The sequence below is a fragment of the Sminthopsis crassicaudata genome, chromosome 1 (assembly GCF_048593235.1).
Source record: "Sminthopsis crassicaudata isolate SCR6 chromosome 1, ASM4859323v1, whole genome shotgun sequence".
In the NCBI taxonomy this organism is placed as follows: domain Eukaryota; kingdom Metazoa; phylum Chordata; class Mammalia; order Dasyuromorphia; family Dasyuridae; genus Sminthopsis; species Sminthopsis crassicaudata.
The window spans coordinates 141,215,765-141,287,853 of NC_133617.1; the positions used below are offsets into that span (position 1 = coordinate 141,215,765).

Sequence of the window (72,089 nt, forward strand, 5' to 3'; positions counted from 1 at the left end):
TACAAAGAAATCTGAACAGACTTTTATGAAGTAATTCAAAGTGATAGAAAAGCAAAAACAAGAATAGTACACATTAACTACAGCTACCTAAGAGGAAAACAATGATGAGGCCTTAAAAGATTGAAATTGTCAGGACATTTTATGCATTGACATTAATTTAAATGTAGTCATTAAGAAAGTCTGTTGTACTCAAGATTTTTAATAAAAACTTTTTTTTTTTTTCCCAAAAGGATTATTCTCTCCCACTCTCATCCCTGTTTGACTTCTCCTATGCCCTTCACTGGGCTGTGGATAGAATTCCAGGCTCTATAATTACACCATGTTAATTGAACACAGGATTTAATAACACCTACAGAACTAGAAATGAGTAGGGGCCTCAGTCCATTGACTGGTCAGAAATCTAGCACAGCTAAGTTTATAGCCTTATCACTTTTTCCATTGTAGCAACACAATTAAGATAATTTCCTAAGGTGTAAAAGGCTGCGATCTTCATCTGGGAAAGGTAGTGTCCACAGTGAAATTTCAGTGGGGCATTTATAGTCATATGATTTAATTCCTACCAAACTGTAAACTCATTGAAGGCAGGGAACTAAAATTTTTTTCAACTATGAAATCTCAGCTGTTACTACAGTTCTCTGAATAAAATAAACAATGCATCATAAATTATAGTGATAACTGTGCTTGCACAAAATTATTTTTAAAAATTTCTTTCTCCTTTACATGTAGCTGACTTCTTTGCCCTTCATTGTGCTGTGGCTAGAATTTCAGGCTCTATAATTACGCCATGTTAGTTGAACACAGGAGAAGATGTAGGTAGGTTTAAACCCTCACGTGTATGTTATAAGGTGGTTTTAAAAGCAGTCATGTCTACAATTATACTTTAAAGAGAAAGGAAAGAAAATATTAAAGATAGTGAAATTTCATGCAGATTTTGGAAGGTATTACAGAACAGAGTTTTTAATTTGTTTTTGTTCATTTTTCAAGTATTTTATATGTTATAGATTTTTATGTTAAAATTTTATTCCTTATTTTGCTTATGCTTTTTTCAGTGATGGTTATCCATTTATAAACTTCTTAAAAGCAAGAATACAAGAAAACAAATACTTTTACACTACATTTGAAAATTTTATTTAAAAAATAATTTATAACTATAGAATGAGAGAGTATTATAGCATATAATCTGAAAGTTATACGACTTGAAATGGATGTGGGAAATCCAGAAGTAGATGAAGCTTTTATTCTGAAGTAGATGAAATTAGGATTTCATCGGGCATCAAAGACCACCACTATATTAAAATTAGGTTAAGGATAAAGGGAAAAGAAATGAAATTTATGCCAGTTATTGAACTTTCAAATCATGTTCTGATACAACTAAATAATCATACATATACTGTGCTATAACCAGCTACAAAGCATTTAATGATACTCAATAATTATTTATTTCAAATAAACAAAAGAGACAATATACTTGTTATGATAATCTTAAAAATATTTTAAAAGAAAAATCACTCAGAATTTTATTCAGTTCCTTTTCCTATTTAAAGGATCAAAGATGATATTCTTAAACCTTTCTTTCACATATGAAATAACACACACAGTTTAAAGTTGTGTTACATATAAAACAGTGACAGTAACAGTTGTATTTTTTTCTTTGTTCCAGGCTACCAATATGACCTTTAATAAGTCTTAAACTCAGGTGCCAGTCTAATCTGAATAGATGGAACAAAATATGTCATGTTTGTTTTTATACAGAATACTTAACTTCTAACTTCCATAATTGAGCAAGATTTTCCACTAAGCAAATTACAGAAACACTGAAAATACTCAGCAAGCCTAACATAATGGTTTTCAGGATTATTCTAGGACATATATTCTAAGTATTTCATATTGGAACAATATAAATGCTAACCTTCCAAAAATTGTTTTTTCAGAAAATTTCATAAAATTCTGTTGGTGAATGACCTTTAATATCAATCCAAGCAGTCTTTTTACCCACCTTTTATTATCATATTTAGAAAACAAAGATAAAAGGATACATCTTTTTGTTCTTTTCTTGTACATGATTCTATATCCACATTCTCTACATCTGATTGGATCCCTGGATTTTATTTCATTTTCTGTGTGACATTCTGAAAAAGTAAACATTTTTTTAACTGCCAACCAAGAATATTAACATTGCCAGTAGCTGTTTATCTCATTGTAATTCTAATTGTAAAATCAGGCTTAGACAATTTTAGAAATAAATGGAACTCAGAGATTATCTAGGTCAATGCTTTCATTTTTCAGATGAAAATACTAAAACCCAGAGAAATTAAGTGTGTTGCTAAAACATCAAATTTTATATATTTGTATGTATTATGTATATGTATGTTTCAAACTCAACTAGAAATTGAGGCCCTTACACCCAAAGATCAAGATCCCTGTTACTGTCTTAGAAAACCACATATCAGCATTATATTGAGTTTTTATCTCAATTACATTTTAACTTGATTAGAACATGGGAATTTTTCTAAGCACAGAAAATCTGACAGCTTGGCCTAAACAATCAAATAAATAGTCCAACATCAGTGATTGATCAGATCTCCAGACCCCAGGGCCCACACATATGAACAGCTCTACACATACTAACAACAAATTAACATTTAGTATTTTAAAGTTTGTAAATCGATTTTTTTTCTTCACAATAATCTAATTAAGTCTATTATTACAAATGTCATTTTAATAAGGTAATGGACATGCTCTGAAAAGTTGTGACCTTTGCCCAAGGAAATATAATTAATAAAATTTGAATCCAAAGATCAGAGAACCTGGGTTCAAAATATACCTCTGCCACTTATTGTGTGAATCTGGGCTACTTCTTAGCTGGGAAAAAAAAAGGGGAGAGCAAGATAACTTCTGAAGTCCCATCTCTATAATCTATGAATTTATGAACTTAAAATACACTGCTGAATGTTAATAATGCTCATGCATTTACTAAGTATAGTTAGAGATAAATGACAGAATTTTATTTCTTAGAGTCAAGTAGATACTTTTGCAGGGGAGAACACTTAACTGTTCTTGCTCCAGTTTAAAATAAAGAATATTGGCTTTAAAATCAAGAGCTGTAACTCAATCCCGGTCAATGAATCTTAAGGATTACTGTGTGCAGATAATGTGCTAAGCTGGAAAGATTTTTTTTTTTAAAAGCTCAACATTCTATTGAGAAAAATAACATGTTCACATATGAATTCTCAGAACTATTACAGACACATGAAACACTTTTTACCATAAGAGCATATTAGGTTCTTTTAATCCTCCCCTACTTTGTTGCAGATGAAAGAACAAGGTTTTGGAATCAGAAGGCTTTGAGGTCATATTGCAGCACTGTCATCTTGCCTCACCTTATATCTGGAAGCCTCAGGTTCCTTATTTATGAAATTTGTTGAAAAGCACTTTGTAAGGCTTTTTTAACCTTTTAAGCTGCATCCTTTTAAGCCTTCAGATACTAGTTATGTGCAAAGATACTCTATTTCTTTTTTTCTTATTCTAGCTTCTTATTTACAAGATGGATGCATGGGTAATTTTTCAGCATTGACAATTGCAAAACCTTTTGTTCCAATTTTCCCCCTCCTTCCTCTCGCAGCCCCCCCTCCCCCAGATGGCAGGTTGACCAATACATGTTACATATGTTAAAGTATATGTTAAATACAATATATGTAATACACAACCATAGTTATTTAACAACATTCTATTTCTAAAATACATTAATAGATTATTCAATTCCTTCATCCTCCCTGCTACCATATTTGTCTGCCTTGAAAATAATTTAGTAAAGTTGGGTGAGAACATATGGAACAAACACCAGACAATTCTTTTTTTTCTCTAGTTTACATAGTTGATAGCATGAGGGGCCTGGAGTCAGGAAGAACTTCATTCAGATCCAGTTTCAGACACTAGAAGTGTGACCCCGGGCAAGTTATTTGCTTGCCTGCTTCCCTATCTGTATAACAGAGACAATAACCGCACCTCCCTGTCAGGGCTGTAGCAGGATCCAATACCATCATAAAGCGTTACGCGAGGCGCTTGGCATGCAGCTGGAGCTAAATAAATGTTTTGTTGTTATTGTTGCTGTTATTATGCGCCTGTGCACCAGGCACTGTAAGAATACAAATAGGAAAAAAAGAAAGCCAATGGCTGGCACCATATAAATGTCACTAATTATTATTAGTTGTTGATTGATTTGTAATAAGTTTAATTTAAAGAAAATACATTCCCCTTCCTCGCTGTTTACTCTTTCAGAATACCACTAGTTCTAACCTTTTTTTTTTTTTAAATTATGTTTTCGGAACACTTATATGAGCAATTATTTTTCAATGACTCTCACCTCCACAGATATAAATCATTGGCTGCTGTTTTGGCGGCTGCACATCCTTCTGGGTATCCATCGCCAGTCCCTAGAGAGATCACAAACGGGAATACGGTCTCACCTCAGAGAGGCTCCCAAAGGGAACCAAGGGCCTGCTCTGGCCCCAACTACAAGGCTCGGGGAAATGAATCTGAAAGAACGCCGTCAGGACGGCTAAGGCTCCCCAATGCCGCCGAAAGCAGTGCCCCATGCTGGGCACAACGGGAGTCCCCCTAGGCGGGAAAAAGCCCCTCACGACCGACCGACCCCGGTATCCCACCATCTCCCTCCTTCCAGTCCCCACCGTCCCTACTCTCAATAGTTCCTAAAATCGAGCGGAAACGTTAATTCCCCGGCCGCAGGAGGCCTCCGTACCTCACGCGCCGCAGTAAACTGAGTCGTAGCCTCTCGGAAAACTGCCACGAGACCTACTTCCGGCGCTTCCTAATGACGGAAGGTCACGCTCAAAAGCCCCGCCCCTTTTGCCTCGTGCGCGGACTGGGGCAATTTATTGGCGAGGACCAAAAGAAGGCGGGGCGAGGGCTGAACCCGGCTAAGGCGGGATTAAATTAGAGCAATTGGTTGGACTAGTCCTGCCTTTGAGGAGCGGCGTTCGGAAGCTTTTGTTCTGTTTCCAGCTCCTCAGAATTAATTAGTTGACAGCTCATTTAGACTTAAGCAGTTGATCTAAAGTGTTTTTTGTTTCAGGGATGCCATTTGAACTTGAATACATTTTACTCATTTCACTGCAGCTGCAAATGAAAGGGAGAAGAAAAATATTAAAAATCACTGATCAGTGAGTAAGTTTAGGATACGTGCTAGACGGTGCGCTGAACTCGGGAATAAAGGAAAGCAGAAGAGCTGATCTCAAGGAGCTTAGTCTATGAAACAGTTACACACAAGCTACATTCATGTAAATCAGGGATCGTGTCTCCCAGGAGACGGTGGAAGAGAGGTGTCGGGAAGGCTTTCTCTAGAATGTAGCGTATTAGCTGGGGTTTGAAGCCAGGGAAGCGAAGAGGTATTAGGAGAAACAGAGAAACAGAGACTAGCTAAAGAAAATGCGCGATTCCAGAGACGAAATGTCAGTGTGAGGAGCCTCAAAGAAGCTAGCGTCCTTTCACAGAAGAGTAGTGTGTGCAAAGGAGAGTAGGAGGGCGCTATAAGGAGACTGGGAAGGGTCAAGGATCAATACATTAGGTTATGAAGGACTTTAACCACCTAAGAGTCAATTTTGTATTTGAGCTTGAAGGGGGGAGGGAGCTACTAGAATTTACTGAGCAAGAGGATGATTTTAGACAGAGAAATTCACTTTAATGGCTGAATGGAGAATGGATTGCAATAAAGATCTGAGGCTCGAGACCAGCAATTTATGCAATAATCCGGATGTGAGGGGATGTCTGCCCCAGAGTTGCGCATCAGAGAATGTTGCAAAGATGAAATCAACACCGTGGATATCAGATGAGAGAGAGTGAGGAATTCAGGATGACTCCTAGGTGGTAAACCTGAGAGATCGGGAAGTTCAAATCCTGACACTCAAAAACTTGGCAACTGACTAAAAATCCTGCATTATCTAATGAGAGAATACACATATATATTTGTGTACACACACACACACACCCCTTAACAATGTCAAAACCTTGTCCTTGTCATGAGAGTATGAAGTATTTCTTCATTCAAGAAGCATTTAAACAACCACTGTGTCACAGGCAGCATGCTGGACGGTACAAAGACAAACTAGCTCTTCCCCTCAAGGAGCTTACATCCCAGGGGAGGGCGGCAACATCCATGGATCAATGGGAAGGTATCAATGTGCAATATACAAAAGGTCGCTTCAATGTCACTGATAGATTTGATTTTTATTATCAATTAGCCATTGATATTAATGAAGAGATTGGGAGAACCCAAGTTCAGATAAGTCTCAATTAGGGAAAAGTATCTGGAGAGAAGCTCCCCAAGAGAAGAACATCTAACTCAACCCAAGTGTTAAGGAGAGAAGTTGAAGACCAACATGTGGGAGGGTGTGGTGAGCTCAAAAGATTTAGAGAAACTTCCCAGATTTTCACCTAGAACTAATCTTTTAATAATAAGATTTTGAGTCATTTGAGAAAAGATTTTACAAAATTTTTTACAAAATTTCTCACAAAAGAGAACCCAAGGGGACTGTTGGTTTCAGAAAGCAGTCCCTCTTTTTAAAATTCTATCTGATAAAGCACATAATAGGCCCTTAACAAAATGCTTATTGACTAATAACTAGTTTCTTTGGTCTGTATTTGCTAAAGAAGATAATGGTTTTTTGGTCTAGTGCAGTAGTACTCAAACTTTTTAAATAGGGACCAGTTCACTGTCCCTCAGACTGTTGGATGCCGGACTATAGTAAAAACAAAAGCTCACACTCTGTCTCCGCCCTTCAGCCCATTTGCCATAACCCCGTAGTTTGAGAACCCCTGCTCTAGTGTGTATGATTGTGATAACAAGGAATGAAATGATAGAATGAGTGAGTTTTCAAAGTGATTATGATAGGAAATTTTGAGACGGGAATATGAGCAAATTTGTAAACAATGTAAACATAGGAACCAAAAAAAACCAACTTAATTATGTTGTATTAATAGAAGTGTGTCCAGAGTGAGGGAGATCATAGTACTGAATCTGAATTCAAATCTGTCTTCAGATTCTTACTATTGGTGTGACTGTGGGCAAGGCATTTAACCCCTATTTGCCTAGGGTAACATATTTAGTAGGCAATGATCCTTTTCTTTTAAATTTCTGGTTTTGCTAACATGTAATTATGTGTAGAAGTTATGATCATTTTTTATTTCATCTTTTTTTTCTTTCTTGTGGTTTTGATTGGTTCATTTTTATTTTGGCAATTTGGTTTTTCTATTTTTATTGTATTTGCTACAGTGTATTAATTTGGTAAGTTTTTTTCAAAGAACCAGCTTTAACCATCATTTCTATAGTATTTTGTTTTCCATTTCATATATTTTTCCTCTAATTCTCAATATTTTTTCTTTTTGTGCTTGTTGATTTTCTAGTTTTAAAAATTGTATAATCCTTTTTTTATTTTACTCATGTAAAATTTATGTTTTTATATCTGTACAAATTTATATCTCTGTCCAATGAGGATTGTTTTAGCTTCATCCCAGAAAGTTAAATTGAATAAGCTATAAAGGAATCTCCCAATGGGGGAAAAAAAAACTCCAGACCAGATTGATTTATAGGTAAACTTCAATAGTTAAAGAGCAATTAATATCTACACCACCCAAATTATCCTCAATAAATGAAAAAGAAAACCCTCTCCCTTTCTCTTTTCATGAGAAAAAAAAAAAGTCTAATACCTAAATCAGAATGGGATAAAGAAAAAAAAAAAATCGCAGAACCAGAAGATCATTATACACTTCAACAATGATACAGTACGAGGATGTATGCTGATGGAAGTGGATTTCTTCAACATAGAGAAGAGCTAATCCAATTCCAATTGATTAATGATGGACAGAACCAGCTACATCCAGAAAAGGAACACTGGGAAATGAATGTAAACTGTTATTTTTACCTTCTGAATCCAATTCTTCCTGTGCAACAAAAAATTCGGTTCTACACACACATATTGTATCTAGAATATACTGTAATATATTTAACATATATAAGACTGCTTGCCATCTGGGGGAGGGGGTTGGGAGAGGAAGGGAAAAAATCTGAATAGAAGTAAGTGCAAGGGATAATGTTGTAAAAAATTACCCATGCATATGTACTGTCAAAAAATGTTATAATTATAAAATAAAATAAAAATTAAAAAAAAATCAACAAGTACAAAAAGAAGAAATATTGAGAATTAGAGGAAAAACCAAATTGCCAAAATAAAAATGAACCAATCAAAACCACAAGAAAGAAAAAAAAAAGATGAAATAAAAAATGATCATTACTTCTACACATAATTACATGTTAGCAAAACCAGAAATTTAAAAGAAAAGGATGCAAACAGTTACTGAGCATCTCTGGTGTGCAAGGAACTGTGCATGGGCAGATGAGGCATTAAATTCCAGTTGAGGAGACATACATAATACATATGCAAAAAGATAAATACAAGTATCATACAGTGAGTACCAAATAATGAATAGACAAAACATACTATGGGAGATCCCATGTGAGAAAAAATAGAAAAGGCAGGCACTATGTGGGATGAGAGTATAGGATAGTATAGGAGAGTGTGTGGGATAGGAGTGGGAAACAGCAGAGATAGATACATTAAAAACATATCTGGTGAAAATAAATGCACAAAATTATCTTTCTGAACGTATTCTTTAAACGAAGGTGGAGGAAACTGGAAGAGGAATGAGAAACTCCTTCAAATTAGCTTGCTCCTAGCTTCTTGATTTGTGCCCACAATCACAAGACTGGGATGGGGAAGGACAATGATCGGGGTGGGGGCAGGGACGTGGGAGGGGTGTTTTTTCCATTCCATGTTCCTCCCCAAAACGGTCCTTAACGTCTATAGCGGGGCAGGTTCCTGGGACAGCCGGAGGACAGCGCAGAAGGGGAAAGTGGGACTGGACTGGGCCAGGGCAGAGCCACACAGGGAAGGAAAAAAAAGAGGGAAAGAGAGAAGAAGGGAACGGACGAGAGAGGAAAAGGAGAGGGGGAGGGGTCGCAGCTAGCGGTTATTCAGGGCGGGCAGTTCAAACCCAAGAGAGGGAAAGCTGTGGCGGCCCCACGCTAGCTGGGATTGGGGGTTGCCATAGCCAGAGCATCCCTGGGGCCGAAGCGGGTAGCTCTGCTCCTTCCACACCCTTCCCTACCACTCCCCTCTCCCCGCCCCCTTTTCCTTTTCCCTCTTGCCTCCCTCCTCAGCTCAGCAGCTTCAGCTGCTGCCATTCATCCATCCCAGAGGAGGCAGGAGGAGTCTGCTCTGGGCTTTGTGGTCTCTAGTTGGACGGGGGTGGGGGACCCCAGGTTGTTGGGGCTGCTGCTGCTGCAGGGAAGCAGAATTCCTGGGAGTCCCCCCTCCCCGCCCCCGGTTTGTTTTCCAGGTGCTGGAAAAGGGTGAAATGCGTTGAAGTTACCTGCTGCCTCCTGCCTCCTCTAATCTCCCTCCGCTGCAGGTGATTATACCCTCATAATTGCGTATATCTCTCTCAGTCCCTGTGCCTCCCAGTCTTTAAGGGTCCTGAGGAGGGGAAAAAAAAAAAACCTAACCCAAAAACTTCTTCACTTTACCGGCTGGAAATTCAACCTTAACTTTCTAAACTGGGTGGGAAAGGATTGCAGGGAATAAGAGGAGGGAAATGAATTAAAATGAAAAAAACTAGTAATGATTTAGGAGAAGCTCTATTGTCACCTATCCCCATCAACATATACTTGCTTGCCAGGGGAAAGGAATTTATAGAACTCTAGCAGCCCTCTTCTTGAGAAACCCAATTAGTTTATTAATAACATTCAGCAATATAAACGAGGAAAAAGAAGATTAAGATTGCTATTGTATAAAAGGGTGAAGAAGGTTCCAAAATATTTTGATTTTAAATGTAATGATCATATGCTCATAAATTTGAGTTGTCCACACCCTTCAGATTTTAGCACTTGAGGGGCTTATGACTATACCAAGCAGTATCTGGTTCGTAGTAAACTTGATTACCAACTGTTTTGCAGTTCATCTCAAACAAAGTTTTGTGGGATTTTTTTCCCCTTCTAATTTGATCTATACTGTGATGTTGAGGATTTCTCTGCCCCACCCCACCTGGTTGATTGTTCATAGAACAAGATATTTGTTTATGGTTTAGATTATTTCTGCTTTTGAAAAATTAACGTAGTCTAAGGAATTCAAAATTTGTGATAAGTATTTTAGTTTTATAAACAGAAGAAATTTATTTTCAGTATAGTTAAGCTGTATTTCATTTCAACTAAAGTTGAATTAAACATCTCTTTAGAGAAGAGAACTATGGTTTGGTTTTTGTTTTTTCCTTTACTGAGGGGTCTGGATAATTATTGTAGTAATATAAATTGATTCATCAGGAACCTGTTGAGACCTAAATGAATAATTTAATTTCACTAGTTTATAGCTGGAGATGACTTTTAAGATTATCTCCAAATAATATCAATGTGATTATTCCAAGAAAATAACATTTTCAAATTGTGTTCCAGAGGGCTGAAATTAATACCTGAAAATCAAATCAAGGAGTAAAAAGAAAGTTCTAGACGAAAGTGTAAACTAGGAGAGGGTGGACCCTTCATTTTTTTTGGTTCATCAACCCCTCTTGACAGTCTGGTGAAGCCTATGAACTCATCAAGATAAAAAGAAAAGTTTAGAAATCTTTGAACTTAGGTAATTTTTCAGGCTTTCCAGAAATGCCATTTTTTCTCTCAATATTTTGTTAATCTTTGCTTCTTGTTTTAGTTTTCTGCATTTCCTGTCTAAAAACAATTCTCTCTCTCTCTCTCTCTCTCTCTCTCTCTCTCTCTCTCTCTCTCTCTCTCTCTCTCTCTCTCTCTCTCTCTCTCTCTCTCTCTCTCAAAATATATATATATACACACATATATATCTTTTGTCTCATTGCTATTCAATTCTGGTCTCAGAAAAGCTTCTGAGACATCTAGTGGTGAAATAGTTGAATAGTTGTTTCCTAGTTCCATTTTTTAATTTATACAACTGTATGATAATGACTACATGACTTTAGTAAAACTGGTAGTTTAATAAAAACTTTAAAAATAGGTCTCAGAAATATTATGTCCTAATGAGATATCCTATGATATATTTAAACTTTTTGTGAATTTATTGTTTCCATTAGCCCAATAATATTTACATATATGATATTCCTTGACTAATGAAATGCTTATCCTACACAGATACTCCGTTAATTCTAGGGATAAGAAGAGTCAAAAGACAGTCCCTGCCCTCAAGGAGCTTGTAATCTTCAGCATGATAACAGAAGTAATAAAACATTGCTGTGGAAATGACTCAACTAGCTTTCTCATTCATAAACTTCTTTATATACTTACTTAGGGAGAGATTTCAGAGAGCATTTAAGCCAATGTCCCTTTCCATGTAAAAGTAGAATTGTATAGTGGACTGAGTCTGAAATCAGACAACCAGGGTTCAAACCTTTGTTTTCCTTCTTCCTGCCTATATAACCACCAATAAGCATTTTTAAAGCATTTATTATGTATCAGGCACTGTGCTAATCACTAGGGATACAAATATGAAAAAAGAAAACACCTGCCCTTGAGAGGAGTTTTCAATCTTTTGGGGGAAGACAGCACAAAAAAATACAAGTTGAAAAATATGTAGGGGTGGTGGGAAAGAGAAGTTACTCCACTTGATAGCACAGTAAGAGAAATTCCAGAGTAGTACAGACAGCTGAGAAATGAGATATCTGAGTTGAGCTCTCTCCTTCAATAGAGGTTTGGAGTTAATCACTCCATTTCCTATCTAAGAGAGGCAGAAAGTAGAAATGAGGTAGAATACCAAGGCTAATGTTCCTGACTCCAAATCAAGTACTATAGTTTAGTCGTCTCTCCTCAATTATTCTGGCTTCTATAGTCTATAGTCTAAATGAATACAAATGCAAAAGAATGGAGGAAAATTATCTAATATATATGTCATTGAATCAGATAAATATTGTGTCAGAAGGGACAAATTGATATTCTGGTTGAAAATTAGAAACAATAGTTCCTTTTCAGTTTCATTGAATATTACATTCAATTTCTTTTAAAAATTTGTTGAATTTACTTTTAAAAATTAGTTTAAAAAAATAGAGAGCATGCCCTTAGTAAATATTTATATATCATCTGTTAGATAATATAGTTCACTAGATCATAGTTCAAAGTTTAGATCTTAGAGATTTGTAGCCTAGGGGTTCTTAATGTCTTGTGTGTGTCTACCCCTTTTGGTAGTCTTGCTGAGATCAATGCACCCCTTCTCAGAATAATATATTAAAATCCATAAAATAAAACCTATCAGGTTATATTTTGAAATCCAGTTACCAAAATATGAAAAAAAAGTTTATGGACTTAAGAATTCCTGATCCCTCTTATTTTACAGGTGCAGAAACTGAAGCCCCAAGAACAGAAGTGATTTGCCCAAGATCATACAGGTAGTGAGTATCCCAGGATCTCCAAGCAGGAAGCAACTCTGAAGCAGCCCATTCCATTTTTTCCATGGTTCTTAATTGTTAAGAAAATTTCCTCCTCCTCATGCCTACATCTGCCTCTTTACCATTTTATCTATTTCTTCCTTCTCGGGCCAGGCAGAACCAGACTAATAATTGCTTTCATTTTGCTCTTCAAATATTTGAGAACAGTTATTGTGTTCCCCTTAACTCTTCTCTTTCACCTCTAATTCCTTCAAACAATTTTCACATGGTATGTTTTAAAGCTTTTTTTTTTTTTTTTAACCCTACTGGTTGCCCATATGTTCTAGATTATCAATGTTCTTCCTAAAATGTGGCATCTAGAACACAGAACAATGTTGCAGACTGGGGAGGGAAGGAAGGAGGGAAAGATGACAATCTTCCATTCCCTGCTGTAATTATTTTAATTCTTATTAATCTTGGATTCCATTTTCCAAACTTAATCTAGTTTCCATTTTTCCCCAAGTTATCTGTAGCATAATCGACAAGAGTATTTGATGCTTTGATGCTTCAGCTAAATATTCCTTTCCACTCCTGTTTTTTGGATTTCCTCCTTTGAGCATATTTTCTTAGCCATATCATACTGCCTCCCTCTACCCCAACTTTTTAGCTATCTTGTTTTGCTAGGATAAGGTGTACATTTTTAATCATCTTCCATTTATAGGCCCCATTTCTCCAACCCTCAGTTGTATCTACAAAGTCATGGAGTTTGTCTCCTTGGGTTATGATCTCTAATTTACAAGCGCTTGTTACCTCTCCTTTGTGCATTTGTATAAACAATCAAAGTTTTATTAATGTAAATTTCTGGCCACTTGTACTTGTCATTCTTCCTACATTTTAAATATTCTATTATCTCTTTGCTGGATATATGTCAACACTGCCCATTACTTCTCCCTACCTTCCCCGCCTCCCTTTCATTCTACCTTCTTTTTGACTTAAGTCTCTTTTGATTAGCACAAGACTCCAGACAAATTCTTAACATTCTTGATCAGATATACTTTATCCCTGGCCAGGACTCTGACATTCGTATATTTTAAGGTGTGTTCCAGAAATCAAATCCAATTCTCAGACTTTATCAGTTGTTCATTTCCCAAATCTATCCTTTTTCTTCTGAAGGCCATGCTTTTGATTGCCAATGAAAACATTGCCTGTGCACTTTGATCTCTTCTTTCTTATTTAAACCTTTATAATCCTTAGCAAGCAGATACAGCATTTAAACTCTCTAACTCTAAATTCAGTGCCTTTGTATTGAAGCATATTTGTGAAAAGATGTATAAAGAAAGTGAACATATCTTGCTAAATAATAGAAAATAGTGTTTTCCCAACTCATGAGCAAAGGACCTGTGGAGGACCATATACCTATTGCAGGAGATTCACAAATTCATGTTGTGTATGCTATCAATCAACAAATACTACTAAAACAAGTATTTTGTGGAGGTACTTGGAATTTTTTGTTGTTAAAAATGTGTCCTTATATTTTAAAAGTTAGTTATGATGTAAAACTCAGTCTTTCAACAAACATTTGTCAATCAATAAACATTAAGTGTTTACTATGTTCAGGCACTCTGCTAAATGCTAGGGATAAAAAAAAAAAAAAAGAAAACAAGAAGCTCCCAATATAATGAGAAAATAAATACATATGCACAAACTATATAGAGGATGAATAGGAAGTTATTAAGAGCAAGAAGGCACTAGAATTTAGAAAGGTTGGGAAAAGGTTTCCTTTATTTCTTAGATGCTATGTGATCTTGGGCTTAACTTTTTCTTGCCAGTGGACATCATTGACTTTGGAGGAGAGAGTGGGGATGACTGCAGGTTACCTTACTCAAATCTAACTCATAGCAAGTCAAGGCATCACCCCTGTGATGCCTTTGGTGATCCTTAGAAAAACAACAAATGATGTGTATAGTTTTCTGTACTAGGTGCTAAAGAAAGATAGGGAGTTTAAGATATCTTTGCACTCTGGAAGTTGCACTCTAGTAGGGGAAAGAGATTGTAAATACTGATAACTATGTAAGTTACACAAGTGGATCAGGGAATAATGAACTGAAGGGGAAGTCAGGTGAGTGGGGTGAGAAGAAACAAGAAATGGAAGGAAATCACAAAAGACTTTGTGGAGGATATGACACATAAGAATATCATGAAAATTGTGTACAGCTTCAAAAAGTGAAGGTGGAAAGGAATAAAGGCACGAAGGTAAGAAAGCTCAGGATGTCTACAACATAGTCTTCCTGGACTTAATTTGTTTATTCAACATCACTTAGCAACAACATCATTAAAACTTCAGACTGCACTAAGATTCTGGGGACACCCTATTTCTGAAGTCACCAAAAATTAATATCATCCCAATGACAGCTTGATTCTTTTGCAATTTTCCTAAAAAGCAAGATTCATCTTATAGGTACAGAATAGCATTTTATCCAAAAGCAATTTCTCTTACATTCCAAAAGCAATTTCTCTTATACTCCGAAAGTGTTAAGAATTCAATGGATAGAAATCACTAGTTGCTCCACAACAAATGAGACAGTAGTAAGTCAGAAGGATATTTCAGTATCATCATAATCACAAAAGAAAATCAACTTTACCCTTTTGTTTAAAAATACTATCAAATTTTCATTGTACAAATATTTTCAAAAAAAGATTAGTGATTAGTTTTTTCAGCCTGATTGTAGGGAGTATAGTCCTTAGAAATATTAGTCCTCAGGCTGTCATTGACATTTTGAAAGTAATGCTTGATTCTGTTTTTGGTTAACATGTATATTTTGTGATTAGGTGTGGCAGATAGGAGGTACAGTGAATAGAGTTCTGGACTTGGAGTCAGGAAGATTTCTATCAGACGCTTACTGTGTGTTCCTGGGCAAGTCACTCTGTCTCAATTTTCTCATCTATAAGTTTACTTGTTTACAAAATGAGGATAATAGCATTTATCTTTCAGGGTTGTTGTGAGGATAAAATGAGATCATATTTATATAAAGTGCTTTATAAACTTTAGAGCATTATATAAATACTTGCTCTTGTTACTGAAAACTTTATTCCACTACTGTGAAGTATTTTATCATATGTGTTAATTACATTTAATATGGTTGCTTTATCATAATTTTGGAGTAATCTTACATGACTTGGAATTAATATCCACATGCCATAGGAAACATTTGGCCAGTCACTTTGGAGGTAAAATTTATTTTGAATTTACAGAAATCCAGACTCTGAAGATGTCAAACAGTCCCTCAGTTGAAGCTAGTGTGACTTTAAGAAATGAGGCAGAATCTCCTAATGTCAGTTTTAAGTTCTCCAGCTTTGGAGGCTTCTCATCCACATCATCATTTCAAGATAGCGGCTACAGTGACTCTCTGAAGGCTTCCAGCTTTGACTATACTGATATGGAAAACATAGAAAAAATTACAAAAGGATTACCATCCACACAGGAATACTCTGAAAATCCTAGTCTGGGTTTGACCTGTTCTATGGATTCTCACACTGAAAATAAAATCTCTAGCTCTTTTTTCAGGAAAGAAGCAAATGAAATCCCAGAGCTTTGTGAAACTCCAAAAGTAACTAAGAAGAAAACTTTTTTCCGTAGACGGTTGAATATAACAAATATTGTTTCAAGAGGGGACCCAGAACATTTTGACAAGCAAAACCGTTCTCTAGGAAGCTGTGCAGAAACACTACCCATGAGCCAACTCCTCTGTTTTGAAGAAAGAGTTTCAAAAAAGGCTTTGAAAACTTCTCCAAGGCAAACCATTTTCACTCCTGTAGCCACTAGTACTTTAAAGGCAGATGAAGCTACTTCCAACAGTCAAAAATTGAGACTTTCTTTTTCTCAGCATAAAACATCCACAATTGATGATTCCAAAAGTGACTGTAGCCTATTTGAAGTTGAGTGTATTTCTCCAATTCAGGGAAGCAACAGTACAGATGCTCTCACCAATGACTTTGGGGATAGCATTTTAAGTATTAATGGAGAGACTACAGGTCCGGAGCTGCTGGGATCATCTTGTGAAGTGCTCTGTGAGACAAATGATGACCTATACATAACCCCAATTAGTAACTTGGTTGCAAATATTAAGTTTTGTGGTTATAGCCCAGCTGAGGTGATAGACAATATTTCTACACCCAAAGACAGTGGTTTTAATTCACTGGGTCTGGATAAGTCACAAGATTCTTTCTCTGAACATGAGGGTTCTTTTCAAGAATTATTTCAGAAACCCCTGGAGACTGGAAGGACTTTGGGCACAAAGAGAAAACCAAGAAATGTAGGAAGAGTGAGAAGACTATCCACGCTCAGGGAGCGTAGTTCACAATCTGAAACTGAAGAAGATAAGCCTTTTGTGAATTCTGGCTTTAAAGCAAAAATAGCTTCTGGCATTTCTCCAAATGAACAGATTGATAATAGTGGAGATTCCATTTTAGGTGTTAAGGATTTATCAAAGACACCTGCTTTACAACTTATCCATGAGATTATCATGAAAAGCAAAAGGAAAAGGTTTCAGCAAACAGGAATACGGAGCCGTCTAAAAGAGAATGATGGGGAAGAATCAACTTTATTAGAATATGTGCTTGCAGGACTTATTGGCAAGAAGATGGGCCTGGAAAAACTGGACATCTTAACAGAATTAAAATTTAGAAATTTAAAACACATTCTTGCCATGGTATTAGATGCCTTGACAGTGGAAAACCTATGCAGGTAAGAAATGAAATAGATATAATCACATAAAACTGCCCTTTGATTGTTATTTGTAATTAGTATATTTGTGTAGATGAGAAGAGATTTTCTGTTTACATATTTTGCATCATCTCAACTTTTGAGATTTTCTACTTTTGAAGGACAAAAGAAATTTTATCCAGATATGGTAAGTATATCAATTTCACCAGTATCATCAGGTGGAAAGAGATTTCCTAGAATTTAAATTTGGGATTTCCAACTAGTAAATTTTGTTCCAACAAAGCTATTGATTTATCATCCTTTACAAGGCATGTACTATTATCAAATTGTCTTTTTCCAACATTAAGTATGATCATATTTGATCACTATCAAATACTGTAAGGCAGGGTTATGGTCATGTAGAAAAGATAACATGTGAAGGATGTGATAGAAAATAGGTTATCTTAAAACTTATTGATGAAATGTGGAGGTTGAACTGGTATGATCTTTTAAGGTCCTTTTCAATTTTGTACTTAAGAGAAAGTTTTTTTTTTTTTTTTAATGTCCACTAACAGTAAATAAGAATTTTTTTGCTGTTCACTTAGTAATAGTGTTATTTAATCAGCATCTTAGGATCTCAAAAAATTGAAGGATAGTGAGATGTGATGTTTAAAAAGTTTGAGATACATAGTTTTCTGAATAATTTATTAACAATGCTAGCATATTATTAATAAAGGAAATGGTCATTTGGCCAGCTCTCTTGGACCAAAGATGAACCATGGTGATGAACTCAGTTTATATGCACTTGGAAGAGTAGGTGTTCCTGAGGGTGGCAATCGACTCTTATTAAATAGTAAGATAATGAATATTATGAGAAGTAGTCTTATTCTAATAAGGGGCTAGAGGATATGACTTTGATCACATCATTTATTTCCACATCACTCCCAGCCTTGGGGAAATCTAGAGAAAAACTCTTTATCCCCCCATTCAAGCCTGAGTAGAACATAAGGAAGGGGAATTCACTTAAGTTATGATTTCTTATAAGGCATGAGATATCAATACCTAGATTGAAGAGAATGTTATCCTCTCTAATATCATCTGTCCTTTACTTCAGTGGCTAAGCATTGAAATGAAGACTTTATAAAAGGGGGGAACGTTGGATTTCCTCCTATCCTCTGGAATTCCTTCCATATTGTCATTTCTCTCATGAGAACAGCTATAACAAAAGGAATATTTCTGGGGAAATTTTTTTGAATTTTTTTCTTGATAAGAAAGAGGGTTCAATGACTTATGTCTCCTAATTTCTGCCTTACAAAAGTTCTAGGTTAATTCTCCAACCTCATTCTCAGAGGTTGAATCTGTTTTTCAAATAGTCATTATTACCACTCCCTCATCTCTCACAAAGTATTGCCACTAAAGAGTAAACTGTCATATTTTGCTTCACTACAATCTTGGGTTTCTCTTACTTAACCTTGACCAGAGGATTCCTAGGTAAAGATGATACTCATTTATTTTTATAGTGAAATAGCAACAGTAGTTGATATTTATATAGTGTTTTCTTATTTGAGCTTCACAACAGTCTACATGGTAGCACATGAATGGATTATCTGTATTTTGCCAATGAGATCAGAGAAGTTAAATGATGATTTGACTTTTAACTTCTACTAGAATATAGACCTCCTAATAATTCCCAGACTAGTGCTCTTTCTACTATACTTTCTTTTCAGTCTTGATTTGTTTATGAATTTAACACACTCCAAATAGAATGGGCATTTGCATATACATAGTAGATCATGTGCATAGTACTGTACATGAAACTGTAGATCTCTTATTATGCAAAACTTGCTCTTCCCTCCTTTTGTATTAAAACTTAAGAGGGGGTAGGTTATAGTAGAGAGAGCACTTAACCTGAAAATAGGCCTGATTTCAAATCTTTCCACTAATACTGAGCATCTGTACAATTATTACCTCCCCCTCAGTTCATATAAAATGAGAATAATAATACTAATAATCCTATTTGCCTCAGTTTCTTCATGTGTAATATGACCTAGAGAAGGAAATGGCAAACCATCCCAATATCTTTGCCCAGAAAACTCCCAAATGGCATTTCAAAGAGTCAAGACACAACTGAACAACATTGTAAAATTAAGCACCACCCTGCCTTAGTTGCCTATTTTTTTTTAAACCAGAAAACACAGAAAAACTAAACTACTAATAGATAAATTAATGGAGTGATTGGAAAAAAAAAAAAGTTCCTGTTTTTCTATGCCAAGATAATTAGGTAAGAGCTAGAAAGGAGTCTGGTATCTAGTTTTCTGACCAGTTTCTATTCATTCCTTTTCTAATGATGTGATCCTCAGTCTATAACATAGATATATTGTGATTTGGAAGTATGTTCCCTCCGATACTTAGAATTTGATATGCTACATATTTAACCTATGATTGCTTGCTGTCTTGGAGAGGGTAGAAGTAAGGAAGGGAGAAAGAAAAATTTGGAACACAAAGTCTTACAAAATGAATGTTGAAACCTATCTTTACATATATTTGGAAAAATAAATTGAGAAAAAAAGAACTTGGTGTGCTAAAATAGTCGATACAATTGCAATATCAGTGGTGACACTCATTTTGACCCTTACCTATTAATGGGCTACTTTCTTCAGAGAGACCACTTCTGTTCATTATGAAGTATATATTATTTTCTCTGCTGAAGTGTAATGTGTAATATTAGATTCATAGACACAGAGTTGGAATGGGTCTTAAAAATCATATAGTTCAACTCCTTCATTTTACAACTTAGGAAACTGAATTACAGAGTGGTTAAGTGACTTTTCCAAAGTCAGACAGTAAGTAGCAGAGTTGAGATTTGAACATAAATCACCTCTTATTATTACAATAACAAAAAAAAATACAGTGACTAAAATTGAAGTAACACTGCTAATTCAGATATCACAAGGAGACCATGTTGCAAACAGAAAAGGCTTTCATTGATCAACTCTTTCCTGTATTCCTCATTCCTTCTTAAGTAGAAAATGATCTCTCAATTTGGAAGGAGAAACAAGAGCCAAAGACCAGAGTGCTTCCCATGTGGGCTAGTGTCACAATTATTGGTATGATTCTGACTTTGTCTCTCACAAGTAACAATCTAAATTATTAATAAGAAAGCAATTACTATTCTAAAATTATTTTTCCCTTAATATTTAGTCCTTATGGATTTTTTGTAAAACTAATACTGGTATACCAGATGTTTTGGTTCATGATATTCTCAGCTTACTGAAATTACAAGCTATGTCTCATTTTCTTTGAGTATACAAATGTGTGCTCATTAGTCATTAGTTCACTTATGTGAACTTAAAATTCTCTTCACTATATATATGTGTGTGTGTGTGTACATATATATATATACATATATATATATATATAAGAAAGAGAGAGAGAGAGAGGGAGAGAGAGGATGGATAATGGAATATATATATATATATATATATATAAAATCAATAAATTGTGACCCCTTCTAATCTTTGGAGAGTAAGCAAAAGATGTTTCATATTCATTTTTATGAAATATAGGCATCATTAACAAACCTTTCCTTTCTAAAAAGTGAATGTGTGTTTAAATGTTTAAAATGGTTTAATTTAAATCTTTGAAAAAATTCAGCATCAGATATTCTGAAAACTTTGTGGTATTACTTTGGTGATATTTGATGATCATGAAATTTTCCAAGTAAATTTCTTTCTTTCTTTCTTTCTTTTTTTTTGGTCTGGATCTGTGATTTCATTGGTGAAAAAACTCCCTTTATGAAAATTCTTGCCAATGATTAGTTGCATAATTTTATCATTTTAGAAAGGTTCCTGGAGCACTAAAAAGTACTTTAAGTGAGTTGTCCATAGTTCTACAACTAGTTTACATCAGAGACCTTAAACCCAGGCCTTCCTGACTGTGCTATGCTCTTTCTTTTTATACTATCCAAACTCCCAGGAGATTAATTTATAAAACAGAAATTATTAGTTTGCCTTGATAAATATCTCTGCCAATTGGAGAATTTCCAACTGAAGAACAGCATTTTTTTTAAATTAGGCAACAGGTGAAAGAATAGAAGTCTGGATTTAACATCAGGAGGAGGATCATTGTTCAAATACTACTTAGTACTATTAACTGTGTGAAACTAGACAAGTTACTTAAACTTAAAGCAGTCTGTTTCCTCATCTATAAAACAGAAATCATAACATCCACCTACCATTGCCATTGTGAAGTCCCAATGAAATAATGTATGTAAAATGTTATATGAGTCTATTTATTATAAGGAAGAACATTTATTGACCAGGCATCAATGTTTTCTACTTGGCAGATTTATTAATTAAAGTCATTTAATAAATTGAAATTCTCTTTTGTCAATCATTCTTTTGGAAGTTTGGCCAATATGAACTAAATCTCTAGAGCATGATAACTAATACCAGGGTAAATACCTTTGAGGTCCAACCAAGAAGACCATGCCAGCCAGATAAATATTAGCACCTTTTCATTGTCCAAAAAATAACTTCATTAGCTCCTTACAGAATGGATTAATGAATGAAGATGCTTTTATGAAGTACTATCTGTGAAGCACTAAGCACTGCAGATACAATCAAGAAAGCAAAAAAGTACCTCTTCTTAGAGCATATAATAGCTAATAAAATAAGGTTATACCTTTGTTATTAACCATGACACAAAGTGTCAGGATTATAAATAGTAAGCATGAATTATACTGACTTGTATATATAGTATTGCTATGCTTTTTTTCCCCAGTAGATAGGCCTTTATATAGCAATGACATAGTGAAAGAGTGAGGGCATTTGATGAGAAACTTGGGTTCAAGTCCCAACCCTGATACTCATTGGGTAACCCTGGGCAAATCAGTCACTTAGCTTCTCTGAGAGTCAATTTTTTCCTTTGTAAAATGGAATTAAAAATTTCAATTACTTCATAGGGTTGGAAGGATCAAATAAAATAGTACCTATTATAAAGAACTTTGCAAATCATGAAACATTACATAAAATTGCTATTGGTTATGGGGGTTATGAAAGAATATTTTCTTTTTTTCATACAAAATTTATAATATGTACTGTAGGAGACTACAAATGGCTAAAATATTTATTCTATAATGCTTTAATAATTTTAATCCTGTGAATTTCTTAAAATTTAAGGATTTCTCTTTTTGTTATAGTGTTTGGAGAGTAAGCAAAAATTGGCGTGAAATTGTTATGCAAGATAGAAAAGCAAATCAAAGAAGGAAAGTTTATATGCAACAATTGAAGACAGATTCCAAGGTAATGGGATTTTTTTTTTTGCTTTTTCTAAAGTGACTTTTAAATAATTTAACCCATCAATTCTTCTTCTTCTTCTTCTTCTTCTTCTTCTTCTTCTTCTTCTTCTTCTTCTTCTTCTTCTTCTTCTTCTTCTTCTTCTTCTTCTTCTTCTTCTTCTTCTTCTTCTTCTTCTTTCTTCTTTCTTCTTCTTTCTTCTTTCTTCTTTCTTCTTCTTCTTCTTCTTCTTTTTTTTTTTTGAGGCTGGGGTTAAGTGACTTGCCCAGGGTCACACAGTTAGGAAGTGTTAAGTGTCTGAGACCAGATTTGAACTCAGGTCCTCCTGAATTCAAGGCTGGTGCTCTATCCACTGAGCCACCTAGCTGTCCTCTAACCCATCAATTCTTAAATTATATACAGCATGCATATTGTTTTACAATAATATATATCAATTTTTTCCTTGATAACTTTAATCTTTGTGATATACCCAGCATTGACTTTTATATTTGTTTTGCCTAACAGTACTTCTGCAAGATCCACAAAAAGACACTAATATAATATATAATATATATATATACATATATATACATATGTTTTTTTGTTTCCCCTGAGGCTGTTGGGGTTAAGTGACTTGCCCAGGATCACACAGAGATAGCAAATGTTAAGTGTTAAGTGTCTGAGTTCAGATTTGAACCCAGATCCTCCTGACTTTAGGGTTGGTGCTCTAGCTGCTACACTACTTAGCTGCCCCCCACCAGTATATTAATTTTTGTACAGTTGCTTCAATCATGTTCAACTTTTCTTGACTCCATATTTCCTTCTCCAGCTCATTTTATAGATGAGGAAACTGAAACAAACAGGAATAAATTATTTGCCCAGGGGCACATAGCTAGTTAAGTTTCTGAAGTGAGATATGAACTCAAGCCTTCCTGATTCCAAGCCTGGCCCTCTATCCACTGCACCATCTAGCTACCCTATAAATATCTTTGTTTCCAAAAAAGCATTTGTGTATACTTTTATAATTATTTAGTATTTTATACCTATGAAATGCTAGTTGGATGTTTTTCCATTGAGTGAACCAAACAATCCATCAACATGCATTTATTGAAAACAAAAATAAACAGTCCCCGATCTAAAGGAGTTAGCACTCTACCTGGGAGAAAAAACACATACATATGTAATTGATACAAGATAATTTTGGAAAAGAGGCACTATCAACTAGGGATATCAGCAATCATGTAGAAAGTGGCATTAATGGTGAGTCTTGAAGAGGGTACAGATTCTGAGAGGCAGAGGTGAGGAAACAGTGCATTGCAGGTTTAGAGAACAACCACTTAAAGCTATGGAAATGATAGATGGAGTGCTCTGTGATAAGCAACGATGAGAAAGCCAGATGTTATAAAGATGGAAATGATAATACAAGTTCACTGAATATGTGAGTTAAGGAAAAGTGAAGGGTTGAGCAGGACACCAAGATTGTAAGCCAGAGTGACTGGAAAACTAAAGATAAATAGGGAAGTTTGGAATGCAGATGAACTTGGAGGGAAGGAAGGAGGTAAAGAGCTCTAAGACACATTTGGCTTGAGATACTAATGTCAGGTTCAAAATATCCAATAGACAATTGGGAGATGGGCAACTAGAGTTTAGAAGATATATAAATCTTTATTATGTGATCAGCATTGTGACAAAAACTCAAAATACAAATAGAAAAGGGAGGCAATCCCTGCTCTCAAGGAACTCACATTCTAAAAGGGGAGGCAATACATATCAAAAAGTCTAACCAGCAAATGAATGGAAAGATTCATTGGGCTTTAGGGTGCAGCCCCTCAGGTCAGAAGGCAAGATCCAGGAATCCTTAAGATATATTATCAAGGGTTCTTTTTTAGCAGCAATTGACATAAGGAAGTTAAAAAATATATAGTGGCCAATTCTAGAAAGAAACACTTGATCGAAAACATTTTGGATATGAAATGTCATACCCAAAGTCCAGAACTGCTATGTCAAAGAAAAAATGTATTAAAATGACCAATAAGCATTCAAATAACAAAGACGTCACAGCCAGAACCACACAAAATCATGCTGAAATTGTGAACATAAAGATTTCCACAGAATGGAAAATGGTACTGGAGTAAAATCTATTCTGTATTAGGTGAATTAATAAAAAGCCAGGTATTAATTTTTTTATTACAGACACAAAAATGGTAAAAACAGATATTTAAAAATATAAAAATAAAATCATGTTATGCTTAAAGGTACAGAAAGTAATGAAATTATATAAGTATTAAATATACATGCTCTCACATTAAATGACACAAAACCTTGCCACAGAACCTAAGGCACTATCATCATTCAATCATTTCAATTCCATTTGATGTTTTCTTGGCAAAGATACTGGATCAATTTGCCAATTAGAACAAGTACTTAAAGGAAAAGTTAATTGAACTACAAGAAGAAAGGAGAGATGATATTGGAAACAATCTGTTAAAGAAGATAAGGATATGGAATCGGGTTAAAGGTAAAGGAGTTGAATTTAGTGATGAGAAGAGCCACCTGGGACTAGAGTAGAAAATTGGGGAAAAGGTATCAAGGGGTTGTGATATATGGTAAAGTTGCAAAGAGAGAACTCAGAAAGTAAATGACTTTTATTTTCATAAAGGATGAAGTGAAGTGCTCAGCTGTGAGGGTAAGAGCAGGGGTGATATGGATGTCCTGAGAAGATAAAAGTTTGGGATAGCATTGTAAATAATAGACTAGATAAATAATTAGGAAAAATTTAAAAAGATTTTCCTGCTTAAATGAGGGCCTTATTGAAATCACTCAAGTAGATCTATGATTTCACTGATTTGGAAGTTCCCCTTAATGGCACAGATTGAAATGCATTTGTGCCTATCTGTCCTGTGCAGCTTTCCAGCTAAGTTCTTCCAAAATTTTGCCATAAGGGAACTTACTCGATCTCTCCCAATATAATGAACACTCTGACCATCCACCTGTCATCCCTAGCTTTCACTATTTTACTAGTATATCTTTTTTTCTATTTTAAAATTCTTGATGACATTTAGATTTTTTTCCAGACTTCCTCATTAGTTACATTGGCTCATAAATCCTTATTTTCCTTTCCTTTGCCCCTCATGTGGTATACATCTTTAGTTCTTCTGAGGCAGTGGTGTTCTAGGTCTCTTTAACTGTTATATAAAAACACAAGACAATTTGCATGGAAAATATAGGTTTTTACTATTACGGGAAGCTTGGAGTCAGTAAAGATTTATAATAGATAACATAAATTTGCAGTGGTCTCAATCAGTATCTCTTTCACCAGCTCTATTCAGCAGCACTTGAGTAGAAGCGGGGACAAGGCTGGTGGGAGGAATCCAGGATTGTAGTTTCTCAAGGTGTGAGTGGTGAAAGGACAATGCAAGTCAGAGATTTGAGAATACAAGATAGTATAGAGTTGAGCCTCTTGGTGTGGGGTTTTGTATGCAGAAAATCCTTAAATGCTTGCTGACTGATTAAAGTAGGGATGAGGAATGTCTGGGCTCATACAAGCCCCTCAAAATCATTTGCTAAGGCAAACACAAGTGATGATGAGCTGAAAACAAGGTACAACAACTTCCCACTGCCCGAGTTGTATAAGTTAATAATTTTGAGTGGCCTGTGAATGATGTTATAAATATACAAATGGTCCTTGGGGGGAAAAAAAGTTCCCTACCCCTGCACTAAAGGAATGCGATTAGGAAAGGAAAGTTCAGAAAGAGGTGATGATTTGGGAAAGTAGTGGCTAATGAAGAAATGCTGTAGAAGAATAGAAAAGTAGAAATGTAATGTTAAGTGCTTGAATAAATGAACTTCGGAGTTCTTGATTATGGAAATGGAAGTGATAGCAAGATCAAGGATATGGCAATCCCATCCTTATGCCTATCTGTGGGTAGCTTAGGTGGAGTGGAGGAGAAGGTCATAGAAGGAGAGTGTGCAAAGGGCAATAAATTGTCTAGGATAAGGGCAAGAGTGAAGAGGAAGATGAGCCAATCAAAAACTATTAAGCACTTATATGTCAGGCATTGTGTTAAGTGCTGGGAATACAAAGAAAGTCAAAAACATAGTCTGCTCATAAGAAGCTTACATTTTAATGAGCAAATAATGATGTACAAATATGATATAGACAAAGTAAATTGAAGGTGGTTTTAGAGGTGTAAGGCATTAGCAATTGGGGTAATGGGGAAAGGCCTCCTGCAGAAGGTGGGTAGAATTTGAGGGGAGTGATGACAAAAGAGCCAGAAGGTTTAGAAGAGGAGGGAGAGCATCCCAGGAATTGATCACAGGTAGTGCAAAGTCCAGAGAAACAAGAAACAAAGCTGTGTAGCTGAATTGGAATTTGTGGAGAAGAGTCCAAGTTTTAGGAAGATTGGAAAGGGAGCAAAGAGTCAAGTTGTGAATAGTTTTAAATGCAAAACATTTTATATTTAACCTCAGTGGTAATAGAAAGCCCCTGGAGTTTATTGAGTAGGGCAATGACATGGTTGATTCTGCTAAAAACTTTTTGGCAGCTGAGAGACAGATGGATTGGAATGGGGAGAGATTTGAAGTTGAAGGACCAAGCAGAAAGCTAACGTAATAATCTAGGTATGAAGTAAAGATGGCCTGTGCCAGGATAGCATTGTGTGAATGAAGAGAGCTGTATATGAGAGATGTCATAAAGGTAGACATTTTTAGATTAAACAACAGATTGGTTCTACATTTAATCTGATCATGTGCAACATTTTTCATTATACGGCTCTTTTTCTCCTTTCATATAGCATCTGGCACAGGCCATTTCTACTTCATACCTAAACTGTTACGATAACCTTCTTGGTTGGCCCTTCCACCTCAAATCTCTCCCCATTGCAACCCATCTGCCACTCAGCTGCCGAAATAATTTTCCAAAAGGAGTCTAACCATGTCATTGCCCTATTCAAATAGGGCAAATATTCAAATTGCCCTGTTCAAATTCAGAAGCTTTCTGTTACGATTGATGTTAAATATAATTCTGTGGAGGTCATGGAATCCTGTGAAAGTATTGGGATTAAAAAATTGGGCCTTTATTTCAAACATTAAAAGCACTTTGCATATTTTCAAATAAAATCTGGCCAGCTTTCTTCCTCCAATTTAATACCAGACCTTGTTGACTGTACTTCTACAGTATCTGTCCTAAGATATATGTACTGATGGTCCAGGTTTATGGATTGTCCCTAATTGCATATCATAGTCTAGGCATGTCATCCACTTTTTTTCCCCTCTGTGGATAATTAGACCAAGATCAGCTAGGTGGTACAATGGATAAAGTGTCTGCCTGAATCAGGAAGATTCACCTTTCTGAGTTCAAATCTGTCCTCAACTGCATGATTATGGGCAAGTTACTTTATTCTACTTTGCCTCAGTTTTCACATATGTAAAATGAACTGTAGAAGGAAATGACAAAATCATTGCAATATCTTTACCAAGAAAACCCTAAATGGGATTGCTAAAAGTCAGACACCATGGAAACAACTTGAATAACAACTACAATTAGACCAAATGCTTTTGAGTAATTGTGGATTTCTTTTAAGAGGCTCTGTAATTTTCTGGGTCTTTGTGCAATCAGAACATAGTTTCATTCTCAAGCAGGAGTTAACTAGATGACTTTATATAGAGCAGCCTTTTTTCACTTGAATTTAGTGCTAGACATCCTTGAAAACACTAGCAAACACCTTTGATGAGAAAATGTTTATCTTATTTGTTAGAATTATTGAATATTATGTTAACTGTTAGGTATTTGAAGGAATCTTATATGACATCAACATATGCAAAGGAGATACCTTTTTGGAAGAAGGCCTTTTAAGGATGTATTTACTCCACTGAATCAACAGACAAAATACAACGGCATTTTGGCATTTTCTGTGGCTCCTGGTCAATTGAATGTATAAAAATGTGGTCTGGATAGAAGATTATTTGTAAAAGTCTGCTTGTTCTCTTATATATTCATTAAGAATAACTTTAATATATGTGTAGATTGAGCTAAAATATTTTATAGAAATAAAACATAAATATTTGGGTTTTTTATTATTGTAGCTTTTTATTTACAAAACATATGCATGGGTAATTTTTCAATATTGACTCTTGCAAAATCTTCTGTTCCAACTTTTCCCCTCCTTCCCTCCATCCCCTCCCCTCGATGGCAGGTACTCCATACATGTTAAATAAAATATAAACATTTGTATCAGTGATTATTTTCTCAATTCCCTTTTTTGGGGGGAGGGGTAGTTACAAAATTTGTGATTTTTTTTTTCCAAGCATTTGTTATTCTTACTTTTTTTTCTTTCAGATCCTTCAGAACAGATCCTTAAATGCCCTCAAAATTTTATCAGGATCCACATGGATTTCATTCATAGTCCAGATGTTGTTAGTCATTTTAGTCATGTTTAACTCTTTATAACCCCACTTGGGGTTTTCTTAGCAAAGATACTGGAGTAATTTGCCACTTCCTTCGGCAGCTTATTTTGCAAATAAGAAAACTGAGGCAACAGGGTTAAGTGACTTGCCCAGGGTCAAACAGCTAGCAAGTGTCTGAGGCAAGATTTGAACTCATGTTACCCCATAGTTACCCCATATTCTTTTTTTAAAGTGCAATTTCTACTTCCTGATTCCTCCTTCATGTACTATTTCATTTTTCTTCCATTGCTTTCCTTCTAGTTTCATTCTTAGTTGTATTTTCCAAAATATCTTTTCATTGCCTCACCTTCTCCCCGTGGTTATCAAGAACTTTAGTCATTGAATATTGGCATTTTTATTTAATTTGAAGGGTCTTACTAAATTCTTCATTGAAAATCTCCATCCCTCATCAACTGCAACAGATGTTGGTATGTGAGCTGAAATTATCTTCACAGGCATCTTTTTTTTTTCTTTTTTAAAATTTTATTTTTTATTATAGCTTTTTATATACAAAACATATACATGGGTAATTTTTCAACATTGACCCTTGCAAAACCTTCTGTTCCAACTTTTCCCCTCTTTCCCCCTACCCTCTCCCCTAGATGGCAGGTAGTCTCATACATGTTAAATATGTTAAAGTATATGTTAAATGCAAAGTATATATGTGTACATATTTATACAGTTATCTTGTTGCACAGGAAAGATAGGATTTAAAAAGAAGGTAAAATAACCTTGAGAGGAAAAAAACAAAAATTCAAGCAAACAGTAAGAGAGAGAGTGGAAATGTTATGTTGTGGTCCATACTCATTTCCCAGTGTTCTTTCACTGAGTATAGCTGGTTCTATTCATTACAGATCAGTTGGAACTGATTTGGATCCTCTCATTGTTGAAGAAGGCCACATCCATCAGATTTGATCATCATGTAGTATTGTTGTTTACGTATATAATTTCCTGGTTCTGCTCATTTCACTTAGCATCAGTTCATGTATGTGTCTCCAAGCCTCTCTGTATTCATCCTGCTGGTCATTTCTTATAGAACAATAATATTCTATAACATTCATATACCACAATTTATTCAGCCATTCTCCAATTGGTGGGCATCCCTTCACTTTCCAGTTTCTAGCCACTACAAAGAGCTTTTTTTCAATGATTTTCAAAAGTATTTCAATATGAGATAACCTAGTATCTAATGATATTTTCTTTCTTCTCTCTATATAATGAGACCAAATCCCTTATCACTCCAAGGAGAACTTGTCATTCATCCTTCCAATTATCTTTTTGGATTTAGGTTTTATTTATAGTTAGAATTTAAATTTTTTTCTAAGATTTAGATCTTCTAATAGTATGCTCATGTAGTCCTTGGTTAAAGATGTATTACTTGGAGTTTTAACAGTTGTTATTGTCTAAACAGTTTATTGCCTAAAAACTTGTGTGATTCTTAGAAATATAGACTATGAATTAGAATTAAAATAGTTTCTTCTTTCATGATTCACTAAATAATGTTTGTATAATGGCATGATGTGTTAAATCGTGGGTTTTGTTTGTGTGTGCATGCACACATGCATGTGCATACACATGTTGATGTCTCCTATGGTTTTCCCATTACATTCTTGGCAATGAAGTAGATAAAATATATTTACATTGGCTGTTAATTTTTTAGCGTAATTGATGAATCAGTTTGTTAAGTGGGTGGATTAATTTGTAAAATGTTTGCTAACATTTCCCCAATACAATTGATAGTTCTTTAGGTTCATAAAAATTACTCCTTCAAAGTTTTTTTCATCAGTATATTTAACTCATGAAAGAGTTTTCAGCTCAAATGGAAGTTATTTTTTTTCTTTTACTTTATCAAAGCTTTTAAAAACTTGACAGGAACTATAAAAATGAACTAGCACCAGGTATTGGCAAAGGCCAATTTAAGCTATTGAGTTTTATGGTCTCACTAGGCCTATTATTCTCATGACTTGTTGCTAAATGAGATGTCTTCAAAAGAATTCCAGAGTATTTGGTAGCAAGCTTCCTGAAGATTTATTAGTTCTTAAGTTCTCAGTTCAAAAGAAGATTGCAAATTATGCTAACTTTAGAATTCTCATTTAACAATATTTTGGGTTAAAATAGCCCCCTAACAATATTTTGGGTTTAAAATTTTGAAAAAAATTATTTGTGCCTTAGCTTTAAAAACTAAAATGTTAGTTGCAAAAATATATAACTCATAAAAGCAATAGTTGGGGGTAAGCATACAAGGGAAAAACTTAATGCCAAAGAAATAGCATTGAAAAAGACAAATATACTTTGTAGCAGAGAGCTTCTCTCCTGGGCCTCCCTAGGTATTAACTGTTGTAAGAGCCCATCTTATCCTCCTCCAACAGGGGAATATATTATGTGTCGAGGATGCTGCAACAAGGCTCAATCTTTTAAACAGATCAGCTCTGAGATCTGTACAAGCTCAAGCTAGAACACCTGGTTCTCAAAAAGAAGAGATTTCAACACTATCTCCTTGGGGACAAATTTTAACGCCCAAAGAATGCTGCTCTGTTACTCAGTTACCTAGCAAACAGGAAGAGTATGTTAAGGTGAGTATTTATAACCCATTATTTATTAAAAGGAAATACTTATAGAACTGGAGATAGTGATTCTTGACTCAGAACTGTAGGATTCAGTGTGTCTGCTTCTACCACAGGTGGCCAAAACACTTTTTATTGATGAAGCATTAAAACCTTGTCCAAGGTGCCAGTCCCCTGCTAAGTATCAACCAATTAAGAAACGGGGACTGTGCAGTCGAGAAGCCTGTGGTTTTGACTTTTGTGTGTTGTGTCTATGTACATACCATGGGGCAGAAGAATGTAGTAGTAGATCTGCAAAGCCACGAAATAAAAAAGATGCTCTTCCAGGAAGTGCTCAGAGCAAGCGCAACTTAAAAAGACTTTAAAAGAAGTACTCTTTCCTTTCCTTTGGTCCCCAAACCCCATTTTGGTATTTATTGCTTTGTCCAATTTTTAATTATGAACTTTTTGGAAGTACCCAGATCTTCCCTTGATGACAGTTAGTGATTTCTTTTCCCTATTATGTACACATAATCTCATTCTTTGTCTTTATATGATTTTAGTATAATTGTAAATACTATGAAAGAATATTTTATTGTATATCTTTTATCCATTTGCGTTAACAACTCAGTGTTTTTAATAATAAAGCATTTTAATGCTATCTTTCATATATGTATTTTAATGTTGAAAATGAAATCTTACTACATTAAAAGCTTCTTAAAATCATATTTTAAAAATTATTTCCCAAATGATAATTGAATTTTGATCTTGCAAGGATTAGCTCTATAGAATTGGGTAGTGAACCTGTAAATAAAGTGAAGTATTAATAAAATGTTTTAAGATATTATTTTGAATATTCTGTATATTATAACTTTAATCTTTATTAATCTTTAATTTCTATTGAAGCAAAATTTCTATTATTATTGATGCTATTTAGTGATTGTTTTTTTTTTTTTTAATCAACCAATTTTATCTGGAATGGTGGTTGGAGGGAAATCTTATTTTAACAAAAAAAAAATCTCATAAGTTGTGACTTTTTGAGGAAAAAACACATTATTAGAAATCTTACCTGTATGATATGAATTGATTAATAGCCAGAATACCCTTGTTGATCTGAAAAATAGAAAGGGTTTCATGTATTAAAAAACCTTTGCCAGGAATGTTACATTTTATTCCAGAGCAAAAATAATTAAAAAGTAGGAAAATATTCTGAATGTAATTTTAGAATTTTTTGATAGTTGAAACAACCAACTACAATGAATTTTTTAAAAAAATGCTGATTTTTTATCTTCACCAATTCAAAATGTAGCAATTTATGTGTTTAGCATAGTGCCAGGCAATAATAGGTGCTTAATAAATAATTAGTTGACTGACTAGTAAACTGAAATAAATTATGGAATACATTTTGTCTTTTACATTTTAACTTGTAGCATTAAGAAATTCCCATTAAATTTTGATTAACTACTAAATATGAATATAAAGTTGAAAATTTAAATATAGTTTAAAATGCTCTATAATGTTTTTAATCATACTTCAAGATTAATTTGATCAACTAAATTCTGATGTTCTATATCAGGATCATTAAGATTCTAGTGAATTTAGTTCATCAAGTTCTGTTGTTTCTTAATAAATTATTTATTCATGGAAGACATTCCCAAACTTGATTCCCTTAATTTAGAAAGCCAAGTTAATTGTTTTTTTAAATCTTCACCCTTGCCATCAAATCTTTTACCTCTTTTTCTATACATAGCAGTCTCTTGTCTAATGAAGCAGACATTAGGTTTTTCTCACAAGTGATTCAATATAAATGTATCACATTGCTACATCATCTTTTTTTTACATCATCTTTTTTTTTTTTTTAAATGCACTATCAAAGGTTGTATATCACTGTCTTGTTTAAAAACATAGTTACATTCTGAAATTATTTTCTATAGTATTTTATTATTTGATAAAGATTACTTAGTTGTAGAATTGTGAATAGGCAAATAAGCTTTATTAATTTCCTTTTTTTTTCTATAGTAAGTTTTATGGAAATCCAAGTGGGTACAATAGAGTTAATATGGAATTTTCTTTCTAGTTTATTGAGAAGTTCTGTTTTCTGTACTGCCTAGTACTCTTTCAAGGTAGCACTCTCACAATTGCCATCTGGTAGCTAAAAATACTAAAAACAATGTATTTAGTTTCACCAGTATGTCTTATCTTAGTTTATTCTAGCAATAAGTTGCTTGGTTTTGTCTGATGCTTGCTTTTTTCCTACTATATATTATGTGCTGTGAATTTCTCCTTGTCATCTAGAAGGAATGATGGAACAGTAAGATGTGGATGGGCCTGTAATTTTTTAGGGAATGAATTCCTGGTAAGGAACTTTGAATCAAACTTCCTATCACTGTAGATTGGTACTTTTTCAGCAATTTCTAATTTGAGAGAGTTGTCTAGAGCCTTGAGACATTCTGACTTGCTCAGTCTCTTATCCAGCATTTGTCAGAGGCCTGAAACCAGTGGAACAGTAGGTGAATTACAGTAAGACCACAGCATCATAGCTTTAGATTTGGAAGGGGCCTTAGAGATCTTTCATTCCAACCTCTCTTATTTTACCAAAGAGGAAGCAGAGAGGCACAGAAAAGTAAAATAATAAGGAAGCTGAGGTGATTCTCAGTGCACTGCTGAGATGTTACGCTGCTTCCCCAGAAGAAAGTAGGTTGATTTACTTCAAAAACTTTGGCTTTAAATTTCGCATTTAATGATATCATGATGCATCATTAACTCAGCACAGGGTAATAGAAAGAAACTCTCAGAAGCAAGACCTGGACTCGCCTCTGGGCTGCTCAGGCACCTTCTCAAGACTCTTTAAGTTATAGGCAATTTGCTGATGTGCATTGTTGAAGGAAGTTTCCATGCCAGAAATTTTATAGACCCATGAAATCATAGAATCATGCTGTTACTTGTCCTTCCTCTCCCCTCCTGTCAAAATTGAGACTCAAAGATGGGAATATCTACTGAGAATAAGTAAAACTTTTTTTGGATAACAAAAGAAACAACATCTTTTATAGATAGTCATTATGGAAAGAAAAAAGGAGGAATAAGCAATTATAAAATGTCTACTATATGCCAGGCACTTTGCTAAGTGTTTTTGTTTTTTTTAATGTTATCTTATTTGATGCTCACAACTGTGCTGCTAAGTAGGTGCTATCATCCCCACTTTATAGGTAATAAAACTGAAACAGAGAAAAATTAAGTAACTCACCCAGCATTAGATAGCTAGTGTCCAGGGCTGGACTTGAATTTAGGTCTTTCTGACTTCAGGCTCAGAACTCTACTCAGAGGTTTACTAGAATTTCATCAATCCAAAGAAACCAAAAACAAAACCCTACTTTAAATACTAAAATTAATGGAGGAATCAAGTTCCTAAGTAGGGATTCAAAAGATAATTGGCCTTATTTATGTTTTAAAAGTTTGATGTTGGAATATGTGATTGAAAAGGTCTGTTTAACAAAGAAATGTTCATTAGTTAACATAGGGCTGTAACTGCACCAGTCAGAATTTAAGCAGATAATTGATGACTGTTACAGTATTGCCAAACAAAAGCAGCTCTGTGTATTAGTAATTTTTACACACACACACATGCAAGGTTAATTCAAATAAGTTTAAAAACCCAAAACCCCAGTATATTTATTGAAATTTTACCCATATCTATTAATCTAGTTTCCTATTCAATTATGATAATTTCCCAAATTATGTAACTAAATATTATATGAAAATTTACCTTAAATAACACTCAAATATGTCTATCTAATAATAAGTTGTATAGTTACCAAATGATTGTACTGCCATTCGCAGACAAAAAAGAATGTTACTGACAAATAGAGACAGACAGAAAGATAAGAAATTTATTAAAAGAAATGCAAGCATTAAGTGCTTACTATGTTCTAGGCATTGATCTAAGCACTGGGAAAACATATTCTAACAAGGAAGACAGTGTCTGCCCTCAGGGATTTTACATACTAATTGAAGACACATAAAGGAAAATTAGAAAGCAAGAGCAAAGTGTTTGGGGTTTGCCCCAGAAATATAAGGCCAGCACTGATCCATAAAAGCCAGGTATCCATGGGCACAGTCCAGGTTACAGAGGAATGAGAGGTAGATATGGTGGTTCAAATTGGAGCAGAATAGTGTGAAGAGGTCCAGAAAGTACTTTTTTTTTTTTTTTTTTTTCTAGAAGCAAAAGTGAGTTTGTAGTGATTCATTCAGTCTCATGGAACCAATTGTACATTTGGGAAATAGGCATATACCTTGCAACAAAATGAAGCAAAGTGAAATATATGAAGATGACTCTGATCTCATTAACACAACAGACCTAAATAATTAAACTTTAAAAAAAAAATTCCCCCTTCTTCAAATACCTTCTTCCAATAATTGTATATTCTTAAGGTAATCCTTATATGATCAAAAACTTTGCACAATATATATGTGTCAGAAAAAATCTGGGATTTAAGTTAAGGCAAGGTTGATAGAAGATCCAGAGGGGATACTATTTCTAAAGTACACACATTTTTAATGCTTGCAAATTCATTCTACCCTCCAGAAAGGTTTGCTTTGTAATAAACCAAGTCACACAGATCACAGTGAAAATTCAAAGCCTATTTGATAGTTATTATTAACACAAAGGAGATGTAACTTTCAAATCTTGCGTAGGGGACACATATGCCTTGACTTAGGTCTGTTGGACTAGTTTTTGTACAATGTGACCACATTTCAAAAATAAAAGAACATGCTATTTTAGAAAAAAAAATTGTTAGTACATTTGGGAAAGGGAAAATTACAGGATAATCACAACAAAATAGCAATTTATCTCTGAGGTAAAGTATACAAAAGGTACAGTTTAAAAGTAAATGTGTACTAAGATTTGGACAGGATGCTCAGTAAAAAGAAGACAATTGTTCCTCTCCTTGAGGACTTAATAGTCTCATTGATATATATGGTAGACAAATAAGGGAACACTGAACATTTTGTCAAATGTTTAAAATAATAGTAATGATAAAAATCCTTACTATTTTTGCTATTTTCTCTCCTACATTATTTTTTGGCTATTACTTAAAAGTGAAAGGAAGAAGGATGAAATTGTAAAAACATGATTAAAAGTAAGCTTTTTGTTTGTTTGTTTACTTCAAAGGGGGAACATAAAAGAAAACAAAGACAGTCTGGCCTTGGAGCCAAAAGGAGCTGGGTACAAGCCTGGTCTTTTAGAGCATATTAACTATGTGAACACTGAATTATCTTCAATGCCCCAGGCAACTAAGACTATCAGTAAATATTGTCCATTTGCACTTTTGCATTGATGGGGAGGGAGTTGCCATACCAAGACTTGGTTACACCAGTGACATTACAGTTGGACAAAAAGAAAAAGAAAAAAAAAGACATAAGAAAAAGAACAAGTCTTAGATCTAGAGAAAGTCAATGAATTTTTCATCTTCTCCCCTATGATTAGTAGTACTATATTCTTCCAAACAAACTTTGCCTCTCCTCACATTAATGCAATAGGCAAAGAATATTCTTCCTACCTCAGCTCCTCTGGATCCCAGGAGAGGATAGATATTGCTTCTTGCTGACCCCTGACTGTGACTTCCACAATTGGAAAAAGATGAATTTGGAGAATTTGAAGGAATTGTCAGAACAATGTAAAAAAAATTAAAAAGAAAAATAGCAAATGATGAGAATTCTTGGAATTAGGGTTTTGAGCAGAGAAGTTTTAAAATTATATCCTATTCTAAATTATTTGCTCTTTGAAATTAATTTAAATAGGGTCTTTAGGGAATAGTTTTAAAGGTATTGAAAGTTATTTGAAAACATAAAATTGGCATCTGACTTCAGCAGTTTAGAAAATATCTTGTTGAGGATGCATTCTTCTTATCATAAAAATTTAACTTTTCCTCAAACCCCTCTATTCAATGCATTCTTTATCATAGAATTGGCTTTGAGTTAGTAAGAGAAATTATTAATTCTGTGATTTTAAAATTTCTCTTGAAAACATGTTAAAATATATGGAACATGAGAAATGTCTCATTTCTTTTAAATATTTAAATTATTACTAATGACACCACAAGGGGGTGGTAGAGATTCATAGATGGTAGAATTATGCTTGTATGGCAGTCTAATAATATTCTGTTTATTTCAAATTTGACTTGTAATTGGGTTGTTTATTTGGCATGGAAAATGGAATAAATTTGTTGAGTGAATTTTGAAAATGAATTTTTTAAAAGCAAGCTGGATTATCAGATTGTGCACGGGTGATCACCATATTTTTGGTTGATGAGAAAAAAGTGAACTAGATTGAGTTCTTAAAGTGAGCACCTGGTCTTAGTTTGCTGTCTTAGTGGTGGTTATGTGCCCACATAGCATGGGGTTTTGGTCTCCTAGATTAGATCCTGGTTTCTAAGAGCAAAGATTATGGCAATAGCAACAGCAATGTGACTGGTGAAAAGGGTTCCTGGGAGACTGTAGGGAAGTGAGAAAGGGGACTAGCCACTTGTTTCCTTCTGACCTTCCTACCCAGCAGTAGCCTTGGTAATGTTTTAGTCATCATTCAAACTCTGTTTTTCCTAAATAGTTTAAAACTTTAGTTAAATTATAAAAATGACTAGTTACAAAGCTCAAGGAAAATACCATTTAAAATAATTTGCTGATCCCTAATTGAGTGAAATGGAACACTTACTGCAATAAACATCTAAGAACATTTTATTGTGTTTATAAGTATACTCTGAGATTCAGCTCAGTATTCAGAAGTCCTTAACTCCTGCAATAGAACATATCATTTTTCTTCATTTTCTATTATTTCTGTTTTACAGCAGAAGCCAGGAAGTTCCAAATATAGAGAAATACTGTTGATATCTCTGAAATTTGTGACTTATTTAAATATACTATTTAAAGTATTTGTGTGGCAGCAATTAATTCTCCAAGGAAAAAAACAAGAGCCAATTGTTCAATTAGTTGCTCTATTTTGCTTTAGCCAAAATGGCATTGTCATAGATTTGTGTTAAGGATTACAATAAATTCTAAATTATCCACAGCAATTGGAAGCCTCTTTCCCTCCCTCCCCCCCTTGCAGAGCCACATCACCAACTGGAAGTTAATCTAGTCCAAACATAGAAGGAAAGAATTGCTAGTGTTTCACTGTGGAGTGATGAAAATACTCAAAAGCCAACTGTGAATTATTTTTCAAATCGTTATCTCTCCGTCTTCTCTTTCTTAGCCTTAATCCTCAAGAATTTGTGGTTGAAAAGTAAAATACAATAGCTTTTAGAGGTGAAATATTTAATCATTTAATTGGTGATTGAGTAGTATGTTAGTATATTCAGAGTGAACTATTTTTCAATATCAACATTGAATTTTTTTTCTGTCAGTACAAAAAGCAAAATATATAAGTAATCAAATTTTTACATAGCAATGTCAAGAAGAATGAATTATATTTTAAGATAATATTTAGTAGATATTTCAGACTAAAAGGACAGGACATGGTAAATTGTAATTTGGACATGAAATTGTTAAATTTTGTGATAAAACAGTCAAGTATTAAGTATCTACTAAGGTAGATGCTAAGGATAAAAATATAAAGAATGACTCTTATATAAAGAATTCCCTTGAGGAATGTACATGTTAGGAATGACCTGCTATTTATTAATGTCATACATTTATGGTTTTATGCATAGTTAACTTGGAGAGAGGACTAACAGAATCAGACTATCATCCTTATAAGAACTCCTAAATGAGGGAAGCTCATTAGCAATGCAAATTGGTATCTTTTTTGATCTTTAAGAGATGCTTAAAGAGAAGTTACAGAAGATTTATTCAGTTTCACATAGGCAGTATGAGCTGTCAGAGAAAGGATTTTAAATGAGCTCATCTTAACTCAAAGGTCAGTTCTCTGTTCAGTATACTATGCTTCCTCTCATTGCTAATTTCTCAGGAAAAAAAAATATTGCCAATATGATGGTTTAATTATCAGAAAAAAGTGTCATTCAGAAATAACTCATTAGCTCTTATATTTCATGAGTATCCATGCAATGTAAATATGGAATGAGAAAGGCCATGTTAAGTGGAATTTCACGGTCAAACTTATGAGAGGAATTAGAAGTCACCCAGGATAGGTTTCGACTGGAGAAATAGCCGCACTGATGAAATCATAATTTCATTCTAATATGGAGTAAAATAGCTAGTGTTTGCATGGGAGATCCAATCTAAAACTGTTTCATCAGTGAATCTGTACTAGTTTTCAAGAAAGAAGAATTTTATACTATATTTAAAAACCCTTTCTATTATGATCAACTTGTGAATATTAATTGGGTCAATAGCTATTTGAAAGATTGGGCTATTGCAGCAAATAGTGATTAAATGAAGATAAATAATTTGAATTATTGATATATCAATATTCATATCATCTGGTTCAATTTGGAAAAAAAAATTTCATCACTAGATTGGCTATAAACTATCAGCAACCAGTGATAAAATTCTATTTTGTTAAATTTCCCAATACTGTTCCTTAAAAAATTGTACTGATAATAACCAAGAGTAATTACAAAATAAGATACATGCACAAATAATAATAGCTAGCATTTATATAGTGCTTTAAAATTTGCAAAGCACTTTACAGTTTTCTCATTTAATTCTCAAAACAACCCTGGGTAGTATAGCATCATTTTACAGATGAGGAAACCAAGGCAAAGATTGTGACTTACCCAGGTCAACACGCTTAGTAAATGTCTAAGATCATGTTTGAATTCAAGATTTTCTTATTCCAAGACCAAATACCATCTACTCTTTGATTCTATAAGGCAAGCAATAGTACTAAAGAATGGAAATAGGCCTCTCTCAGCAACCTTGACACCATTGCCTGACTCTAAAGCTAGACCAAGATTTGAGGCCATTCACAAGTAGCTAAAAGTTAGCTTTTGGAGAGGGAGCAGTTTTGGCTTTTTTTTTGTTGTTGTTGTTTGTTTTTTTGTCCTTAACATCTGGCTTCTCTCCACTTTTATCACTAAAAATCAGGTTATTTGTGATACATATTTGCGATTTGTGATATCTGCTAGAACCACACAATTTTTTCATCTTGTTCTCCCATCCTCATCCACCTAATAAGCAAATGCAGGATGTCTAGCAGAACCAGTCATAGCTACTATACTTAGATACTTTGTACTTTCTTTACTTAATGTACTATTTGCTATTTTTGTGCTTTATAAGCATTCATATATCCAAGTGTTTTATGTTTTGTTTCCCAATTAAATGATGAACTTTTTGAAGGAATTGAAATTTGTATTTTCCTCTAGGATCTATAGAATTTTATGCCTAAAAAAGATAAAATAGTAACAGGGTGAATACCTAGAGATGCTGATTTCTCTTATGAAGTTTGTCTTGTTTCTGCCTGACTATATCAATTAAACCTTTGACCTAGCAGCTCTTTGCTTTTTATTTGTAATTGTTTTAACTTCTTTTGCTGCTCTCTTAATTTGACTCCAACGGATAAAGAAAGAAAATTCAAATTCAAGGTTTTTTTCTTCTCTGCACACCTGAAAAAGTACTCTTTAAGAAGCTATTTATTTTGAATAATACCTTTTATGTGGAAATATTTCCCTTATTTGAAATTGAAATATTACCCTTATTTGAATTGTATAAAATTGAAATTTTCTATAAGATAATAGCTTTCTTAATCTAAATTATCCATTTGGGAGAAAAAAGCAAAAAAAAAATGCAGCAGGGATTTTTTTTTAAAAGAATTATCTCATCAGTTTGTGCAAGAAGTACTGTAATGGAATAAATTGACAGTTTGAATAAATTTAAACCAGCAGGTCCAGATGGTGGTTTTCTTGAGTGTTTTAAGAGAAATTGTCTAATGAATATAATGAAGCAATTATTATTTTTAAATGAGCTGCTATAGCAGAAAAAAGGGTTGTATTTTTTTCCAGTTGAAGATATAATGGAGATTATAGAAAGCTATTGAACATTGTAGTCTAAATAATATTGATAATTCAGTAAAAATTCAGTAAATACCAAGATGATAATGAATTTCCCCAATAATAAGTAGCTTGATCTATATTATTCTAAAAATTATTTTTAAATCATTCTCATTAACACATAACATAGAGAACTGATTCTCTTAACAGAATCTCAAGAGTTCAAAGGACCTCAGAAGTTTTATAGACTAATCAAACCTGACCAAGAATTCCCTCAATTATAAAATAGGAATTATAATAGCACCTTCTCTCAGGACTATCATGAGGTTCAAATGAGATATTTTTGAAGTGCTTAACATGGTGCTTAGCACAGAATAGGCTTTTAATATAGGCTTACTCTCCTTCCCTTTCCATATTCTATTTTTTTAAAAATCTGTCATTGAGATCTCTTTTTGGCCACACCAATCACTTTCTTTAAAGAGACAAACTTGTATGTTATAAATAACATGTCAGATATTCTTAATTTAGGATCTAGGAATTTTTAGAAAAATTTTTCCAACTATATTTCAGAATGGTTGTTTTTCTGTTCCTTTCTTTGTTCCTTCGTTCCTTCATTCCTTCCTTTGTTCCTTCCTTCTTTACTTCCTTCCTTTTCTCCCTCTCTCCCTCACTCCTTCCCTCCTTTTTCTTTTCTTTAATTTCTTTCCTTTTTTTTTCTTTGTGTATTTAAAAACATTATTCTCAGAAGGAAATTTATAGATGTTACTGTACTGCCAAAAGTATAAGTTCATGGAACCAAAGGGATAAAGAACCTCTTAAGTTTAGCTTCTTAACCTGTTTTTTCCTCACTGGAATCATTGTAGCTTCAGAGTTTCTCTCTTGAGAGTTTTCTACCCTTATTGGGTAACCTTCCCAACAAAACATTAGACCATTACATTCTATATGTAATTAGACGACTACTTTCTAGATACCTTATAGAGTGCTGGGTCTGGAGCCAGGAAGACTTGAGTTCAAATTCAGTCTCAGAAACTTAGAAGCCTTGTGATCCTGAGTAAGTTAATTAACTACTGTTCTATTAACTACTTAGTTTGCCCCCCAAAAAACCAGTATGATCCAATCACACATTCTATATGCCTTGTTTCTACCCTTTGCAATCTGCCCTTCCCTTCTAGTATACACATTATATATTTCTTTTCATTTATCATGAACTCTATAATGGCCACTTGTCTCCAAGGTTCCCATCATATTTACTTTGGTAGCCCAATTTCTCCTTGCTGGTCAGAAGCAGGTTCAAAAACAGTTCCTTTTGTAACTTTGTAACTTCTTCTAACTTGAAAGATAAAATAATCATCAAAGCAACTTGTAGGTTTTATCAACTTTTCTGCTATCGATAGAGTATGCCAGCAAATGGTCTGGATAGTTAAAGTCCTTTATCACTCTATATTTTCTGGATATCATCTGTTTTTGTGTTTTTGACACAAGAATTCCCTTCTGTCTCCTAATATTTTATTTTCTTTAATCCCTCTAATGGTATTTTTCCATTCTTTTTTCATATACTTCTCTAGAATAGAATCCAAAGACAAGAAAAAAATTCACTTTACATGTCACAGAAAAATTATCTTTGCCTTAATAAATACATACTTGTACTTTGATAGGGTAGTAAATAGAATGCTGAACTTGCATAAAGAGGATCCAAGTTCAAATTCAGCTTCAAACATTTACTAGCTGTGTGAACTTTGGCAAGTCATTTAACCTCTGTTTGCCTAAAATAGGAATAGCACCTAACTGATGGTTTTGTGAGGATCAAATAAGATAACTTACTGTAAAGCACTATACAAATATGATTCAAGTCCCATAGGTCTTTTGTCATCTTTGCTTATTTGTGAAATGGGATACTTGAGAATATAATGAGACCCATTCTTGTTTTCCCCGTTACATTTAATTTGTCTTCAGATGGTAATTTAAATTAGTATCATAGAATATGATTATAGCCTATGATATGAACTTAGAATAAAATGGTATTATTCCACAAAAACATAGTAGATAAAGTGCTGGTCTTGGAGTACGGAAAACCTGAGTTTGATTCAATTTTGGGATCTTTTATGGAAATAGAAGGGCCTTATATTTGACTTCTTTTGTCATAAGTAACATGGAAAGTTATCAAGGAACCTATCTTCAATTTCTTCCAATATGAGGAATCTCCCCATTTATCCTTTCCACTCTTGTCTTTGCTATTAGGATAATATAACAATCCTTGATAGTGATAAAATTCTGCAACAAGACATCTACTTAAAAGCTAGCTAATGTTCCTTAAAGATATAAATGCTTCTTTAAGCCCTAAAAAAGGTAACCCTAGTCCTTTCTGCCTTATTAGGTTTTTACACCTTACTCCAATATAGACTCTTCAATCTAGTGACACTAGCCTCATGGCTGTTTCACAGATGAAATACACTGTATCTTAGCCCTGGGTCTTTTCTCTGGCTGTCCCTCATGCCTGGAACCCTCTCCTTCCTTCCTGTATTGTGGCTTTTTAAAGTTTTAGCAAAAATCCTATTTATACAGGAAGCTTTCCCTTTCCATTCTTAATTCCAGTGCTTTCCCTCTGTTATTGCCTACTTATCTTGTATATAGATTGCTTTGTATACATTTTTGTTTGCATGTTGTTCCCCTCACCCAAATTCTTTGAAGGCAGGGACTATTTTTTGGTTCTTTGCTTCTCTGACACTGAGCGGAGTGCTTAGCATGTGATAAGGTGCTTAATATATGTTTGTTGATGAAAAGGGGTGTGGCCAGTTCATCTCATGTCCACAAGGGCTCTCTTTCTTGTTTTTCCTATTTATCCCTTATACAGTTTGCTTTGTGTATTGCCTCCTTGTCTTCTTTGTGTTATAAGATTTATAGGCCTGCTATGACACAGAAGTGGTCTTGACAACACAAAACCACATAAAGGTGAGTTACTTAATCTTTTTATATGTTAATTTTCTCATTGGGAAAATGTGGGTAATATCAGTACCCAACTCCGAGGGCTCTAGTGATCAAGTGAGATAAATGTATATAAAGTGCTCAGCAAACCTTAAAGCATATATTAAAGAGAGGATCAGCAATATTATTACTATTAGCCATTGCAAAAGTCACATCCCAGGGGTGGTCCCAAGTCTGGCTTCAGTATTGGAGGTACTGACTTCTTTTAGTTTAGAGTGAGCCTAATTAGGTGCAGGCAAATCCACATCAGATGGTTCTGTAACTTTTAGTTCAGAATGAAAAATGCTGGATGAGATTTGTGCCCTCTTAGGAACACTAAAATGCTTCATTGAAAGTTGGGTGACGCCATCTTATTATGAGCCTCTTGTTCTAGGGCTGATGAAGTGTTGATGTTTGTCCCACAGGGCTCATATTGAATTTCATAACAACTCTCCAGTGTCTTATTATGTCATGTGATAGAAGAATCATCATTTTTAGAGAAATAAATCAGTAAGCTAGTCCTGTCATTTACAGGAAAAGAGCAAATAAATTGAAGCCCCCCAATAGGATAAGTGACTTGTCCAAGTCTCATTGTGGTGGGGAATTCTTAAAGACTACTGCAGAACTTAAAGTCTTGCAAGTCATACTAAACAAAAAATTTTAAAAAAGATTTTTGAGTATTAAGTCTGATATCTAGTCATCCATATGTTGGTTCATTTGTTCATTTGTCTATCTGCTTCTCTGTTTAATTATCTATTCAGCTAGTTTCATTTGTTTTTACAATAGTCTACTAAGACATGGAACAGTTAAGTATAAATACATTGATGAAATCACAAGCCAGTTGAAATACATTTTATCACTTTTCTCAGAAATAACCACAGAACTTCAAAAGTCAGAAGGGACACACCAGAGGTAAATCCATACCTGAAATAAGAATCCCTTCTATAATACTCTTTCTCATGAGTAGCCATTGGTTAACTGACTAATTCCTGACCTGCAGTACTTTAATTCAATACAGCTCAGAAGGTGCCCTGGAAAAATCTCAGCAGCTCAACTTGAAGAGTCTCTTCCCCTTGATTTCTTCACAAAACAACCTATTCTAATTTTGGCTAGATTTCCCTTATATTGAGTGGTATGACTTAATGCAAAACAAAACAAAATAAAACATTTGCCTAGTTTTCTTCATAAGCTATTACTAGTGGTACCACATTGTCTTACTGGCTCCTGAATGGAAGAAATTTTTTTTTTTTAGATAATCAGGGTTGATTTTTCCAGAAGTATCACAATTAAGGTTCTGAGGTGAAATTTGAACTCAGGCCTTCCTGTTTCCAGGGCCTGTGTTCTATCCATTGTACCAATTAGCTGCTCCCAAGTCATCTGTTTTGGAAATGAAGAGTTGGGCTAGAACATGTTATTTGGATTTTTGGACCATGGTTTAAAATATAGGAATGATAAGCTTCTAGTTGGGGAAGAAGTATGTCTGATAAATGTTAGGAGTTTATTTACTTTGAGTCTTGGAAACAACAACAACAAAAAGCATTAAATGGAAAATGCTGGAACTCTGTATTTCCAGAAATCAGCCAGAGTCAGGCTAATCAAAAGTCTTTATTCTTGGTCTCTTGAGGTTGCCTTCAGGAGATTAGATCTAGTAATCTCCACACCGCCACCTTCTCTCTCCACTGCCAGGAGAATGCCTCAATTTCCTCCTCCTACTCCACCCACACAAGTCACTTCCCCTTCTTGTCCCACCAATCAAGTCAGCACAGAATAGTTGGGGAGGGTCAACCTTCAAACATGTTAATAGAGAATTGTCCAATTGGCAATTAGTTTCACATGCTCCATTATCCAAGTGCATTTGCTCAGTTCTAGCCCTTTACAGGAAAAGAAGTAAAATCTATTCATGGATATCCACCAATTTAAAAACCCAAAAGAGGAGCTAGTATATAGGAAGAATAGAAGATGTCTAGAAATTCACAAGAGAAAAATCCAAGAAATGACACAGCAGTATAACCCATGGGAAGGAAAAAAGCATTTATATAATCTACCATGTACCAAGTGATTTTTACAAATATCTTACTTGATCCTTACAACTTCCGTGCTGCTATTAATATTATCTTTTTACAAGTGGGGAAACTGAGACAAACAGATTAAGTAACATTCCCTGGGGTCACACAACCAGTGTCTGAAGCCAGATCTGAATTTAGGTCTTTCTGATTCCAGGGCCAGGACTTTATCCTCAGTACCACCAGCTGCCCCCATGGCTATATATATAGCCATATATAAATGTATAAGGTATAACTAATAAAACTACAGATCCTAAGAGGCAAATTTGGCCTTTTAAGTATCCCTGAAACTTGATAAGTTCCATAACTAAACTTTGGTTCTGGAAAATAGCTTATTCTTCATTTGAAAAGAACAGGTTAGACAAAAGAGCAAAGAATCCAGGTGGAAGATGTGAGGAAGATAAGTTTTATGAGGAAATAACAGTTAGGAGGAAATACATCAATGAAAATCGATGGAGGCAAAAATAGGAATATTGCTATTATAGTGCATGACTGTCTATCTAGTCAGAGGAAAATGAATAAAAGAAATTGAACAAGCTTATTTTAGAGAGGCATGATGAAGTGTCAATGGAGAAACTATTCTATTGCCTCAATATTTACCTTAATTGCTCCTTCAAGCAAAACACAGCAGCTGACTTCTTGATTTGCTTTTAATGGTAATTTCATCCTTCAAAAAAGTAGATAAACTGGTAAGAAGGAGCTTCTATTCCAGATCCAATTCTTATCAGTGAGGAATAACTAGTTTCAAGGATGAAAATGGTAGGAATAAGTGACAAATGCATTTTAATATTGCGTTGACTACTCTGGCCCCCATGGTCTAAAAGCCAAGTATGTTCAATTTCACCCCTAACCCCAATGTTCCCTGGATCAACTGTCCACTGATTATGTTCTCACTTTTAAGGGATCCCCAGCACCATTTAAGTATTTAGTCTGATTAGTTTTTACACAATATTCACTGTAAACTTATTTTCTTAATATCTAGTAAAGTATAATCCCTTCCCTAACTTTCTATGGGGAGGTATGAGGGATTAGGCTCAAAGTTTAGTTCAATTATACCATAGCCCCACCAAATTCTGAGTCTAAAGTCTCTTGGGCTCACATCCCAGCACACTGGCTTCTTAAAAAGACTTCCCTGCTGGGCTAGGAAAAAACATTTGGCCTAGAATCTTGGCTCCAAGATTCCATGATTCAAGATTCTTTGAGCTCTTAAGGAGCTCCAGCTTCCTTTTCCAAGACTCCCTTGCTTGTGCCTAGAACTGAAAAGAAAAAATTGGATAAATCCCAAACTTTTTTTTAATTCTTTTTTAAAATAGCTTTTTGTTTTCAAAAAAAAAATGCAAAGATAATTTTCAACATTCAACCTTGCAAAACCTTGTGTTCAGAATTTTTCTTCCTTCTCTCCACCCCCCTTCCTTAGATAGCAAGTGACCCAATATAGATTATAAACATATGCAATTCTTCTAAACATATTTTCACATTTATCATTATGCACAAGAAAAATCTGATCAAAAAGAAAAATGAGAAAAAAAAAGAAGCAAAAAAGGTGAAAATACTATGTTGTGATTCACACTTCACTTCCCCACAGTACTCTCTCTGGATTCAGATGGCTCCATCACAAATCTACTGGAATTGATCTGAATAGCCTCATTGTTAAAAGAAACACAACCATCACAGTTGATCATCGCATAATCTTGTTGTCTTGTTGCTGTGTTCAGTGTTCTCTTGGCCAATTTGTAACGTGCTGTTGTCTCCAGAAGCTGCCGATCGCTCTCTGGGAGGAGATCTGCTGTGTCAACTCAAATCTCACAGACAGATTCTTCTTCCTGTAGAGACCCGAATTCCCTTCCTGCAGAGAGCAGCCTCAAGTCTCGTCCAGACAAAAACTCACTTCATTTAGCATTGGTTCATTTAAGTCTCTTCAGGTCTCTCTGAAATTATCCTGCTGATAGTTTCCTATAGAATAATATTCCATTACATTCATATGCCGTAAATTAGCCATTCTCCAACTGATGGACATCCATTCAGTTTCCACCAAATTCATTTCTTATGCCATCAAATCCCAAACTCATTTTTTAGGCCATAAGGCCTAAAGTGAAAAGGTGGAAAGTAAACCTTTCCTCCCAACTCTATTTTTTATGGTGGCCACGTCACCTCTTGGATGCAACTGGAGAGATAGGCAGAGAGCTTGACCCAGTCTAGTAGTTTTAAAGGTAATCTGTTCCAACTCTGGATTCAGTGAAAAGAGGCTTCCACCTACCTAAGAGTAGTATAAGGTATATGGGGTCTTCAGGGAGAATTATCACTTGTGGTATGAAGGCTTGCCAAGGCCTTGTCAGGGATGTCCACCTGTCTTTGGTGTCTTACCTGGTTAGCAGTCAACTCTCACCTGTGGGCTCCAAGAAACTATTGCATGTGCACTGACCACATTCCAGTAAACATTCCAGTAAGTCGTCTTGGCAGACAGCCTAAACCAGATGGAGGATAACTGATAGACCAGAAACCCATCCCTGAGTTGGAAGGGTGTTTATCCCAAGCATGTAAAGACTCTTCTCCTGCAGAATGGGAGGATGAGAACAATTTGTTCCAATAGCCATGAAGACGTGCTAGAGTGCTTGGAGGCTGGTCAGACATTTTAGATGCCAAGGTTATTTATAGCATTATTACTGGTCATTCTGACTTTGTCTTGCCACTAGACTTTGATGACTCTGGAAGAGAGAATGAGGCTAACAACTTCGTGCAGCTTTGCCTCCTTTAAATCCAATTTATTCACAAGTCACTTTGTAACATCATTGGTCCTCTTCCAAAACATAGGACAAATAACATGGGAACACTGTCTTCTCCAAGCAGCAGGTCCTGGCTGTTACTCCTGTGGATGTCAGGGACCTCTGATTAAGGGTCCCAGGATTTTCAATCTTTTGAATTATGACAAAAAAGACTAGATGTGATCATCTAAATATGGGTTACTGTTGTAATCGTCTTAAGGTTGCTGGTTGTCCATCTAAGGACATAGGTTATTGTGTAAGCAACACTATCCCCGTCCTGAAGAGGACCCAGGAAGGCCTAGTTAAGTATGCATATTTGAATCCTTCCTGCCTTCCACAGGTAGTGGGAGCACTTCTCATGCTTTTGCAGTAAGGTGGGGGAGGGGAGAATATAGCATATACCCTCCAGAAATACTCATATAATCCTGAATCTACAGATGTGAAGAAAGCGGTATTCCCTTTAATGATTAACTGAGTCAACTTGTTTTGCCCAGTGGGCAATACAGGGCATGGAAATGCCCAAGTCCTAGGTCAAACATAGCCATCCAGAAAAAGCCAGGGGCTTGGTATTCTCCTAAAAATCCAAGTGCTGAGCTTGAATTCTTTCTGCACATGTTACTGCAAAAAGAAAAATTATCTTAGTTTATGAGAGCTAGATGCTATTAATCCTTCACCACCTGGCTCCAATCTTTATAACCTTAGTATATTACTGCTTTTCCTATATACTTCATGGCCTAGCCAAATTGACTTCTCCATTCTTCACACATAGTACTCTGACTCCATGCTTTTGCCCTAGCTCTACCCCATACCTAAAATGCACTAAAACCTCGTTGAGAATAGGCCAAATTAGTTTCAGAAATAGAAAACTCTAAAATTGAATTAAGGATTTTAGAGCTTATCTAGTATTAATTCTTTGTCCTTCAATTTTAGAGATGAGGAAAATCGGCTTCCAAAAAGAAGTGACCAAGGTCACTTAGCTAATTAATGGTTGGAATTTGATTCTAGTTCTTCTGAGTCCTGATTGGGCATTTTTTATGCTACCCACATTCCTTTCATGGAACAGCAGAAAGCTCACTGAGTCCGGAATTGAGAGCCTGGGTTCAGATTGTTTCTGTGCTGCTTATCTCCGTGATCTTTGGTAATCCCAGTCCCTCAAACAAAATAAAAGCCCTCGGCTACATAACCTGAGCTATCTACAAACTTATGATTGATTCTAGAGTTAAGAATGGGTAATTTGCAGACCTGCTGATCTCCTTAGATGTCCAGTGTTTTTCACTGCTTCATGTATCCCCACAACATTCTCAACAAATGGACATTAAATGTCTTTCGTGACAATTTATAGGCAGGCCATTCTATTTAAATCTGTTGTTTACTGATAGACAATAGATTTCCTTACAAATATATCCAGAATTACAGAACTCAAGTTGGAAAGTAAAGGAATACAGTCTCTTTTTACATAAGAAATACATCCAGGGAAATCAAGTAGCCTACTCAAGGTCACATAGGGAGTAGCAGAGGCAGGTTTTGACCCTAGATTGTTTTTAGTTTAATAAAAAGTACTAAGGAGCAGAAAAAAATGACTCCTGTATTTGCTCCATCTTCCTCTGTTACCTATGAAGGGAAGGGAAGGGAAGAGGCATCTGTTAAGCATTTCCTGTGTTTTAGGCACTGTTCTAATGGCCCTATGTGATCCCATTTGATCCTTAACAGTGACCCTCTGAGGGAGGGGCTGTCACAGTCCTTATTTCACAACTTGAGAAAAGTGAGATGGCCAAAGGTGAAATGACTTTTCCAGTGTCACATAGCTAGCCCCAAGCCCAGTGCTTTGTCCACTGTTGATAGCTGCTTCATTTGCAGGTGAGGGAAGATTCAAAACAAAAGTCTGCAGTGTCTTTTCTTAAGGCTTCCAAGTTCTGCTGCTGCTTTTGAGAGACAGGAAAACACTTCGAGTTAGGACTGAATCCTATTTGAAAAGCTTGGTATAACATGTAAAATGTATGGGATTGCCTGTCATCAAGGGGAAGGGAGTAGAGGGAGGGGATAATTTGGAAAAATGAATACAAGGGATGTTATTAAAAAATTATTCATGCATATATACTGTCCAAAAAAATTATAAATAAAATAAAAAAATAAAAAAAGCTTGGTATAAAAACACATTTGTAGGAGATGAGCTGACTTAAGAAAGGGGTAACCTGAAGAGATAATTTCCTAAATTCACTCTTTAAGGAGTGTTAAGTCAACAGGTATTAAGTGTCTATACCCGGAGCTAGGATTATAATACAAGACATTCTTTGCCCCATGAATTGAATTCTTCCTGAGTAAATCCAAGACATATTCAAAATAAATACAAAGGGGCATCTAGGTGTCACAGTGGATAGAGCACCAGCCCTGAAATCAGGAGGACCTAAATACCAATCTGACCTCAGAGAATACTTTCTAGCTGTATGACCTTGGGCAAGTCACTTAACCCCAATTGCCTCAGCAAAACACAAATAGGAAGTCATTGGAGAGGGTGGAGGAAAGAGAAACTCTGCAGGATTGGGAAATGTTTCAGGTAAGCCATAATATTGGAGCTAAGCATAATAGCAGGGGTTTTTGAGATAGAGGTAAGGAAAAAATTATTCTAATGAAAAAAAAAAAAAGCTTGGTGATCAACTTAGATTTTTTTTTTTAATGTACTCAAGATATATAAGAGGAAAAAGACAAATAGAACTGGGAAAGCTTTAGGTGAGAATAAGCTGATGATGGCCAAGGAAGCTAAAGAGAAAAGAAGTTTGGTTTTTAGTTATATTAAGAGGAAGAAGTCAAATTAGTAATAAGACTTTTACTTGGGGTAGTGGGATGATAACTCACAATAAGAGACCAAGCTGATCAAAGTTTTTTTTCCACTGCCAAGAATTAACTTTGCACTAGAATTGACAAAACAGAAATGGTAAAGTGGGATTGATTGAAACCCAAGATAAAGAAGAGGAAAGTAAAGAGTACTCAGTTGCCCTTGAATTCAAGCCATCTGACCCAAATGCATTATATCCTTAGGTACTGCAGAAATTGGCAGATGTGATATAAAGATCATGGAAATAATCCACAATTATAAAATTAAAGCACTCAAATGTCCTGTTTCTCAAAAAAAAAAGGGGGGGGGTTGGGTGGAGAATTATCTGCAAAATATAGGCAGTCAAATGTGCATGACTTCAGTTTCTAGGGAAATCTAAAATGGATCATTAAAGACGTGATTGGTGAAAATCACAAGAGGAAACCATGATTACAAAGAGCCAGAATGGCTTCCACAGGAACAAGAAGTCATGCCAGACTAACCTCATTTTTTTTTTTTCCTGAACAGGATTATTAAACATTGAGCCATTAATGACTACAACATGAGCCCAGTTACCCAACCAGTAATGAATCTATGTAATTCTTATCTATTTCACAACTCCTCCTTCTACACAAGACTATTTGAAAGACTATTAAAAAGCTTTGCCAATAAGATGATAGAAAAGATAAATGTTGGAGGGGATGAGGGGAATGCTAGTTAACTTGGATTTTGGCAAAGCTTTTTTAAAAATAGCTTTTTTTCAAAATTTGTGCAAAGATAGTTTTCAACATTCATCTTTGCAAAACTTGTGTTCCAAATTTTTTCTCCCTTAACATCCTCCTTTAGACAAGTAATTCAATATATGTTAAACATGTGCAATTCTTCTAAACATATTTCCACAATTATCATGCTGCACAAGAAAAATCAGATCAAAAAAGAAAATGAGAAAAACAAGTAAACAAAAAAGGTGAAAATACTATGTTGTGATTCACATTCACTTCCCACAGTCCTCTCTTTAGATGCAAATGGCTCTCTGCATCTCAAGTCTATTGTAATTGGCTTGAATCACCTCATTGTTGAAAAGAGCAACATCTAAAGGAATTGATCATCATATAATCATCTTGTTGCTAAGTATATTCTCTTTGTTCTACTCACTTTACTTAGCATAAGCTCATGCAAGTCCCTCCAGATCTTTCTTAAGTCATCCTGCTGATCCTTTCTTATAGAGTAATATTCTATAAGATTCATATATCATAACTTATCTTTTCTGTAAAGGGCTGGAACTCTGAAAAGGTGTACTTGAATCTAAGACAGCAGAGCACATAAGGCTCCTTACTCAAAGTGAGACAATGGTTCTAAAAGCATATACTTAGATGATATGGTAATATGATGGCTCTCCTCACAATTGGCGCTTGCTGAATGTGTGGTGAGATAAACGTAGGCAAGGATTAGAGGGCTGAGGGAGAGAGATCAGAGTCTCTCTGCTTCAGCATGCTGAGGAGAGAAGACTTCAGGCTCCAAACTCGAGTCCAGGATTCATCTTTAATGAGCTGAGTAGCAGCTTGCCTGCCTCCTTCACTTCTCTTCCTAAAGACCAAGGACTTTGATTCCCACTCTGACTGATCCTGAGGTCCTCCAGTGAGCAAGCCCAGACTTTATACTTTTCCTATCATTTTATTGGCAAAGCTTTTTAATAGTCTTTCATAGTTTTGTGTAGAAAGAGTTGCGAAATAGACAAGAATACAATTACATAGATTCAGGACAGGTTGGGTAACTGGGCTCATGATGTAGTTATTAATGGTTCAATGTGTGGCAGTCTCCAATGGTTCTTTCCGTAGCTCTTTGCTGTGTAACTTTTTAATGGTGACTGACATGCTCATTAAGCTTGTAGATGACACAAAAGTGGAAAAGAGTAACTAATATTGGAAAACAAGAGTTAAGATCCAAAAGAAGCTTAACAGGCTAGAGCTTTGGGCTGAATGCAATAAGATGAAATTTAATAGGAAAAAAAAAATATGACATCTTACATTTGGGAATCCCCAAAATCAGTATGAGGAGCTATGGTTAAACAGCAGCTGCTCTGAAAAAGATCTGGGAGTTTAATGGACTTGTAAGTTCAATATGTCTTGAGTCAGCAGTGGGATGTGGCAAAGAGGCTAATAAAACATTGTGCCGCATTAATAATGTCTTCCAGGAAAGAGGAACGGTTATTGATAATCTCATGATACATAAGACTTAGCTAAACCTCACCTGGAGTTTTATGTTGAATTTTGGATGCCATGATTTAAAAAGGACATCATGAAAAGTGTCCAGAAGAGGAAAACCAGTATGGTTAAAAAAGCTTTTGAGTCCCATGTCACATAAGCATTTTGGAGAACAATCTGGAATTATGCCCAAAGAGTTATTAAACTACCTGTACACTTTGACTCAGCAATACCACTACTTGGGCTATTTCCAAAGATGATTAGCCAAAAAGGAAAATATAGCAGCTTTTTTTCTGGTGGCAAAGAACTGGAAATTGCAAGGATGTCCATTAATTGGGGAATGGCTGAAAAAGTTATATGTTGTATATATTAGCAGGATTATTGTTTGAAGAACTCAGAGTAAATATATTTTGTCTATTATAAATATCCATAACTATAAAGAACATATGAAGATGCCATATGTATCCAAAAATAAGTAGATGTATAGAATAATTTTACCATATATGTATGTGTATCTGTGTCTAGTAGTAGCCATCCCTAGGGCAGAGAAGTGGGGAGAAAGAGAAACAATTTACATGATAATTTTGTTGCATATTTGAAAGGAATAGCAAGTTGAGCATAGTAGGTTTGCAGTTTCATGTACAATCATTTTTCTATTGTACCATGTTATGGAAATGCTTGTTTTGTTCCATAAATTAGAAATAAGAATTAAAAGTTGTCCAAAAGTGGAACAGGCTCTTCCTGAGAAGGGGTTGCAATGTTCACCACTCCCGATGGTCTTTAAGTAGAGGCTAGATGAGTACTTGTGTTTGTAATAGTGAGGACTCCTTTCATGGGTGGATTAGTATCTATAGCTCGAGAGCCCCAACTCCTGAATTCTGTGATTCTGAGAGCATTCCAGGGATGTGAGTAATTGATGAAAACTCAAGCCGTCACAAGAAGCTGCAGCATCCTCAGTCTCGTCACAATTGAGCACTTTGGTGGAACATGTCCAACCAAGCCTTAGGTGCCATTGGAACAGGGTGAACATTTACCTTTGGCACTATCTGCTTCCCCAGCCAGGACCAGTACCTGGTGGTCGCTGGGAGAGGTGGACAAGACCCCTTTCCTTCTCCAGCTAACGAGAGACTTAAGTAACAGTAGCGTGGAAGTGTGAAGGACAGTGACGAGGTCAGAATTCCTGAAGCCGGGCAACTTCAGGGCTCTGGAAAGCTGTCAAATTTTCCTAATCAGCAAACTCCCCACCCCACTTCCCCTTTGGCTAGGACGTGCGTTCCCAAGGAGCTACAGCGTCTTTTTCACGCTTTGCATTTGAATCGAGGTTGCTAGGCTGGATTAGGGAATTCAGTAGCCCGGCTCAACCCAAACCGTAAAGCTTGAAGGCGCGCCGGGTTGCAGCACCTAAGAAGAGTCTGAGGATCGGCAGAGGCACGGAGACCCCTAGCTCCCTTTGATCAGAGGCTTGTGGCTTCCCCGGCGTGGGAAGTGTGCCCTCAGCAGCAACAGCACCTTCACCAGACCCGGGTGCCTGTGGGCGAGGCCGGCCCGGCAGCGCGAGCTCAACCCAGCCAGGGCGGGCTCGCTACAGAGTCTCTGGAGAAACTCACCACCAGTCCCTCCCCCCTCCCCCCGTTCCCTTTCCCCTTCCCCCCTCCCCCTCTCCCTGTCCCTGTCCCTGTCCCTGTCTCTTTGTCCCCCACCAACAGCAGCAGCAACCAAGCGTGCCTCGGGCTAATAGAGCACTAACCACCGCAGCCGGGAGGGAGGAAGGAGCCTCCCCCAAGGAGGAGGGGAAGAGTCCGCAACACGGCTATGCGGGAGAAACGGCTCACCACCGGTAGGTAGAGGGGGCGGGGAGGCGCTAGAAGAAGAGGGGGAGGAGCCGCTGGCTTCGCCGCCATTGGCTCGCTCTTAAAGGCCCCGCCCATGGCCCGCCCCCATAGGCTCCGCACCGTTTAGAGGGCTTCTGTACCAAGTCCGAAACCTTTTTCCTTCCCTCCCTTGACGGAAGGAAACCTGGAACTTTTGCATATATGCAGGACCCCGCCCCGTGCCCCTCCCCTTCCACCGGATATAAGACCAATTGCCGCGCACACGTAGAGGTGTGAATGCCCCTTAGCGTTTACGCCTAGCTAATGTAACGCCGGGATGTGTTTTGTTGCCCTCCCAGTAACCCGGTGAGACAGCTGCTATGATTATAATAAGCCCTCCCAGTTTTAAAAATGGGGAGACTGAAGCAGATGGGGGGAAAAGGAGTTCACAACTCTGTGAGAACTTTTGCAAACCCATATTTCTGAGGCCGGGAGACTGTTATCCGGTGCCTTAGTAGTTTCTCCAGGCTGTGTGACATCTGCAAAACTGATGAGCAGCAACATACTATTTGTAAAGCATTTTGCAAACCTCAAAGCGAAATTATGCAAAAAATTATATATATGTACGTGTGTCTATTCACACATGTACATATGTAGCATACATGTATATAGATACATATATAGTGCTTTACAAACTTTGCAAATATCATTTGATTTATACATTTATATATCAAGATCTATATATTTAATCATTTCGAAGCTCCAATGTCTTCCTCACTATATTTATATGAATCAAATGAGATATTTGTAAAGTATTTTGCAAACCTTAAAACAAGGTAGCTATATATAGCAATATATATGCACACATACACATATAGTGTATATATATATATGCATATATTTAGTGCTTTAGGGTTAGCAAAATGTACTTTACAAATATTTTATTACGCACATACATTCACACATAATTTGAAGACTCAGGGTCTTCCTCACTTCTAATTATGTGAATATACATACACATATATGTATATATTATGTGAGATATTTGTAAAGCCTCCTGCAAACCTTAAAACATAGGTATCTATACACATATATTCTGTATATGTTTATATATGCACCATATGTATGAGATACATATCATATACTAGTTATTGTTACAGATACAAAGGTCTTTCTCACTTCCAACCAAACTACTCTACTCACTGCTTCTCCTAAGGGAAACCCCTTCCTCTTTTCTTTAGTTCACCAAGCTAAATTTTATAGAAATCCCTTGCTGACATTTACATTATAAGTTCATATATGTAACATGGACCTGTCCAATCTGTTAGCCATGCATATATATTCCTTTTATCTTGGTGACTACTTATATAGAACAATTGAAACCCAGAAAAATGAGGTTAAATCCAAAGTGACTGTAAAGATAATAAATAGATGATACTTATAAAAGCCTGTTTGCTAGCTTTAAAGAGCATTATGAATATGGGTTAATGAGAGAGGAAAACTTGGTGGAGTGGAGAAGCAGCCATAAAGTCAGGAAGAACATGGATTCAGATTCCTAAAATGATACATTCCTTATGTGATTCTGACGAAGTCAGTTCACTTCAATTCTCAGAACTCTACACAGGCCCTGGGGACTTTAAATTACAATAAAACGCCAGCCTGTGGTTACCTGAAACTTTCCTATACTAATGAAATCTGTGCTAATGAATTTCCCTTTGTATATAGATTATAATTACTTATACATTGTGACAAAACCAGAATTCCTGCCCAGTCAAGTGAATTAATTAACTTCCCTCTTTTTATCCTTGGTAGAACACTGCTTCTTATGGCAACATTTGATAGTTATAAAGATGAATCAAATTGAGTGATAAATTTCATTTTTTCATTTCATTTCAGAGCCACCAGTTATAACAGCAGACGGATTTGTAAGTATATATTAAAGGAATTGAAATGTTCTTTTTGTTCTGTTTTTGGTATGAAATAGTATGAGATATAATAAAAAAGGTACTATGTTTTCCTAAGTGCTAAGTATGTCTTCAGTTAATAATGGCTACAACTGGGTATAGTACTTATGATTTCCTTTTTTTTTTTTTTTTTTTTTTTTGCTGTTGTTTTGATTGATGTTTGCAAAAGTAAAGTGGAATGGTTAATGTAAGTTTTCAGAAAGGAGTATTAAGCATTCTATATTATTTGAATGTTGGAAAATATTAATTAGATAAAGCACTAATTTAGGAAAGATTTGTTCATTTATATTTTATTTTGTTTTATTTTTCTTCTCAATTTGAACTTCTAATTAAAAAAACAGAGGACTCTTGTTTGTTTCTAACCTTTAAACACTTATTTTATTAACTAACTTTTCACTTTTTTTCCATTTCACCTAATAATAGGAATTGATGCTTTCTTGTTTCAGTAGCTTGGTTTAAGGGTTGACCAAAATAAATATTTGTGGGTGGAAATGCTTATAGACTCTTAAGTTTATATTTAAATACAAAATTTCTCAGTCCTTTTTTCTTTGACATCTCTGTAATATTGACACACTCTTAGCTAATCCTTTCTTGAAGCCCTAATCTTCTTTGGGTTCTATGATACAAAAATATTTTTGCTCTCCTGTTTTCTCTCTAATATATTTCTTTTCTGTCTCAGTCACTGGCTTTTCTTTTTCCATCTAACATCTAACTGATATCTTGACTAAAATTTAGTCTGTAACTTTTTATGCTTCTCTATGTTCTCTTTTTTGGGATCTCATCGACCCTTATATATGTATCTTCCATTATTATTAGCTTTTTGAGAATGACTATATCTCCAGCCTCTCTCAAACTCCAGACCTGCCTCTCCAATTGCCTACACAACATTTTTAATTTGATTTTTTTAGTTGTCCTGATACCTTAAATTCAACAGATATAAAACTGAACTCATTCTCTCTCCTCAAGCCATATCATTCTAGGTTATGGTTACTACTTGGGTTTATAAAGTCTTTTATTGTCATTTATTATTGTACTATGTTGTTTGTTTGTTTTTTTTGTATTATCATTTATGTATGTTTTGTTACCCTAACTGGATTGTTTGTTCTTCTAGTTTAGGAAGCATGCTTTATGTTATTAATCCTCTTCTTCCTGCAATACATTAAAACACAATTTTATCAAATTCATTTTCCTTAAAAGATTAATGCAATTTTCTAGTCCTTTGCTCATTTGAATAGTATTAATTTAGGCAAGCCCACTGAAAGTTTTTATTTTTTGGTAATCAGTCAAGATTTTTGTAGAGTCTTTCTGTTATAAAGCATGATTCTTTAGCTATAGATGCATACTAATTCTGCATTTATTTAAAGTATAAACACAGATTGTATTCTTTCTATATTTTAAAAAAATGGTCGACACAAGATTGTTTGATTCTTTAGCTATTGATGCATACTAATCTTGCATTTTCTTAAAGTATGAATACAGATTATGTTCTTTCTATTTTTAAAAAAATTGACCAACACAAGAAAAAGTAATCTACAATGTAGAAATAATAGAATTGGTATTTATGAGATTGAAATACAATTCTCATTTACAAAATAAATACAAATTACATATGTAGCATACCAATAATTCATTTTTTTTGATATATTAGAAACAGTTACTAATGAAATAAGATATTTTATTATTTATAAAAGATACTATATTCTTGCCAACTGTTTTTAAATTTTTTTTTCAGTTTAAAAAAGAGAATTGGCTATATTGGTAAATAAAATGTCCGTGGCAAATGCACAACATTTTCTTTGTATCTAGTTTCTGTATGTACTGAAACATTAAAGCAAAATAGGAATTGGATTTCCTAAATGCATCTTCTCTGGAGAGAAAAAAAAGCAATTTCTCTCCTCCTCTCCCTTTCATTGAGTCACTTGTTATATATATATCCACCTTCTTTAAAACTTTCCCTTTTCCCTTTTTTTCTTCTGTAATAAGATTTCTTTCTAAACAATCTGATAATCCTCCAAGAAATCAATATAGAATACTTCAGCACCTTCATAATAGAGGTGATATTATTTGACAACAGAAGAAAAGTTATAAAAAGAAAGTTGAGTTTTTTAACTTGCATTCTTCCTAATTAAATTTTAAGTTCTTTAAGAGAAACTCTTGGTTTCCTTGTTTTCTTCCTTTCAGACATTAACTTAATTACTTAATTACTGAAAAGGATTTGTAGATTTATATTCTAGGCAACATAAATAATGATAAAGTCAAGGGGCAGCTAGGTGGCCCAGTGGATAGAGCACCAGCCCTGAATTCAGGAGGACCCTAGTTCAAATCTGGTCTCAGACACTTAACATTTCCTAGCTGTGTGACCCTGGGCAAGTCACTTAACCCCAGCCTCAGAAAAAAAAAAAAACAAAAAAAAAACAACCAAAACAAATAATGATAAAGTTACAGTTTTCCCTACTTAATAGTATATAAATCTTTGTTTTTTTGTTACAGGAAAATTCTTTAGCAACTGATGGTTTGCTTGTAGACTACTTCAATGAATTTTTAAGTCTTCCAGTAAGTATTATGGTTATCTTTACCCATCAAAGCAAAGCAATGATGACTAAGTTCTGATGTAAAATAAAACCAGAATTCCTGCCCAGTCAAGTGAATTAACTTCCCTCTTTTTATCCTTGGTAGAAAACTGCTTCTTATGACAACATTTGATAATTGTAAAATAAATATATATTAGGGATAATGTTTGAAATTGTAATCAAAAGAAAGGAATTCACTGACTTTTCTGGGTGTTTTAGATAAAATTTTTATGTCTTCACAGAGTTAATCATTAATTTGAATGTTACTTTCATGTGGTTTTTAGTGAACTTATTAGAATTTCCTTCCTCCCATTTTTTCCTTAATCAATCTTAAAAAAAGTATCTATTCAGTGTTTGTTTTGAACTTGATATCCATTATGTTAAGCTTTATACAGAAAATATAAAATGTAAAAACTCTTGTGATTTTTGTTCCATGTGAAAATATAAATGTATACTCAATGAAAATAAGAGTTTAAATTAGAATGCCAAGTGCTATAATGCTATATATTTTTTGTTTTTAAGTTTTCATTCTTCTATCTCTTAGATTTTCTCCTTAAACTTATGATAAGAGCTTTTTAAAGGGTACATTTGTGTTCATTTATAAACTAGTGTTTTTTAATTTAGTGTTAGTAATAAGCAGAACAGTAATAGGAAAATATGTATCCAAGAATATATGAGAAATAGCAAGTGATTAATGTGGATAAGGTAGATAAAACTTTTTTGAATTGGTGAACTATTTCTAAAAGTACAAGGAGGGTAGCATAAAAAACATGTAGAAAAGATCATAATATTATATTCTTAAATATTTTAATGAATGAAGAAGATATGTTGTTCTTTGTGCCACAATATTGAATAAGTTCTTGGATTTAAATGCCTTTCATGTCAATGCCTTTAAAATCTTTGATAGAATTTTTATTTCATTGTTGTGTGGGAACCCTTTTCTCTCCAACTTATACTTCACATTCTTTCAACATCATGCTCTATTCTCTCTTCCTTTGCTCTAGTTTCAGAAGAAGTTTCCCTTCTTTGTGCCCAAATCAATCTCTGTATTTGTGCTCTTGCTTCCATTCCTTCTTATTTACCCTTTGCTATCATACCTTCTTTTTCCCCTAATTTTCCATCTTTTTTTACCTACTGGTTCTTTCTTTGCTTCCTACAAATATTCCCCCTCTTCCGAGGATAAATAAGTCAACTTGGAAAGATAAGTGAGTGAAGGGCATTTTGTCTGTATGTTTTGGGTATCTGGCACATAGGGGGAACTTATTAACTGTTTTTTTTTCTTTTTTTAATTAATTTTTATAATTATAACATTTTTTTGACAGTACATATGCATAGGTAATTTTTTTTTTTTTTTACAACATTATCCCTTGTACTCCTTTCTGTTCCGAATTTTTCCCCTCCTTCCCTCCACCCCCTCCCCTAGATGGCAGGCATTCCCATACATATTAAATATCTTATAGTATATCCTAGGTACGATAATATATGTGCAGAACCGAATTTTTGTTGTTGTTGTTGTTGCAAAGGAAGAATTGTATTTGAAAGATAAAAATAATCTGGGAAGAAAAACAAAAAAACAAACAAACCAAAAAAATGCTCATAGTTTACACTCATTTCCCAGTGTTCCTTTTCTGGATGTAGCTGATTCTGTCCATCATTGATCAATTGGAGTTGGATTAACTCTTCTCTATGTTGAAGATATCCACTTCCATCAGAATACATCCTCATACAGTATCATTGTTGAAGTGTATAATGATCTCCTAGTTCTGCTCTTTTCACTCAGCATCAGTTGATTTAAGTCTCTCCAAGCCTCTCTGTTTTCCTCCTGTTGGTCATTTCTTATAGAACAATAATATTCCATAACATTCATATACCATAATTTACCCAACCATTCTCTAATTGATGGACATCCATTCATCTTCCAGTTTCTAGCCACTACGAAAAGAGCTGCCACAAACATTTTGGCACATACAGGTCCCTTTCCCTTCTTTAGTATTTCCTTGGGATATAAGCCCAATAGCAGCAATGCTGGGTCAAAGGGTATGCACAGTTTGATAACTTTTGGGGCATAGTTCCAAATTATTCTCCAGAATGGTTGGATTCTTTCACAACTCCACCAACAATGCATCAGTGTCCCAGTTTTCCCACAGCCCTTCCAACATTCATCGTTATTTGTTCCTGTCATCTTAGCCAATCTGACAGGTGTGTAATGATATCTCAGAGTTGTCTTAGTTTGCATTTCTCTGATCAATAGTGATTTGGAACACTCTTTCATATGAGTGGAAATAGTTTTAATTTCATCATCTGAAAATTGTCTGTTCATATCCTTTGACCATTTATCAATTGGAGAATGGCTTGATTTCTTATAAATTAAAGTCAATTCTCTGTATATTTTGGAGATGAGGCCTTTATCAGAACCTTTACCTGTATAAATGTTTTCCCAGTTTGTTACTTCCCTTCTAATCTTATTTGCATTAATTTTGTTTGTGCAGAAACTTTTTAATTTGGTGTAATCAAAATTTTCTATTTTGTGATCAATAATGGTCTCTAGTTCTCCTTTGGACACAAATTCCTTCCTCCTCCACAAGTTTGAGAGGTAAACTATCCTATGTTCCGCTAATTTATTTATGATTTTGTTCTTTATGCCTAAATCTTGTACCCATTTTGATCTTATCTTAGTATGTGGTGTTACATGTGGGTCCATGCCTAGCTTCTGCCATTAACTGTTAATTGTTTGGTCACTCAAAGGGAAGTTGACCAGGAAAAGCAGTAGACTGAAGTTAGAGCTCCAAAATGCCTTCAATATGAAGGCAAAAGATGCATTTTCTTCAGTGCAAATATCAACCCTTAAGTTTTCATTCTACATATATATCATGCCCTTCAAAATTCTAGAAAAAGTCAATAATTATCATTACGTTCTCAATTTCTACTCACATCCTCTCTTACAGATAAATTCAATAGCTTTTTCTCAACCCTTATGTATGAGAGGAGGGAAAATCCATGGTGTGGTGAAATAGGATTGGATTTAGAAAACCTGGGGTTCAAGAATTTTTCTCATTCCTTCTTTCTTTTCTTCTTTCCTTCTTTCTTTCCTCCCTCTTTCTTTCCCTTCCTCCCTTCCTTTTCTTCCTTCTTTCTTTCCTTCTTTCTTTTTTTCTTTCTTCTTTTTTTTGGTAATTAAAAAAGTTTACACTTCAATACAAAATACACTTAAATGCATTCAACACCTATATTAAATACAAAATGAAAAAAGAAAAAAGTGGGGTAGTTAAGTGTATAGCATGCAGTGTATAGAGCATCAGCCCTGAAGTCAGGAGGACCTCAGTTCAAATTTGGCCTCAAACACTTAATACTTCCTAGCTGTGTGACCCTGGGCAAGTTACTTAACCCCAATTGCCTCAACAGATCATATGAGAGGATGCAATATATAACAATACATTTTTATTTCAAGAAAATCTGTATTATAAACACTACACATTTTTTTCAATGCTTACTAGCTTTTCTTTGCTTCCTTGTTGATTTTCTTTTGTTCTTTGTTGTGTACTTTTTTTTTTCTTTCTCCTTCCTCCCTTGTAGAAGGCTACAATTAAGTATGGATATGTATACATACATATATAGATATCTTTAAATATATACATAAACATATACATACAACACACATATAAAACCATACTATATTTATTTCCTCCTATCATCTGTTTTTGCTATAAGTAAGTAGTGTCTTCCTAGGTCCAAATCTTACCTTGTTTTTCTTAATCAACCTGATCATCTTTTCCTATACCACAGCAGCATTCCTTTCTGGATTCAAATGATATTTATCTTCATAGAATCTTTGAGATTAATTTGAGTATTTCTAATGGTCAAAATGACTTGATTGCTGAAAACAGTTCTTAAAACAATATTGCTGTTACTGTATACAATGTTCTTATACAATGTTCTCTTGGTTCTGCTCGTTTCGCTCTTCATTATTTCGGTGACATCTCTCCATGCTTTTCTAAATCATTGAGGTTATCATTTCTTACAGCAGAGTAATATTCTAAGGCAAGTTACTTTTTTTCAGGGCCTCAATTTTTCCTTATCTATAAAATAAAGGGATTACACTAGATGACCTTTAAACTTATCTTCTAATTCTAAATCTATAATTCTTGATCCCAGCAGCATTTGGCAATAATGAATCCCCAAAGTCAATGTCTCCTGGTTTTCCTACCTCAGTGACTACTCCTTCTTAGTCTCCTTTGTAGGATCATCATATACATTCCACAGTATTAATATAAAACAAGCTTTGAATTGAAAGCCTTTCTTTCTCTTACATTTTTCCTCTGGTAATCTCTTCAGCTCTTATATATTAAACTTTCATTTATGGCCAGATGACAACCAAGTCTATATATCTGTCCTTCAGGATTCTTTTGAATTCCAATTTTGCATAACAATTTTCTATATATTTTTATCCCGATGTCTCAAAGGCATCAACATATCCAAAATAGATGTCATCACTTTTCTCCATATACTCAAGCTTTTCCTTGTTTCAGACTTTTCCTCTCTTTCAAGGACCCCACACTTCTAGTCATTTAGGTTTGCAAACTATGAGTCATCTTTGACTCTTCATTTTCCATCAACTTCCCTATCCTTATATTTTGGTGTAAGCTTTTTATCTTTGCCTGGTAGAATATTGTATTTTAAAATTTCCATTTATAATAGAAGCTATTAGGTCTTATGTAATTTTGACTGAGTGATTCCTTAATATTTACACTTTTTTCTATGTGCTTATAGCATTTTTCTTTGACATATGGGGGCTCTGGATTTTGGCTATGATATTCCTTGGATTTTTTTCTTTTGGGATTCCTTTCAAAAGGTATTAGGTTGATTTCATCTTCTCTTTGTTCTCTGGTTCTATTAGATTCAGGCAGTTTTTATTTATGATTTCTAAAAGTATAGTTTCCAGACTTAAAATATTTTTTTCAATCTTTTGACTTTTTTTTTTATTGTTTCTTGGTCACATGAAGTCTTGACTTCCACTTGCCTATTTCTGATTTTGAAGGAATTATTTTCTTCAGTAAGCTTTTGTACTTTTCATCATTTGAATAGGCATTTTTGTGCCTCTTTTTTTTTTTTTTTAAATCATTGGGTCAATTCTGTTTTTTAAGATGTGTGTGTGTGTGTGTGTGTGTGTGTGTGTGTGTATGTGCATGCATGTGCCTTTTTTTTTTTTACCAAGCTGTTGATTCTCTTCTCAAAAGTTTCTTATATCACTTTTATTTTTTTTCCTAGTTTTTTCTCTACCATTCTTTTAATTTTTCCAGGAATTATTGCTAGCTTGGTGTCCTATTAGCATTTTTCTTTGAGGCTTTGCTTTTTTGTGGATGTTTTTACATTATTGCCTTTTAAGTTTATGTCTTGGTCTTTGCTGCCATCGTAGTAGCTTTTTGTGGTCAAGTTCTTATTTTGTTTTTACTCATTTTTCCCAGCCTGTTTTTGACTTTATGTTAAAGTTGGGCTGTGCTCTCCTGGACATGAGGAGGCATTGTCCCAAACTTCAGGCTTTTTTATGCTATTTCCAGAGCTAATTCTGGGAGTTTGCAAGTTTTTGATGCTTCCAAAGTGATATTATCATCATAACATGTGGTCACCACTCTTATTGTTCTGTGTTCTGGTCTTTACTCAAGGAGGGGCCATGCTTTCTTGCAGATGCAAGTATTAGTTTTCCTCTTGGCCCTGGAATTGTGACCAGGCTTCCTTTTTTCCTTCTCTTAACCATGGAACTGTGATCTATGACTCTGCTCCCTTGTAACAGTGTTCCTCTCTACCCTGGAAGTGTGACCCAGAACTGCTTGTGGGCATTCGAATTGCTAATCAGTGCCAGTGTCTTCTGTAATCTCTGACCAAATGTCCAACCTCCTTAACAGCTCAAAAGCTGCTGTTGCTGCTACTGTGTAGCCACCCCTTAGACCTATCACTACTGCTCCTGCCTTGCTCTGGGTCTGTGCCCACCCCAGTGTTATAGACCTCTCCTATGGATCTCCTAAGTTATCAGAGGAAGATCTGACCTTTTGTTGGCTCTGTTGCTCCAGAATTTGATTTCAGGAGTTATTTTAAAGTATTGAGAGAGTTCAGCTGACGTGTCCCAGCCTGTATTCTGTCATCTTGGTTTTACCTCAGCAAGAATCCTAGGTTGTTGTTTTATTTATGTCATATTTTTCAAGAATTCCAATGCTTATTAAATTATTTCTCCTTAGCCTGTTTTCTAGGACATTGTTTTTGATGTCTAATGTCTTATATTTTCTTTCTTTCTTTTTTTTTTTTTTTTGCAATTTATGATTTTGTCCTAATATTTTTTTGCTGCCTCATGAAATAATTTATTTCTGCTTGGCTTATTCTGGTTTTCAGGGTGTCCATTACTTGGGTAAGTTCTGCCAATTTTTATTCTTATCTATGTACCTTCCATTTCTTAACTACAGAGCTTTTAGTTCCTTTTAAATCTCTTCTAGTCATTCATATAGTTCTTGTGGAGAAATTCACTTTTTCTTTTAAGTCTCTTTGTAGTTGTTACAAAATTATTTCTGCCTTCTCTATAGAGATCTCTGGATGCATAATTTTTTAATGTAGTGTTTTAATTACTCATCTCCTTGGCTTTAGTAGACAAATTTTGTTCCATAGCCAGGATCCCATCCCTTGCTGTATTTTTGATTGGGGTGGCCAATCCAGCTTGGTATTCTCCTGAAACTCCTGAATTCCCAATCTGACCTATACCTCACAGGCTTCAAGTCCCCCTGGATCTTGGAGCTTTGGAATACTAGATTTCAGAGCCTTCTCTGGCATTTTATGTCATTGTATTAGGACTTAAGATTCCCAGGGCTTTGGATTCTGGTCCAAGTGTACCATGCTGGCTATTATCTATTACCTCTTCTTGGGTTGTCTAACTTTCATACCCTTTGGGACTTTTTGATGACCATGGAGTATTCTGATAATCCTGGGGCTTTCTTGGAGTCCTTTGTCTTGTTGCTTCTGGACACAGAGCTTTGCAGGCTGTGTCTGTTCACACTGGGAGGTTGCCCTGTGCTGGAGCTGATTTTATTAGTATTCTCTTTTCTATTGCCTGCTCAGGCTCATAGCTGACCTCTTATATATTTGTGGGGTGGAACAAGTCACTTAATAATGGTTTCTTATTATATTTCTTGATCATTATATAATATGGCATGAATGTCAGCTTTTTCCTAGAGTGGGTATGTGAGTACAAAGCAGTTTGCCTCCTATTCATATCATTCCCTTTCTCCAAACAGTTGCCAGGTTTTATGGATTCTACTTCCAGAGCATCTTTTGCATCCAGCCCTTTCTTTGCTTTCAAATGATCATGGTACCACCCTCATTACCTTGCATCTTCTCTTCTCTAGTCCCTCTTTCACACAGAAGCCAAATTTACCTCTGCATTTGACCATGCTTTTCCCTTCCTCAAGAAGCTTTATTGTTTCCTGGTTACTTTTAGAATTAAAATTTAGGATAAAATGCAAACTTGTGTTTGACATTGAAAATTGTTCTTAATTGTTCTCCAGTTTGTCATTTCAGGCTGTCATATTACTCCCCTTTGTTCACTGTGTTCTTGTCACATAACTATACCGAGTGTCTCCTGGAAAGCAGACCCCATCACCCATGTCTTTGCGTAGTCTGTTTTCCCATGCCTTGAATTCTCCTGTACCTTAGTCCCACCTCTTAGAATCCCAAGCTCCCTTAATAGGCCTTTCCTACATCCCACAGTTATTTGTGTTTATTTTTCTTCTTCTGATGCAATTGTATTTATTTTGTATAGGCTTTGTATTTATTTCTCATTATACTTGTTAGCAAAATTGTAAACTCTACAATAGGGATTGCTTAATTTTTGTTTTTGAATCCCAATGTCTAGCGCGATACCTGGTTCATAGTAGATGTTTAATATTATGAAATGCTTGTTGAATTGTTAAGAATATAATCTCTAACTTTTAAACTACCAGTTTCTGTCAAATACCATCATCTTTCCAGAGTTTCAGATTTATAATTTTGGCTTTATCTTTGAATTCCTGTTTTCTCTCATTCTTGATGTCTGATCATTATGCTCTCCAACTTCACAAGGTCTTTCACTGCTGATCCCTCTTTTTCACATACAGAGCTACTATCTTACTTAGTTTAGGTCCTTATCAACTCTAGTCAAGGTTGTTCCACTGACCACCTAAGTAAACTCCTTGTCTATAATCTCTTCTTTATTCTAATCCATCCTTCATGCTGCTGCCAAAAAAATTTCCCTTAAACATAAATCTAAACATATTCCTTCCTTACTGAACCAATTCTAGAGGCTTCCTATCTTCAGAATAAAACCTTTTTTGTTTAGCTTTTAAAACTCTTTAAAAATGACTTTTTTATTTTTCCAAGTACATGCAAAGATAGTTTTTCTACATTCATCTTTGCAAAACTTTGTGTTCCAACTTTTTTCTCCCTCCTTTCCTTCCACCTTCTCCCATAGACGGCAAACAATCCAATATAGGTTAAAACATGTACACTTCTTATAAACATATTTCCATTTTTGTCCTCCTGCACAAGAAAAATCAGATCAAAAGATGAAAAAAAAACAAGCAAACAAAAACTACAACAGAAAGTGAAAATACTATTTTTTGATCCACATTCAGTCTCCATAGTTCTCTCACTGGATGTGGATGCCATTTTCCATTCCAAGTCTATTGGAATTGCCTTGAATCACCTCCTTGTTGAAAACATTTGATCATCACATAATCTTGTTATTACTATGTGCAATGTTCTCTTGGTTCTACTTGCTTCATTTAGCATCAGTTCATGCAAGTCTTTCCAAGTTTTTCTGAAATCAGCTTGTTCATCATTTCTTATAGAACAATAATATTCCATTACATTCATATACCAAATCTCAACTGATGAGCTTCCACTCAGTTTCCAGTTCCTTACCATATAAAAAGGACTGCTACAAACCTCTTTACACATATGGAGCCTTTCCCCTTTTTAATGATCTCTTTGGGATACAGACCCAGTAGAGACACTGCTGAATCAAAGGGTATGCACAGTTTGATAGACCTTTGGGCATAGTACTAATTGCTCTCCGGAATGGTTGGATTAGTCCACAATTTCACCTTCTTCTTCTAGTTTGCTTCTAGTATCACCCTTTATGTCTAAAACATGAACCCATTTTGACCTTATCTTGATATATAGGGCGTTAGATGTTGGTCAATTCCTAGTTTCTATCATTGTAATTTTCCCAGCAACGTTTGTCAGATAGTGAGTTCTCATCCCAGAAGCTGGAATCTTTGGGTTTATGAAACACTGGTAACATAGTCATTGGTTATTCTGTCTTGTGAACCTAATCTATTCTACTGATTTACTATTCTGTTTCTTAGCCAGTATCAAATGGTTTTGATGACCACCATTTTATAATGTGGTTTTAGGTCAGTACAACTAGGCCACTTTCCTTTGCATTTTTTTTTTTCATTAATTTCCCTTAAATTCTCGGTCTTTTCTTCTTCCAGATAAATTTTGTTATTTTTTCTAACTCTACAAAAGTGATTTCTTGGCAGTTTAAGTCATGGCACTGATTAAGTATACTAATTTAAGTAGAATTGTCACTTTTATTACATTAGCTTGCCCTATCCATGAGCATTTGATATTCTTCTAGTTGTTTAGATATAACTTTATTTGTGTGAAAAGTGTTTTGTAATTGTATTCGTTTAATTCCTCGCTTTCTCTTGGAAGATATGCTCCCAGATATTTTATTATTATTTACAGTTATTTTCAGTGGGATTTTTCTTTCTATCTCTTGCTGCTGGATTTTGTTGGTAACATAGAAATGCCAAAATTTATGTGGATTTATTTTATATTCTGCAAGTTTGCTAAAGTTATTGTTTCTAGTAGTTTTTCCATTGATTCTCTACATTCTCTAAGTATACTATCATATCATCTGAAAAAAGTGATACTTTTGTTTCCTTGTTATCTATCTTAATTCCTTCAATTTATTTTTCATCTCTTTTTGCTAAAGCTAACCTTTCTAATGTAAAATTGAATAGTAGTGGTGATAATGGGCAATCTTGTTTTCATCCGATCTCATTAGAAATGCTTCTACTTTATCCCTGTTACATATAATACTTGCTGATGGTTTTAAATAGTGCTACTTGTCATTTTAAGGCAAACTCCATTTATTCTTGTGCTCTCCAGTATTTTTAATAGGAATGGATATTGTATTTGTCAGATGCTTTTTCTATATCACATGAGATAATCATGATTCCTGTTATTTTGGTTATTGATATAGTCAATTATGCTGATAGTTTTCCTGAAATTGAACCAACTCTGCATTCCTATTATAAATCTTACATAGTCATAGTGTATTATTCTGGAGATAACTTGCTATGATTTCTTTGCTAATATTTTATTTAGGATTTTTGCATCAATATCATTAGGGAAATTGGTTTATAATTTTTCTGTTTCGTGTGATGTTTTGTTTCTCTAAATTGTAGTCCTTCTCTTGGGGGCAGGATTTTTTGGGGTGCTTGGCTTCACTTTCAGTTCAAATAATCCCAAAATGCAGTCAGGAATTAAAATCTTTTACTGTCTCTTTCCAAATCTTATCTCCAGATCCTTTATTTTCTCCTTCAAGTCTTGCCTCTTTCACTTGGGGCTCAGCTAGCTTTCTTAGAGACCTTTCTCTGTCTTTGGTTCCCCAGAGCTCTTGTCCGAGTGTCTCCAGCCAGCACCACAATGGAATCTCGAATGACTCTTGACTCTGAATCTCCTAGAGTGTGGGAATCAGACTCTGCCTCCCAGAATGTGGGATTGTGGGTTTCTCAGGAGTCAATCCTAGATGTGAATCTCCTGGAAGTCCATGAACAGGCTTTTCCTTTAGACTTGTGAATCTGCTGGAATTGAGAATCCACTGAATCCTGGCTCTCTGAATCTCCTTGAGCTTCCCTGAAGTTCTCCTGGGAAGTCCTCTCTTAGACTCAATCTAGAATGACTGTCCCCACTGAATCTGGCTCCTTCTATACTCCCAGAGAGTGGGTTTGTGGGTAATCCCTGGGCTTGTGGGAACTCCTTAAAGGACCAATGAGCGAACTCCTTTAAAGGTGTAAACTCCTTTAAAGGTTTGAACTCCTTTAAAGGTGTGAACTCTGAACTAGAGAATTGTTAAGTATCAGGCTAAATTAGATAATTATATCCATTCCAGTGACTTAGCACCTTGTAAGAATTCTAACAGTTTTGGCTCTTCCTGGTTTAGTAGTTATCACTATAACTATGTCATAAAAGGAATTTGATAGGACTCTTTCCCCTATTTTTCTTTTCTTTTCTTTTTCTTTTTTTTTTTTTTTTACTGAGGCAAGTGGTATTAAGTAACTTGCCCAGGGTCACACAGCTAGGAAATGGTAAGTGTCTGAGATTAGATTTGAACTCAGGTCCTCCTGACTTCAGAGGTGGTGCTCTATCCTAGCTGCCCCATTGTGCTACCTAGCTGCCTTCTCCCCTTTTCTGAATATTTTTTGTAGTATTGGAATTAATTGTTCTTTAAATATTTGGTAGAATTCACATGAAAATCCATCTGGCTCAGGAGATTTTTTT

General features: G+C 35.0%; 3 protein-coding genes across 9 annotated transcripts in view; 2 read left to right on the forward strand and 1 right to left on the reverse strand.

Annotated features, from left to right (window-relative positions):
* Positions 1–1,104: 1,104 nt before the first annotated feature.
* POLR2K (RNA polymerase II, I and III subunit K) lies at positions 1,105–4,876 on the reverse strand. Of its 2 annotated transcripts, none has more exons than XM_074268231.1 (4): positions 4,760–4,876; positions 4,364–4,433; positions 2,037–2,129; positions 1,105–1,286 (listed from the first exon to the last, which is right to left on the reverse strand). In XM_074268231.1, the coding sequence occupies exons 2-4, from the start codon at positions 4,422–4,424 to the stop codon at positions 1,264–1,266; spliced, it is 177 nt and encodes a 58-aa protein (XP_074124332.1). In that variant the 5' UTR covers positions 4,425–4,433; positions 4,760–4,876; the 3' UTR covers positions 1,105–1,263. The 2 variants fall into 2 exon arrangements, with proteins under 2 accessions (XP_074124332.1, XP_074124341.1); XM_074268240.1 differs by having other exon boundaries at positions 4,698–4,795.
* A 3,987-nt stretch (positions 4,877–8,863) lies between these two features.
* Positions 8,864–44,297, forward strand: FBXO43 (F-box protein 43). Of its 3 annotated transcripts, none has more exons than XM_074268300.1 (6): positions 8,864–9,483; positions 12,417–12,471; positions 15,700–17,191; positions 22,350–22,452; positions 31,239–31,442; positions 31,550–31,950. In XM_074268300.1, the coding sequence occupies exons 3-6, from the start codon at positions 15,717–15,719 to the stop codon at positions 31,796–31,798; spliced, it is 2,031 nt and encodes a 676-aa protein (XP_074124401.1). In that variant the 5' UTR covers positions 8,864–9,483; positions 12,417–12,471; positions 15,700–15,716; the 3' UTR covers positions 31,799–31,950. The 3 variants fall into 3 exon arrangements, with proteins under 3 accessions (XP_074124401.1, XP_074124412.1, XP_074124423.1); XM_074268311.1 differs by having other exon boundaries at positions 12,417–12,468; XM_074268322.1 differs by lacking the exon at positions 31,550–31,950 and adding an exon at positions 44,247–44,297 and having other exon boundaries at positions 8,865–9,483.
* Positions 44,298–54,812: 10,515 nt separating this feature from the next.
* The window catches only part of RGS22 (regulator of G protein signaling 22), a 171,562-nt gene continuing 154,285 nt past the window's right edge, over positions 54,813–72,089 (forward strand). For 2 of the 4 annotated variants that reach the window (XM_074268265.1, XM_074268270.1), the window contains exons 1-3: positions 54,813–55,992; positions 57,863–57,891; positions 60,421–60,483. In XM_074268265.1, the coding sequence (XP_074124366.1) occupies positions 55,968–55,992; positions 57,863–57,891; positions 60,421–60,483 (117 nt within the window). In that variant the 5' untranslated portion in view covers positions 54,813–55,967. Of the gene's footprint in view, positions 55,993–56,227; positions 56,333–57,862; positions 57,892–60,420; positions 60,484–72,089 lie in introns of those variants that run through there. The other 2 variants (XM_074268255.1, XM_074268288.1) reach the window with 2 other exon arrangements.

What these genes read in the sequence shown, in the direction of transcription:
- POLR2K (XM_074268231.1), bottom strand. Translation starts at nt 4,424, where the DNA reads ATGGATACCCAGAAGGATGTGCAGCCGCCAAAACAGCAGCCAATGATT. An exon ending in AATGATTTATATCTGTGGAG is followed by an intron (nt 2,130 to 4,363) that starts GTGAGAGTCATT and finishes TTACTTTTTCAG; the next exon opens with AATGTCACACAGAAAATGAA. An exon ending in CAAGAAAAGAACAAAAAGAT is followed by an intron (nt 1,287 to 2,036) that starts GTATCCTTTTAT and finishes ATTTTAATATAG; the next exon opens with TGGTGGTCTTTGATGCCCGA.
- FBXO43 (XM_074268300.1), top strand. Translation starts at nt 15,717, where the DNA reads ATGTCAAACAGTCCCTCAGTTGAAGCTAGTGTGACTTTAAGAAATGAG. An exon ending in AATTGAAGACAGATTCCAAG is followed by an intron (nt 22,453 to 31,238) that starts GTAATGGGATTT and finishes CTCCTCCAACAG; the next exon opens with GGGAATATATTATGTGTCGA. An exon ending in AACAGGAAGAGTATGTTAAG is followed by an intron (nt 31,443 to 31,549) that starts GTGAGTATTTAT and finishes CTTCTACCACAG; the next exon opens with GTGGCCAAAACACTTTTTAT.